The sequence below is a fragment of the Chionomys nivalis genome, chromosome 17, assembly GCF_950005125.1.
Source record: "Chionomys nivalis chromosome 17, mChiNiv1.1, whole genome shotgun sequence".
NCBI lineage: Eukaryota > Metazoa > Chordata > Mammalia > Rodentia > Cricetidae > Chionomys > Chionomys nivalis.
In genome coordinates this window covers 32,927,711-32,998,441 of record NC_080102.1, presented here as the reverse complement: position 1 = coordinate 32,998,441, position 70,731 = coordinate 32,927,711, and the positions used below count along the sequence as shown (strand labels likewise).

General features: G+C 46.6%; 2 protein-coding genes across 6 annotated transcripts; one reads left to right on the top strand and one right to left on the bottom strand.

The window, feature by feature from the left end:
- Positions 1-24,902: 24,902 nt before the first annotated feature.
- Positions 24,903-29,122, top strand: Ly6s (lymphocyte antigen 6 family member S). Of its 2 annotated transcripts, none has more exons than XM_057792830.1 (4): positions 24,903-24,970; positions 25,257-25,327; positions 26,330-26,446; positions 28,304-29,122. In XM_057792830.1, coding segments are annotated over exons 1-4 (414 nt in total). In that variant the 5' UTR covers positions 24,903-24,968; the 3' UTR covers positions 28,528-29,122. The 2 variants fall into 2 exon arrangements, with proteins under 2 accessions (XP_057648813.1, XP_057648814.1); XM_057792831.1 differs by lacking the exon at positions 24,903-24,970 and adding an exon at positions 24,982-25,146.
- Positions 29,123-42,319: 13,197 nt separating this feature from the next.
- Positions 42,320-46,439, bottom strand: Ly6e (lymphocyte antigen 6 family member E). Of its 4 annotated transcripts, none has more exons than XM_057792696.1 (5): positions 45,973-46,439; positions 44,711-44,777; positions 43,745-43,839; positions 43,243-43,362; positions 42,320-43,130 (listed from the first exon to the last, which is right to left on the bottom strand). In XM_057792696.1, exons 3-5 carry the CDS (start codon positions 43,794-43,796, stop codon positions 42,910-42,912), a joined length of 393 nt encoding a protein of 130 aa, XP_057648679.1. In that variant the 5' UTR covers positions 43,797-43,839; positions 44,711-44,777; positions 45,973-46,439; the 3' UTR covers positions 42,320-42,909. The 4 variants fall into 4 exon arrangements, with proteins under 4 accessions (XP_057648679.1, XP_057648680.1, XP_057648678.1 ...); XM_057792697.1 differs by having other exon boundaries at positions 43,745-43,836; XM_057792695.1 differs by lacking the exon at positions 44,711-44,777 and having other exon boundaries at positions 43,745-43,836; positions 45,973-46,438.
- Between the last annotated feature and the right edge of the window lie 24,292 nt (positions 46,440-70,731).

The window sequence follows — 70,731 nt, the reverse complement described above, 5'->3', positions numbered from 1 at the left end:
TTTGTAATGTAAATTAACCCATATTTTTAAATCTACATTATTCCATGTAGTTTGTTACCTCATTTTCATCCTGTCTCCTTCGTGTCTGGCTGGTGACTCCCTGTGTGCCTAGATTCCTTCTCTTCTTCCTTTCTCTCCCCAGAAATTCCACCTATCCTCTCCTGCCTAGCTATTGGCCATTCAGGATTTATTACACGAATCATAGCAACATGTCTTCACAAAGCATACAAATATTCTGCATCATTTCCCTCTTTTTGTCTAAATAAAAGAGAAAAGGATTTTAACTCTAACACAATAAAACTATATACAATAAGAACAATTATTAGGTAAGGATTACATTTGCAATATCCACTCTATCTATATTTGGCAAATTTGGAGAAAATACTCTATTATCTATCCTATCTTGGCTAGTCCAAAGTTTTGTACCTAATTTATTTACTATCCTGACTTGTATTAATAACACAAAACTATTTTTTAGACCCCAAAACATTTTCTTAGATAAACAACTTAAACTTTTATGTCTCTCAACCTTTATAAACTTTACATCTCTTTTGTAAGTTTTCTTTTTTAATTTGGTAACAAAGAAACTGGTATAACTATCTAGTCTTCAACCTCAGAGACCTGAGAAGGATATATTACCTGAGTAAACAAGAAGTATAGAGCAAAAAACTTCCAAAACTATAGAAATGACAAAGACAGCAGGCTGCCTGGGAAGTCACCCAAGTTTCCTCTGCAACATTGGGACATCCATCTTCAGCCTACAGGCCTAGAATATCTGACAGACCTTTCTATGAAGCAAGAATTTTGAAGGAATATCCCGACTTGTCATGGCAAAGTTCTGAAGTCATCCTTTGTGTCTTGTTTGTCCAATTTGGACAGTATACTGTCAGTAGCTGAGGCAAAGGCAGTTTCTTTTCTAGTGACTAACTTTGTCACAAGAGAAAGCAAACCCCATGGTGGTTCTTCAATGCCCATCATCTTTCTTTGAAGTAATTAGTGCTGCCAGGAACATATGTTTCTCACTGTCACAAAAAGCCTTATGTTATTAAAACATCTTAAATGCCATATTCTGGCTGGGCAGTGGTGGCACACACCTTTGATCCCAACACTCAGGAGGCAGAGACAGGAAAATTTCTGTGAATTCAAGGTCAACCTGGTCTATCAGAGCTAGTTCCAGGACAGATTCCAAAGCTACAGAGAAACGCAGTCTCAAAAAAAAAAAAAAAAAAAAAAAAAAAAAAAAGGAAAAAAGTCATATTCTGTAGATCTCTGAAGTATTTGAAGACCACCTATTTATCTAAAATATATTTTTGTTTAACCTTGAAAATGTATTTACAAGATTACAAGTTTGATTGTTATAGATGATTAACTACTAACCAACATTTATTTTTTTTAAGCTCAAACAAATTTAAAATTTTTCTATTTTAGTCCTTTTTGTAAAAACTGTATTTTCAATTGAAATAGAATTACATTGCTTGCCCCCCCTTTTGTACCTCCAACCCTACCCATGTCCTCTTTGAGAGTGGGAGACTTGGTAGCCTCTTTTTCTTTGATTATAGTTGTTACATACATGTATATGTATGTGTGTGCACAAATATGTAAAAACAATGCACTGGGTCCAGTTTTGTTGTTTGTGTGTATATCAACCAACATTTCTTAATCATCCTAAACAGTTTGTAATAATAAGCCTTTAAATACTAAAACTTTACATTACATTTTAAAACAGACTGCATAGATATAATACCTTAAATAACCTTAGAAACATATGCAGAGTATAACAAAAATAACCTTAAATTTGTATCAATATGCAAAAATCCATACCAATATAAAATATTTGAGACTAACAGTTGCTTTTTTAGTTTAAAAGCAGATTCAATAATCTACTCTTTTATCCTATCATTTCTATATTCCCTGTTTTCTTTTCAGAATGAGATCTCTAAATCTAATCTCCTTTGCTTAGCATCCTCCCTGCTCATGATTATTAGCAACATATATATGTATATATGTATATATATATATATATATATATATTTGATATTTATTGAGCTCTACATTTTTCTCTGCTCCCCTCCCTGCCTCTCCCGTCCCCACTTCAATCCTCCCCCAAGGTTCCTATGCTCCCAATTTACTCAGGAGATTTTGATTTTTCTACTTTCTACTTCCCATGTAGATTATATCTATGTAAGTCTCTCTTAGTGTCCGTATTTTTGTCTAAGTTCTCTGGGATTATGGGTTGTAGTCTGGCTTTCTTTGCTTTAAAAGCCACCTATGAGTGAGTACATGTGATAATTGTCTTTCTGTGCCTGGGTTACCTTACTCAAAATAATGTTTTCTAGCTCCATCCATTTTCCTGCAAAATTCAAGCTGTCATTATTTTTTTCTGCTGTGTAGTACTCCATTGTGTAAATGTACCACATTTTTCTTATCTATTCTTTAATCGAGGGGCATTTAGGTTGTTTCCAGGTTCTGGCTATGACAAACAAAGCTGCTATGAACATAGTTGAGCAGTGTGTCCTTGTGGCATGATTGAGCATCCTTTGGATATTTACTCAAAAGTGGTATTACTGGGTCTTGAGGAAGGTTGTTTCCTGATTTTCTGAGAAATCATCACACTGACATCCAAAGGGGTTTTGCCAGCTTGTATTCCCACCAGCAATGCAGAAGTGTTCCCTTTTCCCCACAACCTCTCCAGCATAAGTTGTCATGAGTGTTTTTGATCATGGCCATTCTTACAGGTGTAAGATGGAATCTCAGAGTTGTTTTGATTTGCATTTCTCTGAAGACTAGGGATGTTGAACATTTCCTTAAGTGTCTTTCAGTCATTTTAGATTCCTCTGTTAAGAGTTCTCTGAAAAAAAAAATTCTCTGTTTAGGTCTGTACTCCATTTTTTTATTGGATTATGTGATCTTTTGGTGTCCAATTTCTTGAGTTCTTTGTATATTTTGGAGATCAGACCTCTGTCTGATGTGGGGTTAGTGGAGATCTTTTCCCATTCTGTAGGCTATCATTTGTGTTGTTGACTGTGTCCTTTGCTTTACAGAAGCTTTTCAGTTTCAGGAGGTCCCATTTATTAATTGTTTCTCTCAGTATCTGTGCTGCTGGGGTTATATTTAGCAAGTGGTTCCCTGTGCCAATGTATTCAAGCATACTTCCCACTTTCTCTTCTATGAGGTTCAGTGTGGCTAGCTTTATGTTGAGGTCTTTGATCCATTTGGACTTGAGTTTTATGCATGGAGATAGATATGGGTCTATTTTCATTTTTCTACATGTTGATATCCAGTTATGCCAGCACCATTTGTTAAATATGCTTTCTTTTTTCCATTTGACATTTTTTGCTTCTTTATCAAAGATCAAATGTTCGAAGATATGTGGATTGATATTCTGGTCTTCTTTTCGGTTCCATTAGTCCTCCTGTCTGTTCTTATGCCAGTACCAGGCTGTTTTCTGTACTGTAACTCTGTAGTAGAGTTTGAAGTCAGGAATTGTGATGTCTCCAGAAGTTCTTTTACTGCACAGGATTGTTTTGGCTATCCTGGTTTTTTTTGTTTGTTTTTTGTTTTTTGTTTTTTTGCTTTTCCAAATAAAGTTGAATACTTCAAAGAAAGTTCAAAGACTTTAGAGGTCTTTGAAAAATTTTGCTGGGCATTGCGTTGAATCTGTAGATTGCTTTAGAGTTTTTGGCATACAAGTTTGACATACTTGTTTGGTTAGAGTTACTCTGAGATATTTTATGCTATTTGTGGCTATTGTGAAGGGTGTTGATTCTCTGATTTCTTCCCCAGCCCTTTTATCATCTGTGTATAGGAGGGCTACTGATTTTTTGAGTTAATCTTGTATTCTGCTACATTGCTGAAAGTGTTTATGAGTTGTAGAAGTTCCTTCGTAGAATTTTTATACCATGGTAATCTGATAAGGTACATTGGGTTATTCCAATTTTTTTGTATTTGTTCAGGTTTGTTTTGTTATGAGTATGTGGCCAGTTTTTGAGAAGGTTCCATGAGGTGCTGAGAAGAAGGTATATTCTTTTCTGTTTGGATGGAATATTCTATAGATGTCTGTGAAGTCCATTTGAGTCATAACATCTGTTAGTTGATGTAGGTGCGTCTTCTATGTGTTACTTTCATTGGTCAAATAAAGAGACTGCCTTGGCCTTTAATAGGACAGCAGCTTAGATAGGTGGAGTAGACAGAACAGAATTCTGGGAGGAAGAAAGCAGAGTCAGGTAGATGCCATGATTCTCTGACCTGAGACAGACGCAGATTAGGATCTTTCCTGGTAAGCCACTACCTCATGGTGCTACACAGATTACTAAATATGGGTTAAAACAAGATGTGAGAATTAGCCGATAAGAGGCTGAAAATAATGGGCCAGGCAGTGTTTAAATGAATACAAATTGTGTGTTGCTATTTTGAGTGTAAAGCTAACCATGTGGGAACTGGGTGGGATGAAAAGCCAGCCTGCTCACCTCATCACTACAAATGGCACCCAGATGTGGATAACTGAATCCACAGAAAGCCTGAGAAAGCTTGGGAAAGAATAGAATAAAGCATGTTTTCTTGGTAGCAGCAATTTCTCGGGTCTGCTCTGCTTGCTAGAGGCAAGCAAGAGCTCTCATCTAAGACAGGCTTCCTGACTCAGCTTTAGCTGCAAAACCCTGCATCTCTTTTAAGAGGTCCTGCCACGAAACACTTAAATGGTGTTGAGGAAAAGCTGACTGCATGCTTTTCGGTTTTCAGCCATAGTAGGAAAAAAGCTGCACCATTTTAAAATGCCAGTTTTCTGGGTCATCCTGCCAGGGCAAACTCTGACGCTTTCAGTCAGGCAGCCCAAAGCACTTGAGTATGATCTGTGAGCAGAATGCTGCAGCTTGCTTGCTGGCAGGGACCTTGAAACACTGTAGAGTTGTGGTAATGAATGTAGCTCTTGCCAGTACCTCAGCCACAAGGCTGGAATTGCAGAAAGCTAAGGGCTGGATCCAGTTATCAAAGCCACAGCTTTAATCCTCTCCTTAAAGACTCATGTAGTCAGAAAAAGAGAGAGATATGCAGTAAAGAGAGATTCAAATAGGAAGAAAACCTCTAAATGGTTTACGGTGTGTTACAAAATATATGCAGGCTAAAGGTAAAAGTCCTTAAAAATAAAAAAAAAGAGAGAATAGTTTGGGTGTGGTGGTACACACCATTAATCCCAACACTTAGGAGGCAGAGGTAAATTGACCTCTGAGACTTCCAGGGGCAGAGGTAGATTGGCCTCTGTGACTTCAAGGTGTGGTAGCACACACCTTTAATCCCAATGCTGGGAGGCAGAGACAGACAGATCTCTGTGAGTTCAAGGTGTGGTAGCATGCACCTTTAATCCCAGCACTGAGGAGGCAGAGACAGAGGGACCTCTGTGAGTTCAAGGACAGCCTAGTCTACAGAGTTATTCCAGGACGAAGATATACAGAGAACCTGTCTCAAAAAATAAAAGTAAAAATAAATGAAATAGAGGTTAAAATAAAGCCGCATAAAGATGGAAAATACACAGAGAACCTTGATACTGTATGCTATTATGCTCTCTTTGAATTGTTTGAATGCTGAGGAAGGAGCAACAGCTGCTAAAAGATATTTGTTTATAAATGCTGCTGAACTAATCAAGATAAATATTTTGAAAATACCTTGACTTCAAAATTTGGATCTAAGGTTATGACACTTTGGAAAAGTTCTTTTATTTTCACAGAGGATGAGACCCTGTGGATTGCTTTTATCCCAATATGGTATGATAGACCATGCCCTCCTGAAAGGTTGCTGTGAACACCTTCAGAAAATTACTTCACTCAACTGCCAACTGAGATGAACCTAGCACATAGGTTATACCATGAAAGACCTAATTAACAGTGCCCCTATTCAGCAGGAAGAAGTTTGGAGAGAAATAACTACATCCATATTCCCAAATATTGTTTATAAATGTTCTTTTACCTTTAAAGGGGGGTATAATATAGATATGAATCATTTGCCTTGGTATGGATTTTAAGGTCAATTTTGTTATATGTATATTTCTGACCTTGATTAAGGTACTGTGATTGTGTAGTCCATTTAAAAATGTAATGTATAATTAGGAAATATAGGTTGTTAATGGATAATCATCAATAATAGTCAAGCTTATAGTCATGTTAGTTAGATTTTCTAGATGTGCATAGATATATTTTAGATAGGCATTCTTCATATCTTTCAAAAGCTACAGAATATGACATTTTAAATGTTTTAATATTTTAGGACTTTTCATGACAATGAGACACGTCTGCTCCTGGCAGCAACAATCTACTTCAAGAGGAAGATGGGCATTGAAGTGGCTCCTTATGGAGTTTGATAGCCATTTGGGCAAGAAACTGTTCTTGCCTGGACTGTTGCATAAGGACTTTGCCTTAAGGTGAGATGATCTTTCGGGGTTCCTGATTCATGAAAGAGTCTGCGAGACATTCTGCAGGACACAGAAGATAGTGACTGAACTGCCTTTGAAATTTCCTGCTTCATGGAAATGTCTGCTGGATACTATGGGCCTGTAGGCTGAAGATGGATGCCCCAACAGTACAGAGGAACTTTGAGTGACTCTCCAGGCAGCGAGATGTCTCTGTCATTTCTAGAGTTTTGGAAGTTGCTTATTTCTTGTTTACTTAGGTAATATTATATCCTTCTGGAGTCTTTGATGGAGTTGAAGAATGGATAGATAGTTGTAGTTTTCCTTAGTTATGATAAAAGATAAAATATATTGTAACTGTAATTCTTGCTTGATAACTGTTTTGTTATATGTAATTTTACTATGTTAAAGAGAAAGCCTTCCTTTTTTGTTTAAACAGAAAAAGGGGAAATGATGTAGGTGGGTCTTCTGTCTATGTGTTGCTTTCATTGGTCAAATAAAGAGACTGCCTTGGCCTTTGATAGGACAACAGCTTAGATAGGCGGAGTAGACAGAACAGAATTCTGGGAGGAAGAAAGAGTCAGGCAGATGTCATGATTATCTGACCCAAGATGGATGCAGGTTAGGATCTTTCCTGGTAAGCCACTATCTCGTGGTGCTACACAGATTACTAAATATGGGTTAAAACTAGATGTGAGAATTAGCCAATAAGAGGCTAGAACTAATGGGCCAGGCAGTGTTTAAGTGAATACAATTTGTGTGTTGTTATTTCGAGTGTAAAGCTAACCATGTGGGAGCCGGGCGGGATGAAAAGCCGGCCTGCTCGCCTCATTACTACAGTTAGTTCTCTTATTTCTCTGTTCATTTTTTGTCTGAATGACCTGTCCAGTGATGAGAGGGGAGTGTTGAAGTCTCCCACTATTAGTGTGTGGGGTTTAATGTATGATTTAAGCTTTAGAAGTGTTTCTTTCACATATGAGGGTGCCCTTGTATTTGCGGCATAGATGTTCACTATTGAAATTTCCTCTTGATGGATTTTTCCTGTGACTAATATGAAATGTCCTTCTTTGTCTCTTTTGACTGATTTTAGCTTGAAGTCTATTTTGTTAGATATTAGGTTAGCTACACCCACTTGTTTCTTAGGTCCATTTGATTGGTATATTTTTTCCTAACTTTTTATTCTAAGACGATGTTTGTCTTTGAGTTTGAGGTGTGTTTCTTGTATGCAGAAGAAGGATGGATTCTGTTTTCGTATCCAATCTGTTAGCCTGTGCCTTTTTATGGGTGTGTTGAGTCCATTTACATTAAGTGATATTAATGACCAGTGGTTGCTATCTCCTGTTAATTTAGTTTTCATTGTTGGTGATGTTAATTTGTGGGGTTTTTTCTTCTTTGGGATTTGCTGTAAAGAGATGATCAATTGTCTGCGTTTTTGTTGGTGTAGTCATCTTCCTTGGGTTAAAGTTTTCCTTCTAATATTTTGTGTAGGGCTGGATTTGTGGCTAGGTATTGGAGAAATCTAGATTTTTCATGGAATATCTTGTTTTGTCCTTCTATGGTGATCAACAGTTTTGCTGGGTATAGTAGTCTGGGCTGGCATCCATGGTCTCTTAATGTCTGCATAATGCTTGACCATGACCTTCTGGTTTTCTTTGTCTCCACTGAGAAGTCAGGTGTAATTCTGATAGGTCTACCTTTATATGTTACTTGGCCTTTTTCCTTTGCATCTCTTAATAGTCTCTCTTTACTCTGTATGTTTAGTGTTTTGATTATTATGTGATTAGAGGACTTTTTTTTTTTGATCCAGTCTATTGGTGTTCTGTAAGCTTCTTGTATCTTCATAAGCATATCTTTCTTTAGGTATGGAAAGTATTCTGTGATTTTGTTAAATAAATTTCCTGTGCCTTTGAGTTGAACTTCTTTTCCTTCTTCTATACCTATTATTCTAAGATTTGGCCTTTTTTATTTTATCCCATATTTCGTGGATATTTTAGGTGAAGCTTTTGTTAGATTTAATGTTTGCTTTAACTGATGAGTCTATTTCCTCTATTTTATCTTCAAAGTTTCAGATTCTTTCTTCCATTTCTTGTATTCTGTTGTTCATGCTTGCATTTGTCGTTCCTGATCTTTTTCTCATGATTTCTGTTTCTATAATTCCTTCAGCTTGTGTTTTCTTTATTTTTTCTATCTCAGTTTTCAAGTCCTGAATAGTTTCTTTTATATGTTTGAGTTCTTTTTCTTGTTTTTTCTTAAGTGATTTTCTGATATCTTCCAATTTTGTGTTTGTTTTTTCATCCATTTCTTTAAGGTAATTTCTCATTTCATCTTTAAGAATTTCAAACGTTCTCTTGAGGTTATTTTTTTAGATCATTTTCTTCTGGTTCATCCATATTTGGTTGTTCAGGTCTTGCTGTTGTAGGGTTTTTAGGTTTTACTGGTATTGTGTTGCTCTTTGTGTTGTAGCATGTGATCTTCCTTTTCTACTTATATTTTCCTCTAATAGGTGTGGTTGGGGCTGTCTGAGATTCTGTTTAATAAGTTCTAAACTCCCTCTGTTATAATACTTTCCATCCTTACATGGCTTATTTTTTTATTACTTTAGTCTCTCTTTAAAGGCTTTATTATGTTTAAACTACTTTTTTCTAGGATTGTCCATAACCATCTTATTTTCTTTCTTTAGCACTAAAGCATCTTTTTAGGCATGTTGTACTTTTTAAGAGATTTTCTGTGTCTGGACCTGGCTTTCTGGGTATCTACACCATCCTCTGACCATGTGAACCAAGCCTTAAAGGGCCAGTCAATCCACCCCTCATTTCCAAGTTGGTGGCTGGTCCACAGGCAGCAGTTAGGACCTGTACCTCTGTATGCTGAGCCCCAGATCAACTGAGAGACTGCAAGTCTAGGAAGTCACATCTAGCTCCTTGACCAGAACTTTTCTTAGCTATCTTACCCCTGTGTTTGGATATTTGAGACTCCATGTTGGATGCCATATGTAGTCAGACTTTTCATTTATCTATTTATTTATTTTAGCAACTATAGATACAGCTTATTCATAGGCTTTCAAAGCAAAATACATAGACTTTCCAGAGACATTCAGTACCGTTACACTGCACAAAAAGCAGCAATGACAAATCCTGAGCTAGAGCAGTTGACCTCCAGACTGCCTATATTATTATTCTTTTTAATGTACCTTTTTATTATTTTTATTGAGCTATATATTTTTCCCACTCCCCTCCTTTCCTCCCCCTCCCCCTGTACCCTCTTCCATGATCCCCATGCTCCCAATTTACTCAGGATATCTTGTATTTTTCTATTTTCCATGTGGCTTAGATCCATGTATGTCTTTCTTTGTTGTCTCCATTCTCTGGGGTTGTGAATTGTAGGCTGATTTTTCTTTGCTTTATGTCTAAAAGCCATTTATGAGTGAATACGTATTATATTTGTCTTTCTGGGTCTAGTAGTCGGACTTTTCTTTGAGCTGCCAGCTCACAAAAAAAGACACAGAGTTACTATTAACTATGAAAGCTCAGACTTAGCTTAGGCTTATTCCTAACTAGCTCTTATAACTTAAATTAACCTGTATTTTTAAATCTGTGTTCTTCCACATGACTTGTTACCTCATCTCTGTATTGCTTCCTCTACATTTGGTGGGTGACTCCCTGTGCACCTAGATTTCCTCTTCTTTTCCTTTCCTTCCCCGGAAATCCTGCCTATCCTCTCCTGCCTAGCTATTGGTCATTCAGCTTTTTATTATATCAATCACAACAATTTCTTCATACTGTATACAAATACAACATAACTGTAATGAATTAATTAAAAATATTGCAGGTTCCCTACGGCTGCAGAGGGCAGGAAGCTATGAGACCATGCTGCAGGTCCCTGAGCAGGGGCATGCAGCAGGCAGGGGGTCTCAAGAGCAGGGACAGTGCAGGAGACCACAACCATGCTGCAGGTCTCTTAAGGTGGCTGGTCCCGGGTAGCCAGCTAGAGACAGATGGATAGGCACACCATGCAGAATGAGGTTGGATATTTATTTAGTTGGTTATGGAAGGGAAGGGGGAGAAGGAGAAGAGGAGAGAGGGAGAGAAGAAGGGAGGCAGGGAGAGAGGGAGGGAGGGACAGAGAGAGAGAGAGATTAAATGGAGAGAGGGTCCCTTTGTTCACCCGGCTAGCTTACACCTGAAATAATCACATAGAAATTATATTAATTAAATCACTGCTTGGCCCATTATCTCTAGCCTCTTATTGCCTAATTCTTACATCTTGATTTAACCCATTTCTGTTAATCTGTATATTACTACGTGGCCTACTGGGAAAGACTCAGCATGTCTGTCTCTGGCAGCTCCATGGCGGCTCTCTGTCTGCCCTTCTTCCCAGCATTCAGTTCTGTCTACTCCATCTACCTAAGTGCTGCCCTATCAAAAGGCCAAGGCAGTTTTTTTATTCTACCAATGAAATCTACGCATAGACAGAAGAACCTCCTACACCAGAGAGAAACAAAAGGGGGGAAGGGGAGAAGTGGGGAGAAGCAGAAGCGTCTTTAGGGGAGAGATGGAAAAGGAAAAACTCAGGCTGGAAGCTGAAGATCAGCCTACCTCAGTGGAGGGGGGGCAGTGGGTGTGGCTTGTCTCTTAAAGAGACAGGACAGACCATTACAACAACACCATGCCATCATCAGAAACCATGTGCAAGTCCATCATCCGTGCTCCCATGGACTGTCAAGGACAAGGAAGCTACTTTTACATTGTATCAAAGACTACAGACCCACAGCTGAGAAAAGGGAACACAGAAGGCATCCCTACCTCCACCTCTCCTGCAAAAAACAAAAAACAATAAACAAACCAAAAATGTAATAAAGTAGCAGCCTAAACAGAAAGTCATTGAAGGACTCTTAAAAATTGTGATAACTGCCAGGCAGTGGTGGTGCACGCCTTTAATCCCAGCACTCAGGAGGCAGAAGCAGGTGGATCTCTGTGAATTTGAGTCCAGCCTGGTATACAAGAGTTAGTTCCAGGACAGGCTCCAAAGCTACAGCGAAACCCTGTCTCAAAAAACAAACAAACAAACAAAAACCATTGTGATAACTATGTTGGAGTGTAGCACTCCACAACTGCTGGCTGCTGGCAGGGGTGCTGGTGGGAAAGAAGGACTCAGTTTTGTTTAAGGGTCTGGCCACTGAGAGTTTGACCATGCTCCAGTGAGTATATGGGCAACACAAATCAGACTTTTTGGGGGTGGACAGGCCACAAGGATGGGTTATGAACCTGGGAGGACTGGGAAGTGAGCATGATCAGGGTGAAATTTCCAAACAATTAATAAAAATATGAGGAGAAAAACAAACAGCAGCCATTACCATGTGGTAGCTATTTGATTAGGTAATATTAAGGTGACTAAGGAGGGCTAGGAGGGTTTGGGTGTTCCCTGAAACAAATCAGGCTCATGGGTTGAGAATGGCTAAATTCCAGGAAATAGAAACAGAAACTTATTTTTAACAGTACAGCATGTCTCCCTGCCTTCAAAATAGGCAGGCAAAAGGAGGGAGCTGGAGAAGGAGCTGGTTGGAGAGGATCAGGCTGAGTTGTCCCAGGTGAGACAGCTTTCTTCTTGTCAGTCACCACAGTGAGGACCCATGCTCCAGGTTTCTGGAAGAGTATGGAGGGAAGCGTAGGAGTCCTTTACACAGAAGGAGGAAGTTTGTTGTGAACTTTACCCAGGGGCTGGTGATCCTGGCCTCCCCTCAAAGACAGTCTGGGAGATCAGGGTTGTTCCTTCAGAACAATGTGAAGAACAATGTTTGTTTACAGATTCTTGTTACCAGGGCCTTTGTTCTAGGCAGAAAGGGAGGATTCACTTTCTTGTGGCGACAGGAAGGAGTTGAAGTCTGGCTGTGTCCCTGCTCCAGGTTAACTGTGTGCTGTATAAAGTGGCAGGTTTTCAGACTGCATCTTGTCCCCCATATGCTCATGTATGTAAATACTTGGCCCCCAGTTGATGAGGCTCCTCAAGGAGGTGATGAAACCTTTAGGATGTGGAGCCTTGAAGGACAAAGTAAAGTCACTGTGTGTGGGTTTCAAGTCACTTGCTTTCTCTGCTTCTTGTTGAAACGGCTCAGATTCTGCCGTGTCTGCTGCTTGCTGGCTCATCTCCCCACCCTTATAGATTCTAACCCTCTGGAACCATAACCCCAAATAAATTCTTTCTCCCATAAGTGACTTTTGATCATGGTGTTTTGTCACAGGAACAGAAAGTAACGGCCATAACCCACAGATCAGTGTATTGCGAACCTGTCATCTAAAGCACTTCCCCTTTTCACAGGCTGAGACTGGCAGAGAAAAATCACAGCTGACCAGAACACAGAGAGCAAGTGATCGCTTGGGGTCCCACCCGAAACTGGTCTGCTCATAATACAACTCTGAAGCTGGGAACAGTGTATGAAGTGAGGACATAACTGCTCCATGGTATGGCTGAGGAGAAGGTTTTTTTTTTTTTTTTTTTTTTTTTTTTTGTAGCTATGAAGCTATGAGGGAGACAACAGCCAGACATCTGGAAGAGCCCAGAGCAGAGAGAGAAAATAGAAGACCAAACATGGTAATGAGAGGAGGGAAGGGGAAAGAGTGAGAGAGGAAGAGAAAGAGAAGACAAAAGAGAAAGACAGAGAACAAAAAGAAGCAAATGGGAGGGGACCAAGTGCACTAATGGCTGGAACGGCAGGGTTCTACGGGAATAAGAAGCAGGGGAAGAGAAGCCCTTGAGCTGTAGAAATTTAGGATGGGGCTGGATGAGAAGAACTGAGAGGAAACACAAGTACCCAGGGGGCCTTGATGTGCTGATAGGCACCACGTTAGCCATTTGTCCCTTCTGACAGCCATGAGGAACGACTATTTTGGGAACAGAAGGAAACAGACACCAGAATTTGGGAGAGTGGAGTTTCCTTTGGACCTGACAAGCAGGAAATATTCTCATATCCATGAGTCTCAGCAACATGACTACCTAAATAAGACTTGAATACAGAGTACACTAATAGCCAAGCTATCAGGAAAGATCTACAGGCAAGGGAAGGAATGCAATGCAGGCAACCAGAGGGCAGGAAATAGTCGTCCCCAAGGAAGAGCTCCCAAACGGGTTATCCAATACCAAGTAGTCAGCTTGGAAATCAGACTCAAACAAATAACATTATACAGACTGAGCAGGTTGTATTTATTTTTAGTTTTGTTTTTTGAGATGGGGTTTTTCTGGGTAACAGCCCTATGAAAAGTTTCGGCGTCCCAATAAGTCTCTCCGCTGATGCAATAATCCAAATCAGACCAAATCCAACCAAATTAGAAAAAGGGCAGGTTTAATGGATACCAATGCTCCTGGGTGGCCTTCCAGCCCTTCAGAGAGGAGACAGGGATAAAAGACCAGAAAACCACGTGTTTATTCTCTGGGGAACAATTTAAATACCCTGTGGGAGTGGTCTTGAGCATCTCTGGGGAGGGATCAGCGGTTGGCGAGCTTTCTCAGAGCTGGAGTCTGGACTGAGGCAACTCCCAGGGGAGGGGGTTTGGGATGGAACTTCCACCCAAACATTCCAAACTGTTTGGATGTGGGGATGCCAGGGGCTATGGTGTGGCCTTAATGCAAATACCCTAGCTGTCCTGGAACTAGCCCTGCAGACCAGGGTGGCCTCGAACTCTCAGAGATCCACCTGCCTCTGCCTCCTGAGTGCTGGGATTAAAGGTGTGTGCCACCACCACTCAGCATCAGGTTGTATTTATATACTTAGGACTATATATGTACACGTGCATGTACTTTTGTGTGGGTGTGTTTGTGTGTAACAATTACATAAGAGAGGTTATACATTTGAGAGAGACTATGTTGGGTACATGGCAGGGAGTAGTGGGAGGAAAGGGGAGGGGAAAATGATGTCATTATAGTTTAATTTCAAAAAATTAAAAAAAATCTGAAGCACATGAGGATATCAGTGGCTCTTTCATATTATATAAAACTTAAAAAGAAAAAAGTAAGGACTATGGTATCTTTTCTCAACAGTTCAAGAGGTCACTCTCCCATTAGACGTAAATCCATCTGAGATGTTGTTTGGACATCTATTTCTCACTAATCTTTTTCTTCTTGGTGACAAAAGTGCTAATGGTGCCCGCACATTCTCTGCCCATTATTGTCTTAATCTTAAAATCAAATAATAGCTAAGCCTCTTTGCTCTCTCTCCAGAAGTCACCCAAGAGGACTTCCCGCTATGGTCACCACTCCATCAGGAACCAAAGTGCCTGAAGTCAACCCTGGGCATCACTCTCAATTCCAGCATTCAAAACTAAAAGGGAAAAAAATGAGAGAGAATCTATGGACAATTTAAAATGGCCTTTGCTCTGGCTTCCTCTGGCTCCCTGTGTAGGGCTGTAAAAGGCAGGGCAGAACACAAGCAGCTGTGCCCGGCACTGATGCTCCCATGCAGTAAGAGAAAGGCATAAACTGCATCAGGAATTTTATAGAACTGAATAGAAAGGAACCACCAACTGCAAGAAAGAGATAACGAGTAGTTAGAGGCTCAGAAACGTTTTCTGATAAAAAGGAAATTATCTGTGGTAGGAAAAGTTTGTATTATATGGCCTAACTATTTCTATTTCAAAGTAGAAATAGAGACTAGGATAAAGCTAGACGTTAAAACATGCCATAAAGCGCACGCCTTTAATCCCAGCACTTGGGAGGCAGAGGCAGGCGGATCTCTGTAAGTTCGAGGCCAGCCTGGTCTACAAAGGGAGTTCCAGGACAGGCTCCAAAGCTACAGAGAAACCCTGTCTCGAAAAAACCAAAAAAAAAAAAAAAAAAGCCATAAGAAGGTCTGTGGAAGGTAAAACCAAACCCAAAATACAAGGGAGATGGCCCAGTAGTTAAGAGCATTGGCTGTTCCTCAGACGACTGGAGTTCCATTCCTCGTTCCCACCCACATTGTAGCAACTCCAATTCCAGGGCCTCAGCACCCTTTATTTCTGGCCTTCATAGGTACTGCAGGCTCATGGTGCACAGACATACATGCAGACAACCCCACCCCCAGCAAATAAACACAACAACAACAAAAACAAAAACTTGCACGTGTTTATGAAAACATGGTTAAAGATTTTGTGTTTTGTACCATACTTGCTAATGAGAGGGCAGGGGTGTAGTGATGAGGCGAGCAGGCCTGCTTTTCGTCTTGCCTGGCTCCCGCACGGCTAGCTTAGCTGGAAATAATAACACGGAAACTGTATTCACTCAAATACTGTCTGGCCCATTATTTCTAGCCTCATATTGGCTAACTCTCACATCTTAATTAACCCATTTCTAATAATCTGTACGTCACCATGAGGTCATGGCTTACCGGGAAGATTCTAACCTACGTCCATTTCGGGCTGGAGCTTCATGGCATCTGCCTAACTCTGCTTTCTTTCTCCCAGAATCCTGTTCTGTCTACTCCACCCATCTAAGGGCTGGCCTGTCAAAAGGCCAAGGCAGTTCTTTATTTAACCAATGAAATCAACACAAAACAGAAGACCCTCCTACATCATGGGGAGAGAGTAGGGGACCAGAGCCAAAACAGGATCTCCTAGTAGCCTGACAGAGTAGCCTTCATTTCGGTTCACTAAAATGGACAGAGCTAAACCAGGTTTTCCCCAGGAAAACCGCAATTTAGGAGCAATCAATCAACAGGCACTCCACAACCACCTGCTGGCTCAGCAGGTCCCAGAGTCCCTTTGCTGGCTCAGTACCCCACCCCCAAGTCTCCTGATAACTAAAGACAACTCTCCTTACCCTGCTGCTGGAAGGTCCCTAACCACTAGAACCTCCCGCCAATCAGCTCCCAGATAATCCCTTCCCTGGAATTCCCCTAACTCTGCTTAAAAGGAGCTTGCACCTTCTTGGGGGGTCACCAAGTGCTACCTCAATGCTGGAATTAATAAAACACTCTTGTCTAATACATACATGACTGTTGATCTTTTCTTGGGGGCGTCTCTCCGACCCTAACAGCTAATAGTTTATACTGAATAAGTCAGACTTTTAGCTAAGAGACTGAAGGCAAGCCCATGAAGACATCAACTTCCCACACGTCAGCTGCAGCAATATCACCTTTCAAAGCATGCACCTCCGTGGTGGAGTCAATGTTACAGAGCAGACTCAAAAACAGTTCTACCAAAGTTTAAGGGGGTGATTCAGAGCTGATTAACAAAGTTATAGGAAAATTAATGTTGGTAAATTATTGCATGTGTAGAAAATATGATAACACTGGACCAGATCTGTCTATAACAGGAAAAATAAACTGGGTTTTCAGAAGATAAACTGTTACCAGAATCGAGAATCAAAAATCCCATTTTTGATCAGGTGTGGTGGCTCATACCCTTAATCCAGCATTCCCGGAGGCAGAGGCAGGGGGATCTCTGTAAATTTAAAAGCGGCCTGGTCTACATAGTTCTAGGACAGTCAGGGCTGCACAGTTAGATCCCATCTCAAATTCACCAAAACAAAATATAAACAAACAACAACAAAAATATTTTCAACAAGCTTTATCTAAGTTCTATACAATAGCTACATTTTAAACCATATCCAGGAAACCAGACCCAAGAAATTTTTGAGAATGAGCAGACGAAGAAAAGGGTGTAGCTCCCTCACCCGGACCTCATAAGGAAATGAAAAGCGTGTAGCTCCCTCACCTGGACCTCATAAGGAAATAGACGGCACAGTGACGGTAGCAGCCCTCATTGACCTGCCATCTGACTACTGGGTGCGCATTCACCTACAGGCAGTGAATTCTTGACTGTCCCATGACTTAAGCTCTGTAATCCTCTGGGTTACCTGCATGGGTGTGCTGTGCCTGTTTCTTTGGTCTGCCCTTTGACTTCTGTAGCTGGATTAACTCCTGCCCTACAGTCTGACTCTAGCAGCCATAGCTTCCGCCTCTGGAACCTCTTGAACTTTCTAGTGGCCTTTATAGCCATAGCCATTGTGTAGCCTACAAATCTATCTATCTATCTATCTATCTATCTATCTATCTATCTATCTATCTATCTATCTAATCTATTCTATCTTCTATCATCTATCATCTATCTATCTATCTATCTATCTATCTATCTATCTATCATCTATCTATCTAATCTATCTATTCTATCTTCTATCTATCATGTATCTATCTATCTATCTATCTATCTATCTATCTATCCATCTATCTATTCTATCTTCTATCTATCATGTATTTACCTATATATCCTCTGTCATCTATCTTCTATCATCTATCTTTCATCTTTCTACTTATCTAGTGACCTATCTATGTTCTATGTATCTATCATCTGTCTATTTATCAATCAATCAATCTATCTGTCTGTCTGTCTCTCTTTGCTGTGTGACCTGAGAATTAATGTGTCACACTCTGGGTTACCTGTCTGGACGTGCTGTGCTTCTGTCTGCCTGTTCCTTTGACCTCTGTAGCTGGTAATTAAGTTTGGAATAAAAGAATCTGTGTTAGCCTCTCCTGAGATTAGCAAGTGGTCATACCTAGACATATTTCTGCCTTTGGAACCACCTACCTATCTTGTAAATTCATTGCTATTCAATACATTCTGACATTGTAGAAAGGCACACACACATGATTATTTGTTTCTGACATAGTGCCCTCATGCCTGGTAGCTAGATAAGTATTAGCAGGTATGCAGCCCAGTCAGGATTGACTCTTCCCTAACATCAGCTTTGGATGCGTGTGTGTGTGCACACACACACACTCACTCATGAGAATTTGAAGTACCTGGGAGGGGACTATCCCTGCATCATATGGAAGGTAGGAAGGTGGAGGTAGCAAGACTTTGTTGAGATTCATTAAGGGAAGCCCAAATATTTTGTAGAATTACTTCTTTTTTTTTTTTTTTCCAAACAATTCTCTTTCGTTTGCTCAGTTATGTGACTTTTGGTCCAAAGAATGAGATCTGCACTCACTCAATTTCTGACTCAGTGGAGACATTTATGAGAACATGGGAAAGCAACTGGTTGGGCAATTCCGGAGTGGTTAACTTTCTGTCACTGATGAAACACCCTGACCAAAAGTGCCTTGGGGAAGAAAGGGTTTATTTGATTTCAACACTTCTAGATAACAGTCTACCACTGGGGAAGGTCAGAGCAGGAACTCAAGGCAGGCTGTTGAAGCAAAAATCATGGAGGAACGCTGCACACTGGCTTGCTCGCCCTGACTCGCTCAGCTAGCTTTCTTCTGTGGCCTCGGCCCACCTGCCTAGGTACAGTGCAGCCCACAGTGGCTGGAGTCTCCCACATCAATCATCACACACGCTCACAGGCCAAATGATGGAGGCGATTTCTCAGTCGGGACTCCTCTTCCTAGGTAGCAACACCTTGTGTCACATTGACAACAAGCTGCCTGGGATAGAGGCCAGGACCTCAAAGAAACCGCACTTCTGCTTCTTCTCCTTGACAACCAGTGCCATCTTGGCCCGAAGTCAGAAACTTCCTTGATTCTATCAGCAGTTCCATCCTGGCTAGGGGCCAGTATTACCAAAAATGTTAAGGGCACTGGTTCATGTCTGATTTTTGCTTTGATTGTTCTCCTTTTGTGAAGCTATGTAACGAGCGCTACTGCCCAGAAGTTATAAGAGTTAGATGCTTTATGGGCCTTGATGTGTGCAAAACTCTGGTCCAAACACCAGGATAGAAGGAGCATAAGTGTCTTGTGAAAGGGACAACTGGACTGACCATCCTGTGCCCATGCCTCAACCCAGCAAAGTCTTATTAATCTAGTTCGGGGCCCTCAGTTGCAGCCCTGTCTCAGGGGTCTGCTCTTGGTATATGTTACATGCTCTGCCTGCTCACACTCACCTGCCATAAAGCTTCTCTCTGATACCCTCCCTTCTGTCAGCTGAGAAGCTCATTATTTGAGGTCACGAGACAAAAACTCCAGAAGTTGTTAACCTAGAGTGGCTTTAGTAGCTGATGCTCTGAGACCCTAGATGCCATCCCCTCCCCCCAAGTTATGCTTGCCTGAAGCTAGAAGTCTCTATTCCACTCAAGGACCCCCCCCCCATTCCCATTCAACTCAACATCCTAAATTGCCCAAAAGATGATAAAATTACATCTACCACTACTGCCCCTTCCCTTAGAGTGTTAATCCAAGTGGGTTGTCCTGGACAGGAAACCATATCTCAACTAAGCTGATTCTCCTAAAGACACGTTCAGCAGACGGGAGACATAATTAGCCCCATAGAAGCTTTGTGCTCACACAGACTCCTCCGTCTATGCAGTTTCTCAAAACCCCCTGCGTGCTGAGTCTGCCCACCTTTCTGGGTCCTACCACAAAAAGCATAGCTTTTCCTTTGCCCCCTTTCTCATTTCAGATCCCAGCCCACAGGCTATTTAAACTGCCCCCCCCCCCGCCAGAGAACAAACACGTCATTTCCAGGCCCTTCCTTCCCCACCTCCTCTCTGAGGACCTGGAAGCCCACCCAGGAATGCTGGCATTCATTAAACCTGGGCTTTTTCTAATTTGGTTTGATTTGGATTATTGTATCAACCTAGTGATTTATAGAGGTGTAAAAACCTTTCACTCACCACAATGTGAAGAACTGTATTAAAGGGTCACAGCAGAGGAAGGGCAGAAGCTACAGCTCTTACCCACTTAGTTTCATTGCTACTATGACAGAAAGAAACTTAGCACGGGAAGCTTTATTTTAGGCTACACTTCTGGGTTCCCGCTTCTTAGAGCTGGGAGTTAAGTTCTGTACTACAGATGTGGGAACACCCAGATCACTGTGGGTGACATTCCCTAGGTATGGAGCCCTGAACTATACACATAGAAGTGAAGAAACTGAGGCGAGCACCAGCTAGCCCATAAGCATGCGTGTGTTCGTTTCTCTCTGTCCCTGTTGCCCCGTTTCCCGGCTGTGATAGGCTATTAACTCTTAGGGGAAAGGGTGGCATTGTGTTTGGATGATCATAGTTTTTGTTTCCACACAGAATCAGAGGTACAGTTCAGATCTTTGGACCCCCAAATCCTGCAACGGTGTCAATGAATGAAGAGAATTAGCTAAGTCTTTAGTCCAAGCACTCAGGAGGCAGGGACAGACAGACCTCTGAGTTTGAGGCTAGCCTGGTCTACAGAGCAAGTTCCAGGATAGTCAGGGCAACACAGAGAAAGCCTGTCTCAAAAAAACCAATAGAGAGAGGGAGAGATGGAGAGGGAGAGAGAGGTTAAATAAAAGTGGTTTTATAAAAATATCCGAATCACTGAAGGAGACAACTTTCCATTAGCAAACGTAAACAAACCCCTCCCACCTCTACCCTTCTCCCTGTATTTGGAATTTCAAATTTTAAGGAGGGGCAACTGTGCTGTTTCCCATTTTTTGAAACTCAGGGTATTGCCAAGGAAACGGGAGGTGTGGTCCAGGACTGATCATGAGAGTGGGACTATCCTCAGGGCCTTGTGGCAGGCTCTCGGCGCGGCTGTGGGTTCACGTGGGTCTGTGGTAGATTATCATCGGTGAGGATGTGGGTTCACGTGAGTCTGTGGCAGGCTATTGTGGCTGTGGGTTCACAAGGGTCTGTTAAAAGAAAGCTCAGAGACACTTTTTTTTTCTTTTTATTGTTTATTTATTTATTAAAGATTTCTGCCTTCTCCCCGCCACCACCTCCCATTTCCCTCCCCCTCCCCCACCAAGTCCCCCTCCCTCATCATCCCTAAGAGTAATGCGGGTTCCCTGCCCTGTGGGAAGTCCAAGGACCACCACCCACCTCCATCCAGGTCTAGTAAGGTGAGCATCCAAACTGCCTAGGCTCCCACAAAGCCAGTACGTGCAGAAGTTCGAATGGCCAAAAGACATTTAAGGTCATGCTCAACTTCCCTAGCGATCAGGGAAATGCAAATCAAGACAACTTTAAGATACCATCTTAGACCTGTCAGAATGGCTAAAATAAAAAACACCAATGATAGCCTTTGCTGGAGAGGTTGTGGAGAAAGGGGTACACTCATCCATTGCTGGTGGGAATGCAAACTTGTGCAACCACTTTGGAAATCAGAGACACTTTGAGAATGAACTTAGCCTTCTGTGGCTGCAGGGGATCTCCAGCCTTGATGGACTGAAGCACCTTCCCTTCAACCAAGAGCATTTTAATTTTTTTTCATATTTACCGTTATGCCAAGCGCAAAGTTTCGATAAAAAGGGATACCACAGTTTTCAGGGTTTCCCTCCCAACCAAGTTTTGCATAGGCTTTGTATCCTTGGGAAACTCTCAGACAAGATTTACATAGGGTGACAAAGGGAACTGTAAAAAGAAACTCCTGCTTACTCTGGAGCTAGGCCAGATGCAGTCCAGCGGGGCTTAGGGCTAATTTCTATCTCTTGGGCCCCAGGCCAGCAAGAATTCAGCTAGGAGGACTTCTCCAGCTAAATATCTTTCTAATCTTTAAATTGAGGGGCATGGGGAATGGTGAGGGGTTGAGACAAACAGAGGAACTGAGTTGATTCTTCCTTCAGGCAAGAGATTCCTGAATTCCAGCAGGCGGCACAACACCAGTTAGTGGCTTTGTTCTTGTCACACAAGTGGCTGTCCTTAGGTCTCTGGTTTTTTGCGGGTTGGGGTGGAAGGCGTTGCATTCTGAGGAAGTGCAATTACTTAACGGTGAACCTCTTATTTAACCGCTGCTGTGTGACTGAGGGAGGCACGTGACCCTGGCTACTTCACAGAGGTCACTCGTTCTCTGGACAGAGGAATGCGTTCCGTTAATGTTTGACCTGTGCCGGGTGACTCAGATGGCTCGCTGAGCTGGGAGGCAGGAAGAGGAGGGCTGGGTGTGTGTTCTCCTGTAGCCCTCTCTGCTGAACACCTGGCTTCTGGCACACAAGCCTGATCACATCAGGTACCCCTAACTCTGGGTGGAACCCCAAAGGAAGATTACAGAGGCGCACTGTTGTCCTCTCCCTGAAGAACTAATCTAAGCGGGCCTGTCAATCATCTGGACCAAAGTCCACCACTAAGGAAAGCGGGCTACTCAGCAGTGATACTGGGTGGAAACTGGAGGACTCATTAGAACCCCTAGTATAAGCTGGGCGGTGCTGGTGCATGCCTTTAATCGCAGCACTTGCGAGGCAGAGGCAGGTGGACCTCTGTGAGTTCGAGGCCAGCTTGGCTTCGTCTACAAAGCAAACTATAGAACAGCCAAGATCTTATACGGAGAAACCCTAACTCAAAAAAAACAAAGATAAGAAAGAAAAGAAAAAGAACACCTAATTTAAGACTGCTAGAGAAACAGAGGGGGGCGCTGTAGCTATATGTCCTTTTCCTCCAAAGAGAAGGTGATGGTCCCATTGCCATCTCTGAGCCTCTTGCCCCAGTAGCCACAGCAATGGAGTCAGAAGAGCAAAAACAGTGACAGGTCTGTGATAATGAGCTCCAGATACCCCGAGCAGGAGGGAGAACCCTCATCTGGGGTTCTGGTCATTACTCCCTCCTGTTGTCCTCCGGCTATGAGGGGTCTCAGAAGATATTAGAATACAGAGGACGTGGAAGACTGCATGAAAGAGGGACTCCATGACACTGGTGTCATGATGGTATGAGATGTCATGGAGAGGCAACTGCCTGGGGGTTGTAATCGGCTGGCCTGGTCTGCCACCTGGGTAATCTGTCCCTTTAAGAAAAAAGCTCCACCCACTCCCAACCTCCCTCCTCCTTTCTCTCTGCCCTTCTTCTGGAGAGGTAGCTTCTGCCTCTCTCTTTCCTCCCCTTCTCCTCTTCTCCCCTTCCCCTTTTGTTCCCCCTCCATAACCTACTAAATAAATTCTATACCCAAACTCTCTCTGCATGGCGTATCTATATGTCTGTCTCCTGCTGAGGCCTCCGGTGACCCACCGCACCCCTCGAGGGACTGGTACCCTACTACCTCTTTATAAACGATAACCCTTGTCTGTGTTTCTGTCAGTGACCTAACTTCACCCATGCTCCGTAACTAAACCCCAGAAACACACTGGATCACCAAGATAAAATTGGGCGGGATGGTACCTAGGGTCTGTCATTGATGCCCTATGTCTGCTCACATTTTCCCATGGAATATGTTAAGCGAACAGGTGCTTGCTGGCTGCTGCTCTTGGCATCGCCTGCACTTGGTTCTGGATGAGCCGATGCCTGGGGCAGTGTGCCAAGGCGTCACATAGAAAGCTTTTCCTGCTTTCTTTCTTCCTCCCACCACTGTTTTGGGGTGTGGAGGGGTGGAGTGGTACTGGTGGTGAACTGGTCTGCTTGCCTCATAGATTGCAGAGTGACAGGGAGGGGCTGTTCCTGGTGTTAAGGTGAAGAGCTGTGTGTTGATAGACAAACCCGGGCCCTGGAGTTGGAGGAACACAGGTGGCCCCAGCCAGAAACAATTGACCACCGTTCTCTGAGCCTCTGGCTTCCTTCCATTTGGAGACTGGCCTTCTTCAGTGAATGGGCTTCACTTTACTGCTTCTGGGTTCCTCTTTGGGACTTGGTTGGCCTCTGGCCTCTGAGCACACCCGTTCTTTTGCTGTTGTGTTGTCTCGTGATGATCTTCCAGCTCAGCTCTCTTTCTGGGCCCAGCCTTCCTGGTCTCATCTCTGTCGCCTGCAGGCACTAAGTGTGGCCACTCACTGGGCTCTAAGTTCCTGCCAGGCCTGAGCCCCAGCTGCTATCAATACTTGGCTCATTGTAGAAAAGTTTTAAATCTTGGAATACCACGTCACGTGGCAGTGACTTCAAGGTCAAGGAAACTCAGGTCCTTTGTGGGACACCTTGGACCTGGACCTCATAGATGTAGGGACACGCAGCATGCCAAACTGGATTGCCAGGGAAAATGAACATGATTTTTTTGTTTTGTTTTGTTTTTGTGGATTTTTTTTTGTTTTGTTTTGTTTTGTTTTTTTTTAACAAAGGTTTCTGCAAGGCAGGGTCTTCCCACTCTGGGCAGTAGTGGGGATGCTAAGGTCATTCATCCTCTGCATAAGACTGTCTTGGGCCTGGCTCTAGCCACAAAATGCCAATGGCACCTGAAGCCCCAGATGTCACCTAAATATATGAAACACTCCCCCACCCCAGTTATCAGTTCTTGACTCAGGGCTCTCACACTGTGAGTACATGACCCCGCTGGGGGCTTCTTCACCAGAGCCAAGCACCCTGTGCCTGTCAGTTGCTTACCTGCTTACAGTAAGGAAGACAGTGGGGCTCTGAGTCATGGTAACCCCGATATACCTTTCATTTAGAAATAGGAAGAGTCTGGGTAAGTTGCCTCTTTCCCTTGCTTTCTGAATGAGAGACAACACTGCACATTCCTCTTGTTCATCAGCTCTTCCTAGCCTTCCAGTACCAGCATGGTCCCTCCCTAAAAGCTCACCAGATCTGGCTCACCCAGATCTCTGAGGAGCCTCGCTAATTCTTAGGCAATAAACATAGCCTGGAGGAAGTACCTACCGGAAACCCTTCCTTTTTAGGACACCTCTTGGGAGGAGTTGAGGGAGGGTATTTCATAAACCGAGTTGCTTATCTCTGACCACGTCTAGCTGGAACTTTGCAACTTGACTGCAGCCTGGTCACAGAGAGGATGTGAGGAAAGGAATTAGGATGGGGCTGCTGGGTGGCACGCATAGGGAGAGGCCCTCAGGATGGATATGACTGTGGGTGGAAGCTGGGGATTAGGAAGGAAAAGCTGAGCGGACAGGAGAGGCAGACGCCTATTCCTCAGGGAAGCCGTGTGGAGGGCTGCCAGTGGGGAAGATTAGGTGACTGAGCCATGTCCAGGACATGTGAGAGCCCCAGGGATATGATTGGGGGCTTTGCTATTAACTGGCTCCAACTCTCAAGGTCTTGTCTGTGTACCCCCTTCTCCTAGGACGAACAGTTCCCACACTATGAAGACCGGTGTGCTCCTCCTGCTGGTGAGCCTACTGTGTGCAGAGAAAGGTGAGATGGAAAAGGGCCTCAGAGTTGAGGGTACACTGGCATTTTCATTGTGTGCCCAGTGCCTGAGGTGTACTGGAGTCATGGGGATGCCCTGTGTGGGTTGGTTGGTGGTGGGTGAACTCTCATGTGCTGGGGTGGCTTCCTGGGCCTCTACACTGCCTTGCAGTTTTCACCATGTGCTAGTAGGGGCTTGGATGTCACTGCTCCGTCTGTGAGCTGCGGCCCCACACTCCTCAGGACCCATCGCCTCAGAATAGCTGCACCCTCCATCCCTCTCTCATTTCTTTCTTGAGGCCCAAGCAAACCCTGGCCACCAAGGGCCCCTGTCCTCAGAGTACCCTGCTGCCCTTGCCTCCCAGCCAGCCTGTATGCACGCAAGCTGGCAGAGGTTTCTTTTCCTGGCCCAACTGCCAAGTCAGGGAGTTTTTGGCACCTTCAACTTTTGGCATTCCTTACATTATTACATTTGACTCTGTTGTATCCTCTAAGCCAGCCACATGAAGACCCCAGTGCTAGAACTTTTTTAAGAGCCCTCAGAAACCTCCATACTTACAGTTACACCTATGTAAGGGGAGGTCTCATGGTGAACCCTGATTTTGCAACTGTCTTCTGGGAAGTCCAGTGCCCTGTTATACAACAGGTCAGAACAGTCTTCCCCATCTGGAGGCCCTTGTATTGCCCGGGTATCTACTCCCTCATCCACTCACCATCTCAGCAGACAGGAGGTACCCAAATCCTCCTGCTATGAGGACTGTTTCTCTATTACCTCTTGGGGTCCAGGTCTGTCCTGCGGCTGGCTGCCTGTGACAGCAATACCCAGCCTATCTGAAGAGCTGTAGCTCTTGGTTCATGCCTGTTTTTGGTGGAGGTGACTGAGGAGGGGTGTCCCTGCTCAGTCCTATATATAGCCCAGTAGCTGTGCGGAAGTAAAGCCAGCTGCAGAGCAGGGGTCAAGTCTAGGAAGAGCATGCCCTGACCCTCGTGTATTGGCCTGTTTCTCAGCTCAGGGGTTGCGCTGCTACCAGTGTGTGGCGACCGCCACACCTGAGACTTGTCAACCAACCACCTGCTCCGACACTAACGGCGTCTGCGTTACTCAGGAGATAAAATCCACTGTGGGTGAGTTCCCGTGGCCTGTATGAAGATGTGTAGTGGGGTGGGGCTTGGGAGGAAAGTTCCAAGCACTTGTGGGCTACAGTTGTTTGTGGGCCATAGTTCCCCTCCCTCCAAGCAGGGGCCTCCTGGGGTTGGAGTGGGGCTCCTGTAGGGGCAGGGGGCTGTAGGGTGTGCCCTGGGGTCCAGGTATGTGCTGAGAGGTAGATTCTTTTTTTTTTTAATATTTATTTATTATGTATACAATATTCTGTCTGTATGCCATTACAGATGGTTGTGAGCCACCATGTGGTTGCTGGGAATTGAACTCAGGACGTTTGGAAGAGCAGGCAGTGCTCTTAACCTCTGAGCCATCTCTCCAGCCCCTGGGAGGTAGATTCTTGAGCAGAGCTGCCCCTATGGCATGCATGGATATCATCATTTCCCCTCCCCCACCCGTACTAGTCATGTGGGGCTTCTGTCCTTACTCTATGTCTAGGGCCCTATGGGCTCCATCAAGGACCTGGAGAAGTGGGGGCATTTAGTGACTCTTTGCATATAATGAAGGAATCAGAAGACTTAGGCTAAAGGAAAGACTTGGGAGACATTAGGACACAGCAGATCCCCCACAGAGTCAGTTTCCAGGCTTACCCTCCAGATAGACAAAGCAGGAGTAGCCTCAACCTGCTATCGGGTTTCCTGCTCCTTCCCACAGCCTGGCTGTCTCCTGGAGTAGGTCTCCTAGATACAACTTCCTGGGGAACTTTGTGCTAAGCCACCGTGTGGGTGATCTTGCACTGTGCCATGTCTTGTGTGTGTGTGGGGGGGTGTTTGCCTATGAGTGTGGGTGCACACGTGTGCACATATGGCAAGGACAGAGGAAAACCTTAAGTATCATTCCTCAAGTACTGTCTAGTTTTTTTTGTTTTTTTATTTTTTGTTTTTTTTTTGGATTTTTTGAGACAGGGTTTCTCCGTAGCTTTTTGGTTCCTGTCCTGGAACTAGCTCTTGTAGACCAGGCTGGCCTCGAACTCACAGAGATTCACCTGCCTCTGCCTCCCGAGTGCTGGGATTAAAGGCGTGCGCCACCGCCGCCCGGCTAGTTTTAAGCTTTATTTGTTTCATTTCATGCAAAGGAATGTTTGATGGGTTCCCTGGAACTGGCGTTATGGATGGTTGTGAACTACCATGTGGAACCTGGGATCTGCCCCCCAGGCTAGTGGGGCTGGTGAAAGCTCCCGCTCCACCTCTCCAGCACAGAAATTAGACGCAGCACTCCCACGCTTGGCTTTTGCATGTGTGCTGAGGATGGACCGCGGGTCCTCATGCTTCAGTGTGGCAAACACTTTACTGACTGAGCTGTTTTCCCAACACATGGTGTGTAAGTGCTTGTGTGTAGACAAGTGTGGGTACATGTGCACTAGGGGTACAAGTGCGTGGAGCCCAGAGGTTGACACTGGGCATCTTCCTTGATGACTGTTTTATTTACTGAGGCAGGGTCTCCCACTGAACCCCAAGCTTGCAGATTCAGCTAGTCTAGTCAGTGAACTTACCTCAGGATTCCCCGTGTCTGCTTCATGAGCACTAAGATTACAAGTAGGCTACCATGCCTGCCTACCTTTTACATGGGTTCTGATGATTGAAATTCCAGCCTCATGCTTGCTCTAGAATTTGCCATGTGGCCCAGGATGGATCTGAACTCATAACAATTCTCCTGCCTTAGTTTTCCAAGTTCTGGGATTACAAGTGTGAGCCACCATGTCCAACTTCAATGTGCCTTAGAGGCAAGGCTGGGCCATCCAGACCTGGTGGCAAGTGCCCCAGACTTTGGGGTGCTGAGTTGTTCCTGCATACCCTGTGAGGTCACTCCCTGATGTCTTACAGAATCTTACAAAATGACATTAATAAGCAAGTTCTGCTATCCCACCTGCCCCGATAAGGAGTATCCTGAAAATCTGGAAATCCTGGGCGTCACCGTCAACTCCAAGATTTCCTGCTGTAACACAGACCTCTGCAATGCGGCAGGTGCCACTGGGGGCAGCATCTGGACCCTGGCAGGGGTGCTTGTGTTTAGCTTGGGGTCGGTCCTCCTGCAGGCCTGGTTGTGATGGTCCTTCCTGCCACTCCCGCCCTCATCTTCCTATCCCCGTGTGTAATCACTCCTTCCTGGAGCCCTCTCATGATGAATTATGAGTTATAGAACCCTGAAGTGGGGTTAAGGTGTGGAGCCCCCATCACCACATCCTTCAGAATGCCATTCTGCTGTGGCTTGCTGATCTCGGTTCTGGAGGCATGTGGACAGTACCGGGAAGGGGAAGGATTCCAAGGCATTGTGCTCACGCTGTTTACACATGAATCTCTGGGCGCCTGTGGGTTTCCCCTACATGCTGCTCAAAGTTGAGTTCAATAAACCCTTTGTCTTCCTAGCCAAGAACTTCACTTTTCTTTTGCTACCCTGGGTCCACTGAGGCCTGACTGCTGACCCACATCTCTGCCCTTTCAGCCAGCCCCATAGCTATCTCATGTTACTCAGATCGGAGTGGTGAATCCCTTGGTTTGGGTGGGCCTTCCCTCAGAGCTGATACTGGGGACAGAGAGAGGGTTCCTCCATTTCCCAAGAGCCCTTGATTGTGTTGGGGGAAGGGATCAGCCAAGGAGGCGAGCCCTCAACGGTGGATAGGTCTTGCCCTGCCAGATTCTTTTTTTTTTTATTATGTATACAGTGCTCCACCTACATGCCAGAAGAGGGCGCCAGATCTCATTACAGATAATTGTGTAATGTTGGGAATTGAACTCAGGACCTCTGGAAGAACCTCTGAGCCATCTCTCCAGCCCCTCTCCATAGTTTTAGATCCTGTCCTGGAACTCATACTGTAGACCAGGCTGGCCTGGAACTCACAGAGATCCACCTGTCTCTGCCTCCCTGAGTGCTGGGATTAAAGGTGTGAGCCACTACCACCTGGCTCAGATTCTTTAAATCCAGAGCTGGAAGCCATTTACTGCAGGGGCTCATGGCCTGACTCAGAGCAACCAATTTCTCACCGTGCCTCTCCTGGGGTCCCAGTCCATACTGGATGCCACCACTGGGAAGGGACAACCAGGAACCCATCATTGCTCTTTCCTTTTGTCCTCGAGTGGTCACTGCCCCAGAGATGATCAGAGCCCATATGGTCAACGCCATGGGGTCCTCATGGAATATGGGCAGCACCCTGGATATTTGGGTGCTATGAACATTACTCCCCACCCTGGAAGGTCCTGAAGATCTGAGATTTTGTCAAGGTGAAGATATTCTAAGGTAGAGCTATTACCCAACCAGGGAAGCCCTTGTCCTTGCAACCTCCTGCCCTGGACAAGATCCAGGAATGTGACCCAGATGTTGGTTGGGACCTGAAACTTGAATAAAGATTCTGGAATGATCTTCCATATTGGGCCTTGCTTCTGTTGCAGTCCTCTGACCTCTGCCTCCAAAGTGTTAGGGTTATAGATGTGTACTACCTCCCTGGCCATTCTGTGTGTTTTAGAAGTGTGAACTGTGCACTTAAAACAAAAACAAACAAACAAAAAAACTGTGATGCTTCTGGGAGGTCATTTATTTGTGAGTTTTTTGGTGTTTTTTGTTTGTTTGTGTGTGTGTTTTGTTTTGTGACAGGAACTCACTAGTAGACCAGGTTGGCTTCAATCTCAAAGAGATCAGCCTACCTCAGTTACTTGAATATTGGGATTAAAGATGTGATCCAACCATTCCGTGCGCCTTTAACCCCAGCACTCAGGAGGCAGAGGCAGGCGAAGCTCTGTGAGTTTGAAGCCAGCCTGGTCTACAGCGCAAGTTCCAGGACAGGCTCTAATGCTACATGGAGAAACCCTGTCTTGAACAATCAGGTAAATAAATAAATAAATAAATAAATAAATAAATAAATAAATAAATAAATGCTGTCATGCAGTTGAGTGCGGCCTATCCAGTCAAAACAAGGGAATGTGTCAGAGTTCTTCAAGAAGTAGAGTCATCTATGTGTCTGTGAAGTCTTGCCTTTGCGCGCGCGCGTGCGCACACACACACACACACACACACACCACACTTCTTGGTACGCATGCTTTTGGGTTCAAATGTTTGTTTGCTTGTATGTATGTACACCCTGTGCATGCATGGGGTGTCTGAGGAGGTCAGAAGAGGCCATTGGATCACCTGAAAATAGAGTGACAGAGTTATCTGTGAGTTGCCATGTGGGTGCTGGGACCTGAACCTAGATCCTCTTCGAGGGCACCCAGTGCTTTTAACTGCAGAGCTCTTGCTTCCCAGTTGGTGAGAGGCTTCAACCTGACTCCTGGGTTGGGGCTCCTTTCCTTCCCCAAGTCCCCATAGTTGTCCCTATTCTTTTGTCTTGCCTCAGTGGGAGGAAGTTATTGTTGTCATGTCCCACGTGATGACTTCTGGTCTAGAGGCAGCCTTGGCAGCAGAGATCACTGCCCTCATTTGGGGTGGGTTCAGATCCTTGAAATAATGATGGTGATGGACCAGTGCTGGTGTTCCTCAGATCCAAGGAGTCTAGGTTCAGGACTATGATAGCTGGTCTTGGTTGTAACTTGACTACATCTGAAATCAACCAAAACCCATGGAGCTGGGAATACGTGGGAGGATTTCTTGATGGACTGGAAACTACCAGATTCTTGGCCTTTCCCTTGGGAGACAGCCACTGTTGAACTAGCCAAGCCACAGGCTGCAGGCCACTCTAATAAACTGCGTAGGTATGTTCATGTTCACGTCATCAGCTCTGTTCTTCTAGAGAACCTTGGCAAATACATTGTATCTCCAAGCAGGGCCGGACAAAGTTACATTGTGGGGTATTCACCAGAGAAGACTGCTAGGACATAGTTTAAGCCAATCTAAAGTCTTTATTAACCAGCCAGCAACTACGCTGGGTTCAGGATCCCAGTGTAGTGTCGAGCCTTCCTCAGGATGAGCTTTTAAGATGTTCTGGGTTGACACACTTCAGTTAATAAGATCAGTTAGCCAGAAGTAGACCTACAGAAGCCAAAAACCCAGCTTAAGGACTTTCACAGAAGTGTGGACTTTGACAAGTTAGGTCTTTGTTTTAGTTTTGGCGGGCAAGGCTGCCTATATCTCTTTACAGCCTGAATGGTATGGTCATCATGGAATCAGTGTAAGGGTGCTTTAGGTCTGGGGTCCTGTTACAGTTTCCCTGAGCAAGCCTTGCTGTGGTCTGTCTCAGGGCTTCCCAACACCACTGTAAGGAAATCCACTCTTCAGTGAGTAACTCAGACTCTCAGAAGGGCGGCACCCTAATAAGCTACGTCTGCAGTCCTGACAGGAGATGGTCCTCACTCCTTAGCAAGATCAGATGTAAGCTCCACACCTGTCTATCCATAAAAGGCCAACACAACCAGGGCACGGTGGCATTCAGATACCACCCGACTGCTTGAGCAGAATTCTGTACCCTGCAAAAGCAGCCCCTTGGAATGCCTCTGCACAGCGTCTCTTCACCATTCAGCCTATGGCGCGCCTGTGCCAGGGTCTCTTTACTTCTTCCTTTTTGCCTTGGTGAATTCGTTCATGAACCGCATGTCACCAGCCTGTCAATACTTTTACTGTCATAGCAGGGCCAAAACAGATCTCTGTTCCCTCCTGTGTCAGTCTAAATGTAACTGGTCCCCATAATCTCATAGAGGACAGCACTATTAGAAAGTGTGGCTTTGTTGGAGTGGGTATGGTCTTGTTGATGGAAGTGCGTCACTGTGGGGGCAGTGTATTCAGGCATCTGTACTGGCCTGACCTTGGGGTATATGTCCTCAGCTGTAGCCACTAAGAGCACCTGACCTGTGCACATTCACTATGTTCCCTTTTAAAAGGGCCCTGCCCACCTCCCATCTCTCTCTGTCTCCATCTGTCTGTCTGTCCCTCTCTGTCTCTGTCTCCTCTCTTCTCTCCTACTACTCCTGTCCTCAGAGACCGGTCTCCCTTCTCCCCTCCCCTCTTTTTCCATTCATTTCCCCCGATTAAAAAAAAAAAAAAAAAAAAAACCCTCCACCTGAGCTCTGTCACAAGGCGTCTTTCTCTCCTGTCCCACTTTTCTAAATTACAACAGGCAGGCTTTGAAATTTCCTATGCTTAGGACACCACCAAGTGTGTCAGTTAACTTCCTGTTGCTTGCAAAATGCAGGACTTGCAGTTACTCCAGCACCACAGCTGCCTGTACACCGCCAGCTCCCCACCACTGAAAGTCTGAAACTGTAAGCGAGCCACTCCAATGGCATGTTTTCCTTTATAAGAGTTGCTATGTTCTAGGTGTCTCTTCACAGCCATAAAACCCCTAAGACACAGCCCATCCTACCCAAGGCTCTCAGGTAGGGGCCCCTGCTTGGAGAGCTGTGGCATGCTCAGCTCCTAATCCTGGAATGTCTAATTCTGGTTCACCACAAAACAGGAACTCCTCCCCAGGGCCCAAGGCTGCTCAAGGGCTATGTCCTCTTGCTGTAGGTGTCTACTGTCTCTCCTATGCAGCAACTTGGAGGGAGCCTGTGGTGGTTTGAAAGAAAATGGTCCCCAAAGGGAGTGGCACTATTAGGAGGATTTGATGTGGCCTTGTTGGAGGAAGTGTGTTACTGTGGAGGCGGGCTTTGAGGTCTCATATATGCTCAAGCTACGGCCAGTGAGACAGACCACTTCCTGTTGCCTGCATATCAAGATGTAGGACTCTCAGCTCCAGTACCTTGTCTGCCTGCATGCCACCCTGAATGGAGGCCTAGAAAGGACAGGTGTGAAGTTGTGAAGGTGAAATCTGGATTGCCTTGAGAACCCAAGATTTTGGAGATGCCAGCGCCCTGGGATACCTGCTGAGGAGAGCTGCTAACAGGGAGTGGAACCAGTCCCAGAAGAAGAAGTGTGTTTCAGTCAACAAAGCTGAAAGGAGTTAGAGATCTGAAAAGTGTTTTGACATCAGAAATAGAGATGCAGAGTTTGGAGTTTACCAGCTGTTTTTTGGTATTGTTTGGTTCAATATTTCCTCACTATGCTCCCTTCCCTGTTTTGAAACAGTAATGTATATCCTGTGCCATTATATATTGGAAGTATGTGGTCTATTTTTTGACTTTGATTTTATAGGAGATTACAGTTAAGAGATGCAAAGAGACTTTGAACTTTGGATTTTAAAACATTGTTGAAACTGTGGTAGACTATGGGGCATTGCAGAATATTTGTTTAACTATGTGAAGATGCGTTGCATTTGCCTTACTGTGTAAAGATGTGTTGCATTGTTTATGTTGCAGAAGATTTGTTTAACTATGTGAAGACGTATTGCATTTGTTTAACTCTATAAAGATGTATTACATTTGCTTAATTATGTAAAAATGTGTTGCTGTTTTACCTTACCTACCTAAGGTACCTGATTGGTCTAATAAAAAGCTGAATGGCCAATAGCAAGGGAGGAGATATAGGCAGGACTTCTGGGCAGGGAGAGTAAGTAGGAGGAGGGATTTAGGCTCAGGGAAGAAAGAAAAGGAGATGACAGGGAGATGCCAGGGGCCGGCCAGCCAGACATGGAGGAAGCAGGAAAGTAGAACATACAGAACAAAAGAAAGGTCAAAAGTCCTGAGACAAAACATAGATGTATAGTAACCGGTTAAATTAAGTTAAAAGAGGGCTGGCTAGGTGGCTCAGAGGTTAAGAGCATTGGCTGCTCTCCCAGAGGTCCTGAGTTCAATCCCCAGCAACCATGCAGTGACTCACAGCCATCAGTAATGGGACTTGGTGCCCTTTTCTGCCTTGGAGGCATACATGCAGGCAGAACACTGTATACATAATAAATAAATAAATCTTTTTTAAAAATTAAGTTCAAAGAGCAAGTGGGACAAACCTAAGCTAATTAATAATAAGTCTCTGTGTCTTTATTTGGGTGCTGATTGGTGGCCCAAAGAAAATTCCAACTTCAATGGGGACTTTTGAAGTTGGACTAAATACATTTTTTGCATTATGATATAGCTACAGTCCTTCGGGGGTCAGGGAGTGGTAATTTAAAAGAAAATGACTTCCCAATGGAGTGGCACTGTTAGGAGGTGTGGATTTGTTGGAGAAGTATGTCACTGTGGAGGTGGACTTTGAGGTCTGATGTATGCTCAAGCCGTGTCCAGTGACACAGACCACTTCCTATTACCTGCAAACCAAGATGTAGGAGCCTCAGCTCCATCCCCAGAGCTATGTCTACCTGCATGCCACTATGTTGCACCGTGATGATAACGGACTAAACCTCTGAAAACACAAACCACCCCAATTAAATGTTTTTCCTTAATAAGAAGGAAATAATAGTAACAATAATAACAATAATACACCGTGGTCATGGTGCCTCTTCATAGCAGCAGAAATCATAACAAAGCCAGAGCCTGTCCCTAAAGAGCCAGTACAGGGGTAGGCTAGAAGGACACAGGCTGAGCAAGAGCAGAGACCAATGAGACAGGAGTGGCCAGGAGCAAAGAGGTCCTGGTGATCCTCCAGAAACCCGTAAGCTACCCGGACACTAGGTCCACTAGGTCCAGGCTCCCTGACTTTGACAAGCCTTTGTTCTTCCAGAAAGAAGCTGGTGGAGCCTGCTGGAATTCCAGTGACAAATACTTCAGGCTAAATTTGCTCTCTACACCCAGTCTTCCCAAAGCTACACCCCTCCCTGCCGGGAGTGAGCCCAGCTGGAAAGGCTGACCCTGAACATTGAGAAACTGAGATTCTAAGACTCCTAGAGCCTCAGTCCAACTGCCCATCCCTAAATCAACTGGAAAACCACTACAGGCATCCTTCTGAGCTCCTCGACAGAGCCCTACAGAGCTGCCTAACCCCAGAGATTATCCTCCTGAGGTCACAGGCAGGAATGCGGCTGCCCACTTCTTTTTACTGTGGCAACAGAGGAGCCAGATATATATTGTTTTCCACCTCTTAGCTGCTGTGCAGCACACTTCATGAAGTCAGACTGTACCCTGTCTCAGAGGCTTGTACACTGTGTGAAACGGCGGTTTTCTGAATGTACCCCACCCCTAAGAAATTCCATTTTACAATGGCTTTGTTTTGTTTTTCGAGACAGAGTTTTTTTGTAGCTTTGGAGTCTGTCCTGGAACTAACTCTTGTAGACCGGGCTGGCCTCGAACTCACAGAAATTGGCCTGCCTCTGCTCCCGAGTGTTGGGATTAAAGGCGTGCGCCACCACTGCCCAGTATACAATAGCTTTTTTTGAACTGAAAATTTTTTCATACATCTTATTTTGATCGTGTTTTCCCTCCCCCAATTCTTTCCAGATCCTCCCCACCTCCCTACACACCCAATTTTATGTTCTTTTTTTCTCTCTTTAAAAAACAATCAAAACAGTAACAAAATAAACAAAAACCAAACATACAAAAATAGCCCCCACAAGAAGCACAAAAAGAGAAATCAAAAACAAGCAAAAGAACAGTAAGTGAAGTTTCTGAGAGCTTTATTCTTCCAAAGTCCAGACTCTCCACCCTCCCTCCGGCCCAGGGAACAGGGTATTAAAGAAGGAATTTCCTTGATCTTCCTTGACATGCTGCAGGGCTGCCTCCTCTCACACACCTGAGTAATTGTTCCCCCACCCCAAGTCTCTGAAGATTGCTGACCAGGCCCTAATGGACAGGGGTGCTGAACGAGGGCAATGTTGCTGTGTAGGTAAAGGTGATGTAGGGGAAAGGAGACAGGGACTTTAAACCCTAGATAGGTCTGCCACATCTGTAAGACAGAGGGACAGAGGCTCCGGTGGAGGCCAGGAGCCCCACATACTGCCCAGAACTCAGCCCCTGACTGTGAGGTGGGAACCAGACCCCTCTGTGGGTACCAGGTGTTCTCCTCTGCCTGGGCTACCATGCAACCTTTCAGCCTCTGGCCCGGTGTGCCATTTCCAGCCTCCGGAGGGGGGTGGGGGGGCTGGGAATATCATGGAGGCACCACAGGCAATACTTGACCCCAGAGAGTCCTAAGTGGTTCTGTTACTAAGTAGCTCTCTCCCACCCCCATCTCCTCCTCCCTCATTCCTCCACTCCCTCTGAAGGTCATCTCAGGCCCCTCCTGCCTTTAAAGTTCAGGAAATCGAAACTCAAATTCTGGGTCCCTCTTCTCCCTCCTTCTTCCAAAAGTCAAGGAAACCGAAAGTTAGCTTCTGGGCTTCCCCCTCCCCCACCTCAATTCACCTTTTCTTCTCTCTCCCATGCCTCTTGCGGTCTGTCTGAAGCCTGTGGAACCCTGTCCATGGTCAGTCCTATGTAGGACCCAGAGTCTGAGCAGGAAGGTGGGGGGTGGATGCCCCAGAACAACATCCCAGGATCCTGGTGAGAGTCAAAGCCTAGCTCAGGTCAAACTAGGTCTTCCCGAGTTTGGTGGATGGCTCGGTGCTATTTTACTCCCAAGGACTCGTGGGAACTCATATGGGGGGCATCCTCCTCTTGTTCACAGGGAAGGTCAGTCACGTTAGTGAGTGTTATAGGCCTCAGTGTGTGATCGCTACGGGGAGAATTCTTCCACAGACAGAACTGGGGAAAGGCGTGATGCCGTGAAAAGCCGAGATGCGCTCTGTTGTGAAAGCTTCTGCCAGTAGAGGGCGCGTGCGGCCCAGCCCGGAGCCCGGGTTTGGAGGCACTCTGCCAGGGCGATCCTCTTGGAACTGGTTGGTCCGCTTTCTTCCCCATCCTGCTGATGAATTAAAGGGATAAGAGCAGCCTCAGCTGTTAAGAGAAGAGGGCACGGGTGGCGCGTCCGGGTCTCATGTTAACCATCAGCTTAAAGTCACTAGATACGCATGAGACAACAGTCACATACCACACCTGAGTCCCCATCTTCCAGCCCCTTGCCCTTCAACCCTCACCCACAGAACCTTTCCACTTGCTGGGCAGATAGATACCTGAGGCTCTTGGTCCAACAAGTCTTCCATCTTTCAAATTTCTCCAGAGGTCTGGGCTGCCGCCTTGGTCCTCAGAGTACAAAATAGGGAAAAGCGCAGGGTTCTGGGTGTGCTCAGAGCCCTGCCTGCAACCAGGTTGCCCTTTCAGATGAGACTGTGCCCCTGATTCCCAGGCCCCTTAGCCACCAGAGGCCTAGGAGCTGCCTGGGGATGCTCTGGGTTGGCAATTTCCAGTTGGCATCAAAATGTGTGTATGTGTGTGTGTGTGTGTGTGTGTGTGTGTGTGTGTGTGTATAGTGGGATCTCAGGAGGGAAAAGGAAAGGGACAGGATCCCAGGACCTTTTGTCCAGGATACTTGTGGCCACTAGGCCTGCTACCATAGGCAGGGAACTTTAAAAGTTCATTGCTGGGGCAGGTGTGTATAAGGGGACGGGACCTGGAAGGAAAGCAGGGGGCTCTCAAGGACAATTTAATTTAATTTAGGCAGGAGAGGAAGACTTGACTGGATTGGCACATCAATTCTTTGGAACCTGACTACCTGGGAAAAATGAATTTATTCCATAGGGACATTTGTGCTCCTCTCTGACGCTAGCAGACTACTTAAAAAAAGATCCAAAGACATTGGAATTTCCTCCAAAACTTCCTGCTGGGAGAACAAAGCCCTAGAAGCCATAGAAGGAAGAACTTGTACCCTGGAGAAAGATTTACAGCTCGACAGACTTGGAGCTGAGGCCATGGTGGAGGCCCTCGTATCTTGGCTGGGCAGCTCCTGAGGGCCCCCACATCTTGCCTGGGCAGCTCCTGAGGGCCCCCACATCTTGCCTGGGCAGCTCCTGAGGGTCCCCACATCTTGCCTGGGCAGCTCCTGAGGGCCCCCACATCTTGGCTGAACCTGCTGCTCACTTCTGTATATCTCGTCTTCTGTTTAAACCTTACCCCTATGGTAAGACCCCAAAGATGGATTTAGGGAGGTCTGGCCACCGGATCTCTTTGTCCCTCTTCCCAGTGTGGCTACACTGACTCTTTTAGATTGTCTTTTTGAGAATGGGTGACCGAACTTGGCTTGTTGAGGCATTAGTTGCAAACTTACGTGTTGTTAATGCCTTTAAAATTAGGCATGGCAGACAGGGAAACAGGACAAAAGTCCACAGTGTCAGGGAATGCAAGCTTGAGCTTTGGCCGGTATCCAAAACAGAAGAGGGTAGGGTGAGGAAGGAGGCATGAAAGAGATAAAGAAAAGTGGGTAAGGTATGTACTGGAAAGTTTTATGTCACCTTGTGTAAGGCTAAGTATGAGAGGAGGAACCTCAATTAAGAAAATGCCTCCATAAGATTGGGCTGTAGGCAAGCTTATAAGGCATTTTATTTTTTAATTTATTTTTTTCTATGCATTGGTGCTTGGCTGTGGGTGTCAGGTCCCTTGGAACTGGAATCACAGTTGTGAACTGCCATGTTGGTGCTAGGAATTGATCCTGGGTCCTCTGAAAGAGCAATCAATGCCGTTAAATGCCAAGCCATTTCTCCAGTCTTGTAAGGTATTTTCTTAATTAGTGATTGATGGGGGAGGGTCCAGCCCATTGTTGGTGGTGCCATCCCTGGGATGGTGGCCATGGATTCTATAAGAAAGCAGATTAAGGGGTCTGGAGAGATGGCTCAGATGTTAAGAGCACTGCTTGCTCTTCCAAAGGTCCTGAATTCAATTCTGAGCAACCACAAGGTGGCTCAAAACTATCTGTAATAAGATCTGGTGCCCTCTTCTGGCCTGCAGGCACACATGCAGGCAGAACACTGTCTAATAAATGAATGAATGAATAGTAAAGTTATTTTAAAAAATCAGACTGAGAAAGCCACCAGGAGCAAGCCAGTAAGCAGAACTCCTCCATGGCCTCTGCATCAGCTCCTGCCTCCAGGTTCTGGCTCTGTTTGAGTTCCTGCCCTCACTTCCTTTAGTGATGTAGAAAGGCAAGTCAAATTCTTTCCTCTCCATCTTGCGTTTGGTCCTGGTGTTTCATGACAGCAACAGTAACCCTAACTGAGACAGTGCACACAATGTTTGGTACTGCTAAGGTTTCACGTGAGGCTTCACAGCTTCCATTTCAAATGCCAATTCTAACCGTATGCAAGTTTAAGTTGTTAGACTTTGGGTTGGGTTGATGTTTCATGAGTGGGGCTTTTCTTTACTTTTTTCTTTTACAGATTTACTTTATGTGTGTGTTTTGTCTGTCTGCATGTCTGTGTATCACATGCATGCCAGTGTCCCTGAAGGACGACAGAAGACGGTGGTACATCCCCACGAACTGGAGTTACAGACATTGAGTTGTGAGGGGCTATGTCGGTGCTGGGAATTAAACTTGGGTCGTCTGGAAGAGCAGTTGGTGCTCTTAATTGCTGAACCATCTTTCCAGCCCCTGGTTTGCAATCTTTTTTTTTTAAGAATAAAGTTTATTAAATATAAAAAAGTTTTAATATTTTTTGAAAAGTGATAAAGAAAAGGAAAAAATAAAAAATACTTGTGTTAGTGGGCATGTCTGAGTAAACTCTAGGCTCTTGTGTGTCCGAATTAAAGACCACACCAGGGACACACAGAATTAGAAATAGAGCTTAGACAGGGAACACATTCCCAGGAATGAGCGTGGGCTAGTGAGCTAAGGAGGCCGGCCCCAAGTCACCCACCATGAGTGTAGAACTCTTCACAGGACCTTTCCATCGCCCCTGCCTTCGGGCTGTACTTTTTGTATACCGTGGGCTGTACTCTGGTACACCATGGGCTTTCCCTGCGCAGGCTTTGTTCATCAGATGAAGCCCAAGTAAGGAAGCTTTCCTAGCAGTTCACTTTGACCTTGCCAGGGCGTGCTCAGTTTGTTGTTTGATGCTCAGGTGGAAAAGGGTCCTGGAGTTTCTAGTCTCTAGTTTTCTGCCATGGGAGCCCTTGGAACCAATGCGAGGAGGTTAAGCACCTGCTGGGTAGGACGCAGCTGGCAGGGTCGGATTGACTACTCACTGGCCAGGGCATGGAGGCAGGACAGACCCTGAACCCATCAGAGAGATGTGTTGGACTGGCTGCAGGGAAGGGGTCATTCCTATCTTGGGACCAGATGTCTGAATCTGACAAGGCCAGGCTGGTGGTCACCTAGTACCTCTCTTCAAAGCCTGGGTAGACCTCTGAGAGGAGCGTGTACACCCTCCTCCTCCTCCCCTCCCGCTATCTGGCCTTTTCTGCCCTCTTCCCTGCTCCCCTCCCTTCCTGAACTTTCCTGCCTCTAAACTTCAGGAAATTGAAACTTAAATCTGGGGCACTGCCTTTTCCCTCTCCAGAAAGTGAAACTTGGCCCTTGGCACTTGTCTCTTCCTCAGTTCTCCCTGCTCTTACCAGCTGTGGGCATCAGGAAATTGGCCACCCTGGCCTTCATTTTTCCTAATGTCTTCCTTAGAACTCTAGGTCCTCTGACCACCCTTCTCCTGGGAGGAATCGGACCAGACCGGTCACTGCCCCATGCTTTAGTCTTGAGAGGATGCGGCCCTGCAGACTAGAGGAGAAGGGGGCTTAGGAGTCCCAGACCACAAGTGACCTCAACACTTGAGTCTTGTGGCACCTCTCCTACCTAACAAGAGGAAGCAAAGTCAAGACGAGGAACCCAGAACTTGTTAGGCATTCCTGTTACAGCCTGGTGCGGTTCTGGTTCCCACATCTTAGGAGTCTGACCCAGGGTCCTCCTCACTAATTCTGAGACCTGCTAGGGTCACGGGTCAATGTCTCTAGGAATCTTTCCTAGATCTGTCATGAACACCACAGTGGATACTGCCGGTGCCCAAGATTCCCACAGAAGACTTGGCTTCCACATTTCTCTATTGCCTTTCAATAGTCCTGTGACAAGAGTCTCAGGGGCCCCACAGTTGCTTTCCTGGCAAGCTTTCCTCAGAGTTTTTCCTTTCTCACTATGAGCCTGGGCAGACCCACTTGGAATGAGACTAGTCCTTCCTATGACACCTTCAGGGTATACAGGTCATGGGAATCCTGGTTTGACAAAGCCACTGCCTTTGTAGACTTCAGAAGTCCACCCTGACCCCTTTGAAGTCCCCATGCTTGACCCCCACCCCCACCCCAGGCAGTATCCCTAGGACACCGATATTGCCATAGCCACAAACTGTGTGGATCACATCCCAATGTAGTATCACCCGCCAGCCCAGAGACTTGGGGAAATCTGAGAATAGGCACCTCCTTAGGAGCCCAGACACAAGAAAAGTTGCTTCAAGGTCTGTCTCCATTAGTCTCTTGTGCCTCAACAGCCACAACAGTGAACCCCATCAAGCCAGGTGTAGTGGCAACTGCCTGTAACCTCTACCTAGAATTTAAGTGAGATCCTGCTTCAGAAACAAAAAAGTCTCAGTGTCGGGTGTGACGGTGCACGCCTTTAATCCCTACACTTGGGAGGCAGAGGCAGGCTTACTTCAAGCCTGAGGGCAGTGAGTCTAACACAGTGAGACCCTGTTTTAAAATACCAAAAAAAGAAAAAAAAAAAAAAAGAAAAAAAATTGGCGTGTACACCAAACCAAATCAGGAGGAAAAACAAAACAAAAATCATATCATTAGCCTGGTCACACTTCTGTGGCTTCACAGACCACTGTGGTTTGTGAAGGACTTGTACACAGCAGGCCTCCAAGTCCCTGGATGAATAATGTGTGGGTCCACTTTATGGGTAGCTGGACTTACGCAGTCTGCGACAGCATACTTTCCAGCTCTCTCTCCCTTATCCCTCTTCCTCTCCCCTCCTTTCTCCATCCCACTAAATGGGCCTGGATTCTATGTACACCAGGCAGGCCTCATAGATAGCTGCTTCTGCCTTGCTAGTGTTAAAAGAATTTTCACCACACCAGGCTGGTCTTTCAGGATCTCTTATGCAGAGCTGTGGGCTTGTGGGATCTCCAGGTCCCTCCAGACTGGAGGGGAAAGGAGACTCTGCAAAGTGGGAGAGGGGTAAGGACATCCAGGACAGAGCAGGAATGGGTGGGAACAGTTTATTTGAGGCACTAGAATAGCAGCAGGAAGCCAGTGTGGGCGGAGAGGGCAGGCAGGGACTCAACTGGGTCTAGGGGTGGGAGCCTTCATTGGGAGTGGCAGTCCTCCATGGGCAGCCTCCTGAAATGGGTACAACCTGGGTACAGTAATGCCAGGGGAAGGAGTTTTAGTGGAGACAGAGGCCTTCCACTCTAGAATCTTCCAGGTCCCCTTTGCCCATCCCAGACCCCAGGTGACTTCATTCACACAGACACACTGAACACGCAGGTGTACATTCGTTTGGTTAGACATTCTTGTCAGTGTGTCTGACTCTGAGACTCCAAGGAAGATTTTCACCCCTTTCCTGGTTCCCCAAAGGAAGTCACAGGATTGGCTCTGGACACAAGGGTAGCCAGTCCCATTTCAACAGAGCAGATGTGGGTCCATCTGGTGCTCATCCCTGATGCCGAAAGAGTGTAGAGGGGGACCAGACACACCCAGGAGGAGCTGAAGGCTCCTAGAGTCCCCTGGGATCTAAAAGGGGCTGCTTTTCTTCCTGAGCTGGGGGGAATATGGGGAGCACACGGGGGTGGTCAGGGCTCCAGTTGCAGCAGAGCCAGCAAGCTGAGCAGGAGTCCAAGGCCCAGCATGGGGATACTGGCGCGAAGACCAAGGCCAGCTGTGCTGATGTTACAGAAGGAGCTTTGGCAGCAGTAGCTGTTCACGGATGCTACTCCTAAATTGACGTTGATGTTCTCACGAGGGCAGATTTCAGAACAGCCCTTATTCAGGGTGTAGCCAAGGTTGACATTCCCTGTATGGAAAGTGAGATTAGGGGACAGACATACGGACACCAGGAGATGGAGAAAGTGCTGTGGATCCCTGGTCCAGGCCAGGGAGATGGAGATGGTTAGGATGGTACTCACCAAAGCCGGCGGCAGCAGATACTGTGACACAGTAATTGTCAGAGCTCGGGCATACAGTTGGCCACAGGCATTTCAAGTTGCTCTTCTGATCGGTGCAGGAGAAGCATATTAGGGAATGGGCTGCAAAAAGGGACATACTGTAGATGATGGCTGCCTGTGCTCTGGGGAAGCCTTCCAGGGAAGGCTTCCATTCCAGTGGGGGAGGGGGCGGGGCTTGATACCCAACCCTTTGCTGACAACTAGCAATTACAACATACTCGGTCCTGGATCAGAGAAAGATGACAAGTGACATTAGACTGTAGTTCCTGGAGGGGCTAAAGTGTCTCCTTAAACACAAGGTGACCAGAGTGTAGCTGGGCCAGCACTGAGGCAGGGGAACTCTGCTAGGGAGTGGGAGGCAGGAAGGGCAGAAGTTCACAGGAGAGCTGGCTCAGGGTAAATAAGAGTGAGGGTCAGGAGGGGAGGAAGGCCAGGCTGCACCTGGGGTCTCAGGGCTCCATACCTTGCTCCACACCCAAAAGGGCTGCCAGCAGTACAGGCAAAAAGACCCTCATGCTGGAAGCGGCAGACACCTGCTGAGGGCTCCAAAGAGGCCTGCTAATGAGAGATAGAGATAGAGAGATAGAGATAGAGATAGAGATAGAGATAGAGATAGAGATAGAGATAGAGATAGAGAGAGAGAGAGAGAGAGAGAGAGAGAGAGAGTTAGTTGGTTAAGGGACAGGCTACCCACTCAGGATCCTGGCTTAGACAGCACCATCCCACACCTCCCCAGTGAGCCACATGTGTCCCCTTGGTAGATCAGGATTCAGGCCCCAGGTAGGGCAGGAAAGAAGTATTAACCCCCTGCTGCCCTGAGGCTAGCCATTGAGACCACCTGAGTTACAGCCCAATTCCTTATCCAGGAAAGGCTTCCTAACCCCTGCACCAATCAGAAGCAGTTTGCACTGCCTAAAGCTAGGCTTGTGCTACAGTCACACTTACATAAGCCATATGTTATCTAGAGCCCCTCCTCCTTTTGAAACCTGTAGCAGCCAGATTTTTTTTTCCTTTGCCCCATGGGCTTCTAATCAAATCTCTACCTCAGTATAACTGGCCCCCTCCTGCTGCTATTGCGGCCAATTACTGAAAGAGCTTTTATCTGACATCTCTTTTGGCAAGTGCAGAATCTTTCTCCAAATTCATCTAATGGTACCTTCCAGTTGACATCCTCTTCCCAAACTTGGGGGTACTCAAGGCCAAATAGGGGGAACCAAGAACTCTCAGGATGCCACAGAAGTGGGGAGCTTAGGGAATGGACCAGAGGTCAGGGCAGTGCAGAACACTCTTGGAGGGGGCTAGAGGCCTCTGGGCTTCACCATTCCCTCCCGTTACCCATACTAGGTTGGCGGTGGGGCTCAGGACCCATTTCCAGAAGAAGCCAACTCCATTCCTCCACCTGGGTCTGGGAAGGGCAACAAGAGGTTACCTGTATCCCTCAGCACACTAGGCAGGCAGGTGGGCCACGGGGCTTTTCTGGGCACCTGGGCAGGAGTCTGTGGCACAGGATAGACAAAGTTGGAGAAAGGACCAGCTTGCTGGGTTTCACTGTCCTATTTTTGAGTACCACTGGCCTCCTGCGGGGGGAGCACACTGGTACCATCTGTTGAGTGGGAGGGGCACTCCAGAGACCGAGAGGAAAAGGGGTGGCTTACAGATTTGGGGAGGTCCTCTAAGACAGAGAAAGGAAATGCAGTAGGAAATGAAGTTGTAATGTCTTCCAGGACCAGCCCTTGGCCTCTCCTGTCTTGAGCCTTGCTAACTAACATCATGTAGTGGGTAGCAAAAACCCCAGATGGTCAAGTTCAGTGCCAAGCCCAGCTGGGCCTGTTCTCGCTTCCAGGCAGTACATACAGGGAGAAAAGAAGCCGCCTGTTTTTTGTTTTTTTTCTAAACACAGTGAGGTTTTTGGAACGAAGGAGTCCTGAGCTGTCTGCTAGGAAGCTCTGGCGCATGCCACAAACAGGTCGAGGAGGACTCACAGCGTGACCAGAAGGGCTGAGGGGAGGTACCAGGGGAGTGGTTGGAATTGGAAACCAGTCCAGTGCGATGAGTCTGTGACCAGTCTGTCCAAAGCTACCATCTGCAGGCCACTGGGCAGGGCCGCTTGGGGCCCAGGAACTCCTCCTCAAACTCACAGGACTCACCTGTGAAAGCCAGGTGTCTAGAGGCAGGCTGGCGGCCGGGGAATGAGCCTGTTTAGGTCAACGGAGCTAGCCAGGCACAAGGCACAACCGAGGGAACCTCAGCACCGGTATGCAAAATCCCGGACAAAGACAAAGAGCTCCCGCTCCACACTCTGGGGAGGGTCCTGCCGCTGGGCAAACAATCCACCTAGTCAGAGGGTCCCACAACTCCTGCTCTAGTTTACAAGGGTGTATCCCTGGAGATCCCAAGCAGACAAATCAGCAGCGGTGGAGTTGAGAAAGGGACACCCAGTGAGGGCTCAGCAGGGGCCTTTGCCCCTTTCTGCTCCAGATCTCCAGAAACATTCCGGGAGGACTGGGGGATGGGAGGAATGGAGCACGCTGCCGGGGGCCTCGCAGGCTCCAACCACTCCGCACCCGGGTACCGAGTGCCCAGACCCCAGACGCTGCGACCAAGGCTGCCAGCTCTCTCCCAGCGCATCCGCGCCATGGCCCGGTCCTCGCGTGACGCGTGAACATCTGAGACCGGGCCCCGTAGACTCACCTCCGGGCGAAGCGACCCCGAAGAGCTCCGGAAACCTCAGGTCCTGGAGATCGCCACAGTCTGGAGATTCCCAGGCGGCGGAACCGGGCTCGGATGGCGGGGGCGGGCGGCGGGCGGGGCGCTCCACGGGCTGTGGGCGGGTCTCTACTGGTTGGGGAGGACAATCCCGGCCACTCGACTCAGGGTCCTGCGGCTGCGTCCCTGGTCTAACAGCACAGCCTCTCCTCTGAGGTTCGGATCCGAGTCCCGACCCATGCGCCCACGGCTCCGGTCCCCAGACCCCGGTGGCACCCAGAAGTCTTCCCTAAATGCTTACAAAATGTGGCGACTGAGCGCTGGCGTGGCCCGCCGCTTTCCACCTGGCCTGCGGTGCAGCCTGTCTGCCTTCTCTTGCAGGACAGACCCGGGGAGGGTGGAAGGGCTAGGTCTTTGCGGCAATTATTGATGCTAGGACCTGTGCGCAGGCTCCGCTTGTTTCCGGAAGGAGAGGACAGACTGCATCCCGAAGCCCTAGGCGCTCATGGGAATCTCCGCTGCCGCGGGGGCTGAGGAAGTGCTGGACCGAGGATGTCGCACCTCCTGCCCTGCTGGTTATCAGGTTCCTCCGGGCTGAGCCCATCCCTCTCTTGGGATGAGGCGACAGAATATGATTTCGGGGAAAGAGGTCATTGAGGCACTGGTTTGGACAGATCTGGTTCTCAATTCCCCTTCCTCTGCGAGCGGGGCCATCTCTCACACTCCACTAGGTGGGTATGAAACAGAGGCTCCAGAGCCCAATCAGCCTGTCTTGGCTGTCATCTAAAGTGCTGAAGCTCCAGTTTTTAGAAAGAAATCCCCAGCCCTTCTGTTTTTACCTAAACATCTTTCAATATTTTATTCCTAGTACTTAGGAAGTATTTCGTACCCAAGAAATAGTAAAGACCACTTGCTGAGCGTGAGCACTGTTTTCTGGGGCCCTTGTCCTGCTTTCGGATGATACGTCTGGGGGCGGGGCAGGGCACAAGGAGTGGGCTTAGTTTGCCTCTCGGGACTGATTGTCTCCTCCCCTACCCTCCTCCCCTTCCTCCTGCAGAACTCTCCCCAGGAGCTTGTGGGTTGCTGAGTCTCTGCCACCTGCTTTCCTGAGAGTCGCACTTCCATTTTTGATCGCACATGTGGAAATAGGGGTTTTGCACCTGATCTTCCCGCACAGTCTAAGGAGCTGACGGTGGTGGCAATGGCTGGCCCTAGGAAGGAGCTTCACAGTGTGGGGGTGGGGCAGAGGAGGGGTGGTAGGAGACGGAAAAAGTTGTGAAACTGGATGGTAGATCGGCCAGGGTGGGGCTGAGGCCAAGATGCCCAGGAAGCCAGCTGTTGGGGCGGGGGGGGGGGCTTAGGAGCATATGAGGTCCCCTCACAGGTCGTGCGTCAAGTGGAGGTGGGGGCCACATGCTCCGAGTGCTCTTTTCTCAGGAGTTGAAGGTGAGGCTCAGAGTGTGTCCTCAGATGTCCAGGCTACAGCATGGTGACATTTGGTGGTTTGGGGAGTCCACAGTTTGGGGTGATATACTTGCCGTCCTCAGGATGGAAACCGTCCTGTGGCCAGGCTGTTGCTCAATGTCTGAGTCCTTGCCTTTCTGTCCCCACCCGGGTCTCACCTGGGGGCAGGACAGGTCTAAGTAGCCAAGGATGGAGGTATCTTCCTCATTTTAGAACATCTTTCTCATATTCCCTCAGTGATCTGAATGCCTATCAGGATGTCACTATTGAGGGACTGAGGGCAGAGAACGTCATCCCCTGGCTGACACCATAGCAGGGTCTCAGTATTTAAGGAGTCACGGTTCATCAGCGCAGGCCCCTCCTCTGGGTCTGGAAGGCAAGTGGTATTTTGAGGGGCCTTCATGGTTATGGGTGTCCAGCTCACAAGTGTCCTAATGGCTCAGCCATTAGGCCTAGATGCCTCGGAAGCACTGTCTAGAGGATCCTCGCTGTGCAGTGACCCATGGGGTCGCAGGAGTCTGGCTGGCTCCCTAAATGCTGTGCAGGTAGGAAGAGACTGCGTGTGTGCAATAAGCTTATAGGAGCTTGACAGGCACTGGGGTCCATGTCCCCAAGGAGGACAGTGATCTCGGGGATGATGCCAGGAGTTACTACATCAGGCTGACCTCACGTGCTGAACTTCTTTTGGTTTGTCCCTTTATCCAGTCGGTCCACTGGTGACAGACGCCACGTGAATGGGCCAGGTGATGTCCGTCCCTTCACAAATGAGATCCCATTCCACTGGTGGCTCAGCTCTTCCTGTCCACTCTTTCACCCCAAGGCAGTCCAGAGTCACATGGGAGAGCCTCTCTGCTGTCACACTGGCTTCTGTATCACACAGACCGTGGATTTTACTTGCCTAACCAAGGTCTTCTGTTTGACGTTATCTCCTGTGTCCTCTGTTCAGACCTCACAGACCTTGTGACTAGGACATTCAGAGTCCTAGTCAGCTTGAACAGCTGTCCCTTGCAGAGATCCCATCCCCCACTGTTTTCCTGGATAGAAGGCTCCTGTCACCACCCTTCAGGTGCAGTTGGGAAGCAGTCCTGAGTCCATCGATCATGGTGGTGTCTGTCTCCCTGGGCCTGAAATGTTTGCCCTTCTAGAGCAATGGTCACAAGAAACTAATCTTTTTAAACAGGGTCTGATGTAGCCCAGAGCGGTCTTGAACTCACCGAGTAGCTGAGGATGAACTTCTAATCCTTCTGCCTCTGCTTCTGGGTAAGAATTACTGGTGTGTGTGTGTGTGTGTGTGTGTGTGTTGATATTTTGCTTATATCTAACAGAAAATCTTGCCTGAGGATCAGAGTGCTGAGGTAGCCATACCAGCTAGCCATAGAGGCCAGGCAGTGGCACACACCCTTAATCCTAGCACTCGGGAGACAGAGGCAGATGGATCTCTGTTAGTTCAAGTTCAAGGCCACCCTGGGCTACATGAAATTGATCCAGTCAAAAAGAGAAACAGGGCTCACACAAAGGTGATCCCAGCGCTTGGGGTCACACGTCTTTAATCCCAGCACTAGGGAGGCACATAGGAGTGATACGGCTGGGTGAAGAGAGGAATATAAGGCGGGAGGAGACGGGCTCAGTGCAGTCAGTCTGAAGCAGTCGTCAGTTTGAGGACACAGTCTGAGGACAGGATCACCCTTTTGGTCTGAACATTGGTAGAGATAAGAACTCTCTAGTGGCTGACTGACTGCTCTGTTTCTCTGGTCCCTCAGCTTTCACCCCCTGATAGCTGACTCTGAGGTTTTATTAAGACTGACTAGAATTCGTGCTACAGATGTGTACTGCTGTACCAGGTTTATGAGTGCTGGGGACCAAACCTAGGGCCTCGTGCGTGCTAAACAGTGGCTCTAACTGAGCCACATCTCCAGTCTTGGTTCTGTTAATCTTTCTGGTTCTTCAGCATGGACTGACAATGATCATCCATAGTGTGATTTAGGCTTATGCCAATGGCATTGTCATGGGCTGGAGTGGTCTGGCCATTGATCCTGTCCCACTCTGGTGGGATTCCCTTTCTGTCCTCTCTACAGGTATAGAAACACTTACCTACTTCAGGAGTCCTTGGGGACTTTTGGGGCACTATGTCTTCAGCTCAAGTGGACAGGGTAATCTGTCTGAGGACAAGGAATTTCTTCTTTGGAACATGGGCTCTCACCCTCCACCGTGCAGGGAAGCAGTCCTTCTGTTTAGGCAGCTCCCATTGGGCTGTGTGCTGGTTTGAATAAGAAGCCCCCATAGGCTTATGTATTTGAATGCTTAGATATCAGGGAGTAGCACTACTTGAGAGGGATTAGGGGATGGAACCTTATTGAAGGAAGTGTATCACTGGAGGTGGGGATGGGCTTTGAGGTGTCGAAAGCCCAAACCAGGCCCAGTGTCACTCTTCCTGCTGCCTGTGGATCCAGATGCAGAACTCTTAGCTACTTCTCTAGTACCATGTCTGTTTGCATGCCGCTGTGCTCCCTATATGCTGATAATGGACTAAACCTCTGAAACTGTAAACTAACCCCAATAAAAAAACTCTTTATAAGAGTTGCCATGATCATGGTGTCTCTTCACAGCAATAAAACATTGACTAAGACAGGATGTAACCTGTACCACTTCTTCCTCTCAAATCCCTTGACTTTCCTGGATAGAATGTAATCTCATGAGGATGGCTGAAAGTTGGCCGTCCATTCATCTGCAGATCATAGCAGGTTCTGGTCCTAGCCCTGAGGACTTAATTGACTCAGCCTTAGTCAGCTCTGAGCCCGCTTGTCAGTTTGGTCCACCCTGCCTGACAAAGTTAGTGGGGTCAGAAAGTCCCTAGGTTTCTTCCACAATCAGAGGGTGCTGAATTGAATCCTTGCACCTAGAGTGGAGGAACCCCTGTCTGCAGTCTGCTAATCTTGCTTCTGGAGTTTTTATGGGCTGGCTGAGCCATATCACTGCACAGACCTCTTCCAGGCAGGCCCCTGTCCCAAGGAAGGCTCAGGTGAAAGAGAGAGCCAGAACCATTCCCATACAAAGCAGAGTGTTACCCCAGCAGTCAGTGGTCCTCCCTCCTGCAGCTCTCCTTGAGTCTTCTCTCATGGGCAGTTGAGTGGGTGGCAGGCAGCCCTGGAGTAGCACCTCTGGCTCTCAGTCTCTCATCTGCTGTGTCTCTTCACCCTGAATCCCTTCCTCTTTGGCACCCCTTGACAGCAGTTAAGTCCCTCCTGGAGCTGTTCTGGCCATTTTTATCTGACTTAGTTCCCCCTAGTCCTAGGGTTCCCAGCTGTTCTCAAAGTCAATGAATGAACAAATAAACAAATGATTGAATGGAGACACCCCACATTTTGATACCATCACGGGGAGAAAGTATATCTTCTGCACAGGTGTCCTGTCCATCCGGTCCCAACTGAGGTATCAAGTATGCAAGCTGAATATACTGTAGGGGACCTCTGGTCACAAGTGGGGAAGATTTTTGTCTTTGGTAGGTGCTCAGGAACAGGAACCCCATTAGTGGGGGAGCCTGGGATTTGGGGAAATAGGCTCAGCAGAACAAAATGCATAGATGTGGTAACCTCAAGAGAGTTGGTGCCCCAAATCTACCTGCAGAGGATACTGCGGCTTGGAATTGGCATCACATATACAACTCAACATTCTCAGTCACTGAGATGCTTAGGGGGCAGATGACTAGACATCAGCAGGCATGGAGGACACTGGTGCTGGTCTCTCCTCCATGGCCAGCAGCTTGAAGGATGAAGAACCTGAGCAGTTTTCCCAACTGTGGGAGAACAAGTGACCTCATAGACCAGTCTCATCACCCGAGTTTCCTAAAAGATTATTAATAAATAGCCACATAAGCAGGCTTCACTGAGTCATCAGATCATAGTACAGAACCCAGACTCTTCCAACCAAAAGTCTAAGAATATTAACAGACAGCATCTGAGGCCTACAGCAGAGTCGTACCCTCCCCATTTGCTGTGTCCCACCTACCTGATGTTTCTGCTAGTGTGTCTGGAAAGTGTTTTATGACTTTGTCGGTTCCTATAAAATAAGTTCATCAAACAGTTGCCAAATCAGAACATGGCATTTGGGGTAACCCAAATCAGCGTTCCTGGATCATGTTCATTTATATTTGGCTCCAGAATAAACTATCTACTCTTACAAAAAAGAACCTCTCTTGAGTGAAAGAGATCATGACCAGAAAAGCTTAAGAAGTCTGTTGAGGGAGTGGAGATACAGCTCGGTTGGTGGAGTATTTTCCTAGCAAGCAAGAAGCCATGGACTCATTCATCTCCAGCTCTACAGACACCAGGAGCAGTAGTGCAGGCCTGTAATCCAAACATTTGGGAGGCAGAAGCATGAGGTTGGGAGTTCTAGGTCATCCTCAGTGTCAAGGCCAAACTGGGATAGAAGAGAGTCTGTCTATTAAAAAAAAAAGGGTTGGGCTATTAAGAGACTGAGCAGCTGTGAGAAGACAATGTAGGGACACTGGAGTCTGTCCGTTTGGAAACAGCAGTGCTGGTCTGCTCTTAAGAAGAAGCTGTCAGGGCTTTCTGTTTACTTCACAGCTTCATTGCCTCGGTTTTGCTTTCTAATGCCCTGCTTGAATGGTTTTTGTTGTTGTTTTGCTTTATTTTCTTCTTTTTGTCTAAGACAGGATAATGTGGGATTCCCTTCTGTATGCTGTGAATACCATTGATTAATAAAGAAAACTAGCTTGGCCTGATAGAGTAGAACAGAGCTAGGCGGGAGAGGGGGGAACTAAACTGAATGCTGGGAGAGAGAAGGCAGAGTCAAGGAGAAGCCATGTAGCTCCACTGGAGACAGACGCTAGAACTTTACCTGGTAAGCCACTGCCACATGGTGATACACAGATTAATGGAGATGGGTTAAATTTATATATAAGAGTTGGCCAATAAGGATCAGAGTTAATGGATGGAGCAGTGATTTAAATAATATAGTTTCTGTGTGATTATTTTGGGGCTGAGCCTCTGGGAACCAACAAGTAGCCTCTCACAACAACAGGATGTAATCATTACCTCTCTGTGGCAGAGATAAAACACCAGGACCCACAGCAGCTTTATGGAAGAATTTATTTGGGTTCAGGATTCCTAGAGGGATAAATGTCCATCATGGTGAGGAAGGTAGGGCAGCAGGAACAGGCAGCTGAGGGATCACATCTTCGAAGGCAAGTGTGAAGCCAAGAGAAGGAGCTGAAAGTGGAGAGCAGCTAAGAACTCTCAGAGCCCTAGTGACATCCTTCCGGTTCTTCCTTTTAAAGGTTCCATGACCTCCCATCAACCCAAACTCATGAGCCTATAATGGACATTTCTCTTTCAACCCCCTACATGGGGTCTTACTCTCTACAGTCCAGCCTGACTTCAAACTGTTAATTCTCCTGCCTCAACCTCCTAAGCACTGGCATTACAGACTTAAGCCACCACCACACCACAGCTGGTGCTGTGAACAATTTAAGCTTTTTGCTATGCTTGATAAATTCTAAAATAAGTAATTTTGGGACAAGAATTAACTAGGATGTACAGAGACGGCTGATGAGTGTTTTTTCTGGGCTTGGTTTAACTGTGATCATCATGAGGTTGAGTGGCTATGGTGACCTGCAGGAGGCTGTTATGGTAGCAATTAGAACTGTTCAGCTGATAGGTAGGTCACAGTAATTAAGTTATTAATATTCCTTCTTGGTAAAGGACCCTCCTAGGGCTTTCCCTTGAAGTTCTAATCACCGGTTCCTCCTGCTGAAGGTGCATGGAATCCTAGAAATGCTTTAAGTGTGTAATAGATAAGAAACTGGCTGGGCTTGGTCCCAAGAAACTCAACCATCCATCAAGCTGCACCTGACATGTCTTTCAGTTATCAGCCTCTCCCTATTTATGCTGAATATGCACTATCTTCCGCATCTCCCCAGGAGAGTCACAAGTCCTGAGACTCCAGCTCATGTCAAGGTGACACAAAAGTAACCAGCACAACTGACCCTTGGCAACTTGACATACAAACACATCACTATTCAGACCGTAATCTTTTCTTTTTTGTTTCTCACGTTAATATTAACTAACATGTTCTCATGTTAATATTAACGTCACAATATAAATCATAGTGCAGCTTTAAAGGCCCTACAGTCCTTAAGAATTTCAACACTTAAAAAGACCTAGGTCTCTTTTCAAAGCTGCTGTTGGTTTTTGTACAAACAGAACAATTTAAATAGTTTCTCACTCTAAGAGTAAAGAAACAGGGGATTGTTGCCATCAAGCAGAAGCAAAACCAGACTTCCAACAGTATAAAGTCCTTCAGTGTTGAGTGTCTGGGACCCACGCATGATCTTCTGAGCTCCAAGGGACCTGAACAGTTCCACTTCTCTGGTTTGCCACTACTTCCTGTTCTTGGCGGTAACCTCCGATAAGCTAGGGTCTTCACCGCAATTTAGACTGCACCTTCATCTGGCCTCTTTATAGGAGCTCTAATCTGCTCCATGTGGTCAAGACTCAGACTTTCCCCACGACCCCTTGAGTTCTAGGCTTACACTGCTACTGAGGCTGTACCCTCACCAGCGGCCTATCCTGACCTTCACAGTGCCAAGCCTCAGATGTTCTCCATCACCCCATGACCCCCTCATGACTCAAGTCCATGTGTGAGTCTCTTACATATGACAACTAGCTGTGCCATCTTGGCCCCGAGCCCCACCCTGGACCACAACTTCTGTTTGCTGACCCTGAGGAACTTCTCCCAGAGGTCATCGTCCTTGATGATGCTAGTTTCTTATTAATATAGCTGATTTCTCAGTCCCAGCTGACCAGAAACTATAGATTTTTAACTTAAATATATCACACAAATTGTCCCACTAGAGTCTGCTCTTAAACTTCATGATCCAGGCCTCCATTGTCTGCACTGCTGTCAGATTTCTTATCTCCTAAACTATTAAGCTCTGGATACGTACCGACTTTTCCAGTCTAAAGTTCCAGATACTTCCACAATCCACCCCAAAGCACCATTGCTAGGTCTGCCTCAGCAAGACCATACTCACAGTACCAATTTCTGTCCTAGTTTGCTTTGTACTGCTGCAAAAACAAACAAACAAACAAAAAACACTGCCGAAAACCAACTGGAGGGGAGAAAAGGGCTTACTCGGCTTATACTTCCACTTCATAACCCATCATGAAGGGAAGCGGAGCAGGAACCCAGGGCAGGAACAGAAACAAAGCCCACTGAGGGGTTCTGCTTACTCCCTGGTGCCCCATGACTTACTCAGTTTGTTTTCTTACACAACCCTGGCCCACTTACCCAGTGGTAGCTCCACCCACCATGGGCTAGGCCCTCCCACATCAATTGTTAACCAAGAAAATGCCCTGCAGACTTGCCTACTGTTAAACCTGAGAATCATGACAAGAAAAGACCAAATCCACCATTGTCCAATTAAAGCAAACTGTATTTTGGGATGCTCCTGAGACTGAGCTGGGGTCTCACCACACATTGGGATTTGAAAGAGCAGCCCCTGCTGGCTTCTTGAAGTCCTTTTTATAGGAGAGAGAAAGAGTTCACAAGGGTGAGAGAGTTGGCTGTTATCATTGTTAGAAACCTCATTGAAAGGGAAGGAACAAGAGTAAGGGTATGCATCCTGTGAAGAGGGTCGCAAGTTTAGTGTAGGCTGAAAAACATGCTTTGCAGTTTACACCAGATCTAAGAAATGGAAATGGTGTGGGAGGTCCTTCTGTCTATGTATCAGTTAATGAATAAAGAAAACTGATTTGGCCTATAGCATGGGAGGAAGAAGATGGAGTTAGAGAGAAGCCATGGAGTCAGCACCAGAGTCAGACATGCAGAGACTTTGCCAGTAAGCCACTGCCACTTGGTGATATACAGATTAATAGAAATGAGTTAAATTAGTGTAAGAGTTAGCCGAAAAGAAGCTAGAGCTAATGGGCTAAGCAGTGATTTAATTAATACAGTTTCTGTGTGGTTATTTCAGTTCTGGGCAGCTGGGACAAACAAGTGACCTCCCTACTACAGATTGGCACTCCAACATGGTCAACTATATCCACATAAAACCTGAGAAAGCTTGAAAAGAAATTCTAGACACTAAAAAACAAAGTTTAGCTGCATTTTTTCCCCAAATGAGCTTTGCTTGAGGAGGCATGCTGTGGCTCCTTTAAGAGAGGGCTGACTGATTCAGCAGTAGCAGCTGTGGGGGTGGGAGGTTTCAGACAGCTTCCCAGCTGTGGGCCCTGCTATTAGCACAAACCCTAACTCTTTTGAGAAACTGAACATTTGGATGGGGTTTGTGAACAGCGTGCTGCAGCTTGCTTGGTGGCAACATGGGCTGGCTGTGTGCCTGGAAGTGTGGTGATGTGTGCAGCTCAGAGGCTCCACCATGCTAAACTGGGTGGGGCAAGGAGGAGGTACCGTATATACCAGAGTAATGGTACAGCTTAAGTTTTAGACGTTCAAGTTTGGGTTTAAGGATATGTTGCTTTGGAAAAGACATTCTTCTCTTGTTTCCACAGAGGATGAGAACCTGGATTGCTTCCAGACTGGTGTGGTTTGATGGAACAAGATCCCCCGAAGGTTGCCGTGAACACCCCTAAAAATTACTATGCCCAACAATCAGCAGGAAGCAGTATGGAGAAAACTATGCCCACATTCCCAAATATTGTCTACAAATGTTTGTTTACATTTAAAGAGGGATGTGATATAGATATAGGTATGAATAATTTGCATTGGTATGGATCTTGGTTTATTATTATCACACAACACATTGTTATTATTGTTATTATTACTTTGTGGCAAAGTATATAGCCTTGGCTGGCCTGAAACTTGTTATGTAGACCAGGCTGGTCTCAGGCTCACAGAGATCTGCCTGCCTCTGCCTCCCAAGTGCTGACAGGCCTGGGAAAAGCCATGATTATTATGTGTTCCAAAGTGGTGAGAAAGTTCTAGAAATTGAATATGTCTTGGTTATAATTCTAAAGTTAAAGTATTTTTGCTTTGTGGTGATTCCCCTGCAGGCTTTGCAGAAGGCAGGGGAAAAGGATCAGGGCAAGGTTAGAACTGAAACCTGGCTCAACTGCTGCTTGGCCAGAACTTCTAGAGTTTGACCCAGATCATTTTATTTTAGCCATATTTAAGAGCAGCACAATTTTGGAAAAGTATTCAGATAACAATTAACTTATCCCCCCCCCCAAGAAAAACAAAGCTTAAGACATGTTTACATTGAAACTCTTATCAAAGTACATATGACTTTGTCCCTACGATGGTTTCTTGTTGACTTAGAAATGATGCTCAAGCCAAGGTTCTAGGGAGAATGACTGAGGCAAACATAATGCCTGGCCCTAAGATAACGTAGAAATCACTTAGGTTGTTGTAATGTACGAATGACATCTGGAAGTCACACTCAGGGTGTTAAGGGGAAAGGGTCTGGGATCAGTAAAGCATAGATTCTGGAAGATAGAGACGATCCTGGCTCATCAGTAGAGGATCATCAGGCTGTAAACTGCATCCATTCCCAGCATTCCAGGAGGAACACTAAGTACCCTATTCCACCGAAGAAGTAAGCTGCGTGTTCAACTTTCCTGGCTTCTCCAGTGCTTATCCATGTGCACAAAACCCATTTTGCCCTTCACAGTGTCACAGATGGAATGGTCACAGGATCTTTATCTCTGACTGTCCTGAGTCTTTTGCTATCCGTAGTTTTGATTCTTTAAGTCCGTTCTGGCAACATGAAACTTCTTTTATAAACTGATTTGTGATTATTTGGTTCAAAATTAGAATCACTTTAAAATAATTATATTTTATGGTTCAAAGCCATTAGGTTTGGGTGAGTTTTGCTCTGGTTGGTTTTATTTAGTCGGTCCCCCACCCACATACACACCAGAGCACTGGCCCTGTGCCCTGAGAAGATACCCATTTTAAAGCTTGTGGAACTAAATTTAACTTTCAACTTCAGATTCTTTCCACAGGGGGAATCCCGGGAACAAAGTAAAATGGTAAAAACAGACATCAGGGTTAAACAGCGAGATAGGAAGCACTAAGGAAGGTAAGTAAAAGCCAGGCATGAGATTGCCAGTCTGACCAGCTAAGAAGGGACAGCACTAATGACTGTCTCTGCTTGCTCCTGTGGGTGGCAGCAGTGGCCAAGGTGCATTTTCTCTGCTGGGGCCTAAGGGCCTGAATGCACTAACTTTTACCTCACAACAGAGGCCCACTAGGTTTGCTCCCCACCTTGAACAGTCCCCTCCAGCCTTTTTGGAGTGCTCAGTTTAGCTTTCCTTAATAAACCACTTCTTTGCTAAGTAAACTTACTTAAATTGTCTATTATCTCTTGATTGAATTAATTCTTTCAAGAAGGTAAGAACCAGCCAGGTGGTGGTAGTCCATGCCCTTAATCCCAACCTGCAGGAGGCAGAGGCAGATGCAGGTGGATCTCTGTGAGTTCAAAGCTAGCTTGGTTTACAGAGTGAGTTCCAGGACAGCCAGGGCTACACCGAGAAACCCTGTCTTGAAAAACAAAACTAACAAACGATAAAAAGAAGACCAAAGGACTCTTGTAGCATCTGCCTCAAAAGGACCACGTGACTTCCTGTGGAAAGGGACCCATGTCTAAAAGCTCCCTCAAGTACTATTAACCACCTTCTGTGCCACACATTTGGGCAAACCCCAGGGTTCTCACTTATGTCAAATTCAGAACTGCTCTTCCTGAGGGACAGCCAGGAGAAATGTCACAAGGTACTCAAGTGACACCCATCTCTAGCCAACCACAGCTGGGAACCCCATGACCCCTGAAGCACTTACTTCAATTGACTCCACTCTTAATGTTTTTCTTAGAGTCTTTTTTATTTTTTTAAATTATGGACTTGCTATGTAGTCCAGACTGGCCTTGAATTTGTGGTGATACTTCTGCTTCTGCCTCCCAACTTCTGTGATTACAGGTGTTTGCCTGGCTTTACAGTGTTAAAGGCCTTCATGATTGACTTTCCAGGAATTGTCTGAAATATTACCTTGATTAAAATGTTCCCTCCGTCCCTCCTTTCTTCTTCTTCTTCTTCTTCTTCTTCTTCTTCTTCTTCTTCTTCTTTTTTTTTCTTTTTTGATACTGATACTTGAACCCAAAGCTCTGGACATATTAGACAAATCCTCTGCCAGGCTTACTTGTGTGGTTTTAGTAAACTACAAACAATATTGATGTCATGTTCCGAGGCTAATTCAGGTTTCTGCAGTGACTGCTTGCCTCCTTGGCTTTTCTACCGTATGTGAGATAGTCTTTTAGTTGTGGTTGTCTGTAGTCCTGGGAATAGAAGCCCAGATCATATCCCTTCTATGCCAACACCCTGTCACTGAGCTGTGTGCCCAACACCCACCGAGTCTTTACTCTTGGAAAGATTCAGATTTGACATGGCCTCCAGGAAGTGACTCATTATTTAATACAATTACAAAAAAAGAAAAAAAAGAAAACTCCATGTTTGGTAAAGTTGTGTTTTAAACACTGAAGAGAAAACCCAGATACAATCCCCACAAGCAAAACAACCACGAGGAAAGAGGAACAACACTCACTAACTGGATCCAACTGGCTGGGTTCTGAATTGCTGTTGCAGTGACTTTGCTCAGGGTTGCTTCTCTTCTGTCCACTCTTGCAGAGGAGACCCAAGGATTCTGGTTTGACTTTTTATCCAAATTGCACAAAACCAATTAGTCTCCACTGGCAAAACTGTTCATGGTGAGTTTATTAGAATTAACCAAATATTGGAACTGAAATAGGCTGTGCCGGATAGAGGTACTAGAGGTTTCTTTATGTAAAGGTACCAAGGGCTGGAAAGATGGCTCAGGGGTTAAGAGTGCTTAGTGCTCTTGCAGAGGATCTGGGTTTGTTTCCCAGCACCTGCATACCCCACCACTGCTTGTAACTGTAGTTTCAGGAGACCTAAGGCCCTCTAGTGGTCTCTAAGGGTTCCTGCAAGCATGTGGTGCACATAGGCTCATATACATATGCATAATTTAGAAATAAATTCATTGATTTGGAAATGACATTCCGCTGGGCAGTGGTGGTGCATGCCTTTGATCCCAGCACTTGGGAGGCAGAGGCAGGCGAATCTCTGTGAGTTCAAGGTCAGCCTGGTCTGCAAGAGCTAGTTCCAGGACATGCCCCAAAGCTACAGAGAAACTGTTATGGTTTAAGTAAAATGCTGCAGGTCCCCAGGTGGCAGCAGTGGGCAGCAGGCCATGAGACCACGTCGAAGGTCCCCAAAGTGGTGGCAGGCAGCGGGCTGCAGGTCCCAAGTAACCAGTCCCAGGCAGGGATGGCGCAGTTCCCTGAGTGGCTGCAGTGGGCCATGAGGGACAGTGGAGAGACAGACAGATGGGCACACCACAAGACCATGCAGCAGGTCTCTGAAGGTGGCAGGTCCTGGGCAGGGAGCCATGTGGCAGGCGAGAGACAGAGACATGGATGGTACAACATGCAGAGTGAAGTTGGATATTTATTTAGTGGGTTATGCAGGGGAAAGGGAGAAGGGGGAAGGAGAGAGAGAGAGAGAGAGAGAGAGAGAGAGAGAGAGAGAGAGAGAGAGAAACAGAGGGAAACAGAGAGAAACAGAGAGAAACAGAGAGAAATAGAGAGGGGAAAGGGGAGAAGCGGGGAGAAGGGAGAGACAGAAGCTGCCTCTTCCAGAGAAAGCTGAAAGCTGAAGATCAGCTTGCCTTGCTGAGGGAGTAGGCATGACTTGTCTCTTAAAGGGACAGAACAGATCATTACAGAAACCCTGTCTCAAAATAAATAAATAAATAAATAAAATAAATGACATTATTTAGAAAATAATTGGTTCTTGAGCTGTGCATGATGGTTCATACCTGTAATCCCAGCATTTGAGAGGGTTGAGGCAGGAGACCCACTAGAAGCTTGAGGCTAGTCTTGGTTACAAAGTAGGGGCTGTCTCAGATATCCCCATTGAACCCCCACAATCTGACCAGTTGGTCTCTGCACTGTATCCAGTTGTTAGCAACCAGACAAACCTGGCCCTGCACTTTGAGGACCTGACAGAATGCATCACGCTCTGCTTTATGCCTGCAGGTAGGGCAGGCAATACCCTGTTTCTTTAAAAGGCAAAACTCTGCCTATTTTCCTCTTTCTCTCTCTCTCTCTCTCTCTCTCTCTCTCTCTCTCTCTCTCTCCTCCCCCCATTCTCTTTGTCTCAATAAAACTTCCCACTTAAGTTCTGTCTGTCTGGCAAATGTGTCTCACCTGCCATTAGGACTCTGAGCTCTCACCCCCCAAGGTCCCTCTCCTGCAAAATCATTACAGTTGTGGTTTTCTGAGATGGTCTCCATACACTGCAAAGAGAAGCCTCTCTGATGGAGGTGGTAGCTACACTTATAAAAGATTAAAATATAGTTAGGATTTATTCTGGTCTAGTAGAGTGGCAGTAGTATAGTTTGTTCTAAGATCCACGACCTCACTAACCCCAGGAAGTTGGCTAGGGTTCCAGTATCAGGTATGATTCCCTCCCTACCCCCAACTGTTGCATGGGACATAAGTCCAACAAGACATCTGTTGGTTACTACAACATGTGAGAGCCACTTATTGTCCCTTTACAATCGTTTGCTGGTCATTGTCATGGTTCGTGGGTGCGCACCTGGGTAGGATTACTGATTGCTTCACTCCCTTGGCAGCTCCTGCATCTATGACTCAGGAAACCTTGCAGAAGAGGAGGCAGAAAGATTGTAAGAGCCAGGATACCAGGAAGTCTTTCCTAGAAACGGTTGCATAACATGACCAGAACAATGGCAGCAGCAATAGACACGCTAACATAAGGAAGAAAATCTCATGGTGTCCCACCCCTAGACAAAGAACTATAGACCAATAATGAATGATTGCTGAGAGTGGAAGAATTAGCCTCTGACAGAGATGAGCCCCCTAACTTTTCCCCAACACAAAGTGGTTAGCCCTGAAACCATATGCACACAAACAACAAAAACAAACACAGCAAATTGTATTTATATATTTGTGCATATATGCACACACCCATATACACACATGTAACAATTATAATGAAAGAAAAAGAGGCTTTCAATTTAAGGGTGTCAGGGGACATGGAAGAAGAGTCAGAGAGAAGGACCTTGGTAGGGGCAGGAGGGAGGAAGGACAGAGAAGAAGGAAAGTGATATAGTTATATTTTAATTTAAAATACATAAAATAATTTTCTATGATGATAAGACATTGAGACAATGTCATTTCAGGAAGAGGAAAACCATGTGAAACAAAAAATTGTTATTACAAGAATGTACCAAAAAAAAGGAGGTGCTGGTGTGATGAGTGTGACAGGTATAATGGGTGTGATTGGGTGTGGTGGGTGTGATGGGTATGGTGGGTGTGATGGGTGTGGTGGGTGTGATGAATGTGACAGGTGTGATGGGTGTGATGGGCATGATGGGTATGATGGGTGGGGTGAGCGTGATGGGTGTGATGGGTGTGTTGGGTGTGACGGGCATGAGGGGTGTGATAGGTGTGGTGAGTGTGATGGGTATGATGGGCATGATGGGTGTGGTGAGTGTGATGGGTGTGTTGGGTGTGATGATGGGTGTGGTGGGTGTGATAATGGGTATTATAAGTGTGATGATGGATGTGTTGGGTGTGATGATGGGTGTGGTGGGTGTGGTAGGTGTGGTGGGTGTGATGATGGGTGTGATGATGGATGTGATGGGTGTGATGATGGGTGTGGTGGGTATGATGGGTGTGGTGGGTGTGATGGTGTAGTGGGTGTGATGGGTGTGGTGGGTGTGATGGGTATGGTGGGTGTGATGGTGTGGTGGGTGTGATGGTGTGGTAGGTGTGATGGTGTGGTGGGTGTGATGGGTGTGGTGGGTGTGATGGGTGTGGTGGGTGTGATGGGTGTGGTGGGTGTGATGGTGTGGTGGGTGTGATTGTGTGGTAGGTGTGATGGTGTGGTGGGTGTGATGGTGTGGTGGGTGTGATGGTGTAGTGGGTGTGATGGGTGTAGTGGGTGTGATGGGTGTGGTGGGTGTGATGGGTGTGATGGTGGACAGCTGTGATGGGTATGATGGGTGTGATGGTGTGGTGGGTAACTCTTGTGTCTATTTCAAGCACAGTGGCCCTGGGAACTTCCTTTAAGAACTTCCTGTAATCAATACACCCACCTCAAGGCTTCTGCACAGGCGGTTCCTAATCTTGGTGCTAAAGTGGCCTATAGCTTCTTCCCTCACCTCCCTGATGACTTTCCTGTCTCTAGGTGAGCCCCCTGGGGCCCTGTGAACACCTGGCACCTTACCATTCATGTATGAGTTCCTTGACTCACCTTCCTTAGTTTTAGGTCCCATGAACACAAGTCTTTTGCATGTACTTTAAATGAAAATGGTACAGTCTGGGGGCTCGGCCGGGTTTTCTCTACCTATTAAAGAGCAAAAAGGGTGGAAAAATCTCAGTGCATCAGGTAGGCAGCAGAAAAATGTCAGAATAAGGCAAAGGAGCAGAAGCTCAGTAGTTGAAGAAGTGTTTACTGGGGGTGAGGAGACACGTGTGCAGGCAGAAACCCAGAGAAAGACCCTCTGCTTTGCAGAGTGGGGTGGTTTTGGAAATCTCCAAAGAGTTTCCTTCCCTAATTTAGGGTTTGTTGGTTTGAAGAGAGATACCATGGTTGTTTGGCCCACAACTGCTCTGTGATGTCCTGACCTCACTTGGAACTTGGTGATCCAGTCCATCAGCAGGGGTCTGCTGGTGGGGGGCAGTAAAGCCTGCAAGGTCTTTGTTTTAAAAGCTGCCAGACTTTTGTCTCAGGTTAGGAGGGTGCAGAAGAAGGCAGCTGGCTGGGAAGGCCACTGCCTTTATTACCCAATCGTGTCCCTCTCCCATCTGTCTGCCTGCCAGTGAATTGTCCCTTAGAAGCATGGCAGCGGTGATGACAGTGGGTGGGTGGCATGTTGTAGTGACAAAGAGCCTCAGGGCATGATGTCATAATCACAGGAAGAAGGAATAGGGTCCACTGCTCACCAGTTCTTTCAGCCTGCAAGTCCCAGGGGCTTCCCAGTCCTCCTGCCCGCCCTATCCGGGCCACTTCCTCACCAGCTGCTCTGGGAATGACTGCCACTGTGTGAGGTGAAGCTGGGCCTCCGGTCCCTGGTGCCAGCTTGGAAATGGGTTCACAGTGACTCCAAAGCAGAAGGCAAGACACTAGCTGGGGCCTCTATGTGCTTGTTCCTTTTCAACTGTCCCTCACCCAATGCTGAGCCAGCCTTGAATGGGCACTCAGCAGGGCAAATTGCTATTCCTCACTAAGAGGGCTGTAGGTATGTGGTCAAAATCCCAACGGCCTTACTTCAAAATTTTCTTCTGTGTTCAGCAGGGTTCTTTCCTTAAGATTCCCTTAGAAGCCAGGCAGTGGTAGCACACACCTTTAATCCCAACACTCGGGAGGCAGAGGCAGGCGAATCTCTGTGAGTTCGAGGCCAGACTGATCTACAGGAGCTCATTCTAGGACAGGCACCAAAGCTACACAGAGAAACCCTGTCTCGAAAAACAAAACAAAACAAAAAATCCCTACCTAGTTAGCATGTCAAGGCCTGCCCCACTCACCCGGAACACTCTCCATATCTGATGGGGTCATATCCCATTGCTCCAAAACCTCCACTCCCATCTGGTCTGAGCTGTCTTACTTATTTTCACTGAGAATATGGCTAGAGATTTAGCCAGAATCCCAGAATTGTTTCCGGAATTTTCTATTTGATACTTTGGGACTGTGGTTGACTGCAAGTAACAGAACCTGACATGTGGATAAGGTGTCTGTTCTGGAACCTTACTCAAGAACTGTAACAAAAGCCGGGAGTGATGCTGTGGTCCTCAGGCCCAATGAAGCAGGAGGGACAGAAGCTTGGTTCTGAGGACCGTGTAGGCAGCACTTCCAGTTCTGTACCGAGCCCTGCCTCTCTGCACCACCCACTGCTGCAAAAGTTTATCGATATGAGGCAGTTACCAGAATGTATTCAGATGGGGAAACTGAGACACACACACACAGACACACAGACACACACACAGACACACAGACACACACACACAGAGAGAGAGAGAGAGAGAGAGAGAGAGAGAGAGAGAGAGAGAGAGAGAAGCAGAAGCACAGAAGCAGGCCCCATATCCTGTTTTCTACTATGGGCAGGTCTGTGGCCCCCACCTCCACCCAACAGGCACAAGGATTGTTAATCCCAAAGATGGGAGGAGAGAGACCACTGACCCAAATCATCGTGGCCAAATTAACTGATTAAATTAAGCAAGCAATTAATTAAAGCCTGCTTTTTAAAATTCATATAATACTAACCCCAAATATGCTAGGAGAACGACCAAATCCATGGTTGTTCCATTAAATAAGGTTAATTTAGGGGTGTACCCGAGACTGGCCAGCTGGCTGTCTCACCCTAATTCAGGACTTTAGAGAGAAGCCCCACACTAGATTTTTGGGGTCCTTCTTTATGGGGAAGAGCCATAAGGTTAACAGAAAACAGTTGTAAATCTTACGGGACAAGGCTGTTAGAAAAAATACAAAGAATGGCAAGAGTAAAAGCAGGAATATACACCATGTGGGAGGGCGCCGTATATTATTGTTCGGTGGTCCCTGCTATAGATCAAGGAATCCCGAAAACACAGTTTGCAAGGCAAAGGGCAATCATACGTCATGGGGTCTTGAGTTTTGTGCAGGCTGAACAATATGTTTTGTAGGGTGCATCAGGTTTAGGAGACAGAAACTTATTCATAACTAAAATAGAAGCCTATTCTTGTAGGGTATGGGGAGTTAACACACACTGCAGCTCCTGTTCTAGTTTCACAAAGTTCCAGAGAAGAAGGGGTCCCCGAACCAAGGTCTGCAAAGGGTCTCTGCACCCAGGGCATGTGTGACCTCTGGCCTCCTAACCGAGCCTAGTCTCCTTAATAAGGGCTTCATGACGGCAGAACTCACGGTCTCTGGATTCTCCTGCTATGGTGGAAATACCTCCCCACCCCATTAGATGGTGTCTAGTTTCTATTTGTCTTTGCCCCGCACGTGACCTCCTTTGAGCACCCCACCTGCCTTCCTCCTTCCTGCCTTTGAGCCCTCTTTCCCTATCCTTACTTCCCCAGCCCGGGAACCATGTGCCCTCTAGTGGCAGTGGCATGCATTACCGCCTGTCCAGTCCGCCGTCCCGTCGTCCCCCCCCCCACTTCCCGTTCCCCCGCCCGCCCCCCACCCCGAGTCCGTGTCGTGGGCCCCCCCCCCCCGCCATGAAGAATCTACAGCTCTCAGAGACTGAAGAGCCAGATTAGAGCATTCAGTGGATTCACTCAGGCTGCTCAGGAAGCTGGTGGGCTTTGTCCTTTCCAAACTAGCTGTTTTGTCTCAGAGGCCACACAGCTGTCCCTGCACAGGCCTCCTGGCCTGCCGAGCACGTAGTCTCAGCTTGTGTTGTGAGGTTCCTTCTTCCAGGCAACTTTGCTTCAAAGTCCGTAAGATGTCCTCATACTGGGATGGGGGAAGAGTCCTTTGGGGACAGGATCCCGGGGAGCCGATCTTGTGCTCTTCCTCATGCGGGAGCACAGCTTGGCCCAGCTCCTTCAGCAGGACAGGCAACCAGGGGCTGATTAAGTAGCCCACCAGTGTGAGACCTAGGCATCGGCTGCCTGGAGACCAAAAGGCCAAATGCCCATGCAGCAGAGCCGCCGGCATTAACCAGCTTGGCTGTGATACCGCCTGTGGATGCCTGCATGCCCTCAGCAGCCTCTCGTGGGAGCGAACCACTTCCCAACATGAGAGTGCCCTGGAACTAGGCTGGCCTTTGGGTTTAGAGCTTGTCAGCTAAACAGTGTTGCTAGCTAAACTTGAGTATGTGGCAGGGTTACTTTTTTGACCTGATCTTATTTATCGATTTGTTGTGAGGCCAGATTTTAGTGTATCAGCTTTTTCTTTGGTCCAGAGATTGGGGGCCAGTTACCCACCCCTATGCCTCTTGCTCTCCACTTCCTCCAGGGAGGGAATGGGAAGGAGCCGAACAGTTCCCAAGGTGTTTGGAGGGCAGGGTGCACCTGTCTGAGGCTGAGTTCTGGGCCATCACTGCTCATATTTGGCTCCAGAATAAGCCGTCTCTTGTGTCCCTCTGAGGCAAGAACTCTTGATTTTGCTGACACCAGCCACCTGTCATGAAATCTACTCAAACAAAAACAATTTCTCTTTAAAAGGCATGTGCTTATAACATATCGTTAAGCTCTTGGGAGGCAGAGGCAAGAGAATCTCTATGAGTTTGAGGTCAGGCTGGTCTATATAGCAAGTTCCAGGCTAGACCCTATCTCAAAGTAAACAGTAACAACAACGAAAACAAACAAAACCAAACAAAATCCACCAAAGATCCCGGAGCTATCCAACAGACTCCTGGAGGAAGCAGCAAGACATTTTTGGCAATCGGGTTTAAGGTAAATATAGGGAATGAAGAGCGTCAAATAAAGCTTCATATAGCAGAGACAGATAATAAAATGTTGCCTAAGACCACGATTAGTAGACGTCAGGATCGTGAGTCATACCACGTGGCTGATTGACCTCCATCAGCCCAGGGTGACAGAGAAAGAAAGGTGGAATTCAGGATGTTGCAATCAGCGCTTCCTGAAGGAGCTCCCAGCAGAACAGAAGGCTCAGCTGATGGGGTATGGGGGTGGGAAGGTGGGGTGGGGGCAGCAAGCTACTCTGTAAGGAAACTGGAAAACTCCACCCAGCCAAGCTGTCCTGCTGTTTCTGTCTCCCTACCCTCCCCACTGTCATTGTTTTCGTAGGTAGTCATTCATGAGCCTCCCTGTCCACCCCAGCATTGGCCAGGACAACTGACAAGGTGTCCAAAAAGATGACATGTAGTGCTAGAAACAGATGCTGTGTGGGTGTCTTTATTCAAGGTCAGAATTTATGGACTGGCAGAAGGGTCACATCAGGGTAAATAAATTTTGTTAGCCACACTTTCCCAAATAGTCCTCAATTCCCTTGGTAGCTGGCAGAGACAAGCACACATTCTTTCATTCCAACCGATCACTATTATCAATTCTCAGATCAAATATCAAAGACCACAGCTACTATCTATCTATCTATCTATCTATCTATCTATCTATCTATCTATCTATCTATCTATATCATCTATCTATCTCTATCATCTATCTATCTATCATCCATCTATCTATCATCTATCTATCTATTTATCTATCTCTATCATCTATCTATCTATCTATTTATCTATCATCTATCTATCTATCTATCATCTATCTACTTACGTAGGTCACAGAATGGCTACAGAAGGGTTAAGTGCTGAAGAGTTCTACGAAAACAAGGCGGGCCTACTGGAAGCAGAAGCAGAGAGGGCTGCAGGTGGAGAGATAAACAAACCCAGCTGGAGGCTGCAGAACGAAGCTGTAGGGTTGTAGGACCTGGAGGTAAGGTGCAGGACCAAGTCTGGGTGGGTGGACAGATAAATGGACAGGCAGGTGGCACTTTGAGGAGACCCCAGTCCAGCAGCAGGCACTGAGCTAAAGTCCTGGAGATAGCCTCTGGCTGCTGCTCCTTTGGTACACACACCCAGGAGTCAGAGACAGGTTGACTAGAACTGTCAGCTGCCAGGTTTGGGGGTTCTCCTCTTTATGGGGTCTGGATGAAGCTGCTCTATCTTCCATCAGTCTGGTGTGTTTGGTAAGTTCTGATTTTTAATACACCTGCCTCTGTGTTTACAAAGTGGAGCCAAATGCTACTTGTAAAATGGGGTTGCCAAGGGCATGAAGTGGCCATAATGCCACTGTTCACTTAATGTGGAGTGACTTGGAACAGGGCACAGACTGACGGATACAAGGCAAAATCTCCCAGAGTTAAAGTTCAAACATGTGGAGTATGACTAGCTTTGAGGGTTCAATGGAACCTCCATGGTTCTCCACGGCACACTCTGGGCCATAGGTCCTGGAAGGCCGGTGTCACTTCACCTCCCTCTAAGGCAATGCTGCTTCCCTTGGAAGTCTGAGGGTGGAGGGTTCATCTGTAGGGACAGGTCCCAAAGGGAGGGACCAACCACTGCTCTGGATGCTGTGGTTTTGTGTGTGAATTTCATTTATGATAAATCTGGAGCTTTAAAACTATGCTCAGAGTGACCAGTCTCCTAGTCGTGGTCTGCCTATTTGTATTGAAACAAGTGGTGGGGGTGGAGGGAGTTGATAAAGTCATCCTGTAAACAAAAGGAGCCGTACCAGTCAACGGGCACACAGTACTTAATAAGGGGACATTCTTAACTTTATAATGGCAAATTTGAAAACATAAAAGAAATGGCTTTCTAAAAGCATTCTTATTTAAAATTGGCTCTCCCCCAAATACAAACACAGCTTCAACAACCTTGTTAAGTTAAAAATGATTTATTGTTGATGTGTTGGATAGGGCACTGCCACGACCCATGTGGCGGTCAGAGGACGACTTTATGGAGGTGGCTCTATCTTTTCATCTTGATGTAGGTTCTCAGAATGGAGCTGAGGTACCCAGGCTTGTTTGGTAAGTGCCTTAATCTGCTGAGTCATCTCAAAGGCCCTGCTAGGACAATCTGGATGTCGCAATTGTGCAATAAATGTTTCCCAGATACAAAATGAATACCGACATTGGAATTTGTCTCCCAAACACATTTTAGGGTGTGTGATGGTTGCTTTTGATTAGGTTAGGAAATGCCCTGGAGGTTGGTAAAGCTCACTCTGGGAGCACGCCAAGAGTAATGTTTGCACACTGTTAGACTCCAAGGTTTCTAAGTAAACAATGGATTTGTCCCCTGATGGATTCATAGTCTGATGGCTTTGGGGGACATTGCTGGGTGTCAGAAGATTGACAGCAGTGAGCCACTGCGATCTTCTCTCTTGCTGACCTCCCGCTGTGTTTCCTGTCTCCCTCTGCTCCCTCCAACATGGGAGCTGTTAGCGGCGGAGTCCAGGCCTTGGTTCCCACACCAGTAGTAACAGTGAAAAGAAAACGGGGTAGATGCATTAGCAAAACCTCAGTGGGAAGAGGAACAAATTACTGCTTGAGTTCCCGCCCTGACGTCCTTCAGTGGTGGACTGAGGTGTGGAAGTGGAAGTGAGATACACCTGTTTTCTTCCCCAAGTTGCTTTTAGTCGTGGTGTTTTAGCACAGAAATAGTCACCCTAACAAAGACAGCGGGTATAGGCCTGGGCTCAGCTGGGGTGATCAAAATCCTTGGCTGCTGGAGGTCGTGCTCAGCCAGCAAGGGCGGCTCAAGCTGCCAGAGGCCCGCTTTGCTGGCTGGCTTCTTCTTTCTTGGCACTACCGCACGTTCTGCATGGTGGCTTGTCTGTGAAGTCGCCACTAGACATAGACATGTCTTCTTTCTATCCCACGCGGATCAGCAAGACCCCCTCCTGCCAGGGATGAAGACTAGAGCACACGTCCCTGGTGTGTGTGTGTGTGTGTGTGTGTACTGTATGCTGTTTACTCTTTCTCAGACCTTCGTGGGGAGGGCATCTGCTTCCAAACTGTTCAAGGGTGAGACCTCACCAGCAGAGGGCAGAGAAACCAAGGAAGCTATGCATATTATCTTGCCTGCAGCATTTTAAGCCCATCCTTTGAAAGAGAAAGCAAGAGGGTTGTTTTGGACCAAAAGTTACCAAGAGCTCCTTCCTCCCCCCTCCACTCTTGTCCTCTGTTTGGAGATGTTGTGTAGATAGCCGGGTTCTGGCCATGCCGAGCAAGTGCTTTGCCCCAGTCTGAGGTGCAAGACTTCAGCATGTTTCATTTTTATCTTTATTTTTATGTGTATGGGTGTTTTGCCTGCACGTGTGTCCATGCACCACATCCATGCAGTACCCACAGAGGTCAGAAGAGGGCGTCGGATCCCCCTGGAACTGGCTTGTGAGTTACCACGCGGGTGCTGGGAATCAAACTCAAGTCCTCCGGAAAGAGAATCTGTGCTCTTTAACTGCTCGGGGGGGAGGGGAGGCAGTGAGGGGGTTTGTGGTGTTGCAGGAGGATTCTAGCCTGCTGTACATGGGATCTCAGATGAGCTCTGGCAAGAAGTGGGAAACTGAGGACCTGGGGGAGGGCTTCCCCTCAGCCCAGGTGTGGTGGATTGAAACCTCCACCCTCAGAGCGGGGCACTCCTAACTGGCGAAGGTGCTGAGAACAAGTAACTGTTGGATGCTCGGCCCTAAGCAAGCATTCTCAGACCGCTGCATCCAGGTCTGAGAACACTGTGGAGGAGGAGTCGGAACAAAAACAGGAA

Coding starts and splice junctions, on each gene's coding strand:
- Ly6e (XM_057792696.1), bottom strand. CDS start 43,796: ATGAGGGTCTTTTTGCCTGTACTGCTGGCAGCCCTTTTGGGTGTGGAG. Junction 43,363..43,744: donor CCTTTTGGGTGTGGAGCAAG/GTATGGAGCCCT, acceptor CCCTTTTTGCAG/CCCATTCCCTAATATGCTTC. Junction 43,131..43,242: donor ATCTGCTGCCGCCGGCTTTG/GTGAGTACCATC, acceptor CTTTCCATACAG/GGAATGTCAACCTTGGCTAC.
- Ly6s (XM_057792830.1), top strand. Junction 25,328..26,329: donor CCTACTGTGTGCAGAGAAAG/GTGAGATGGAAA, acceptor CCTGTTTCTCAG/CTCAGGGGTTGCGCTGCTAC. Junction 26,447..28,303: donor GGAGATAAAATCCACTGTGG/GTGAGTTCCCGT, acceptor GATGTCTTACAG/AATCTTACAAAATGACATTA.